At 35.0% G+C, this 65,642-nt stretch overlaps 4 protein-coding genes across 4 annotated transcripts; 2 read left to right on the top strand and 2 right to left on the bottom strand.

The window, feature by feature from the left end:
• Positions 1 to 28,232: 28,232 nt before the first annotated feature.
• LOC120332620 (C3 and PZP-like alpha-2-macroglobulin domain-containing protein 8) lies at positions 28,233 to 43,596 on the top strand. The gene is made up of 37 exons (XM_039399903.2): positions 28,233 to 28,815; positions 29,012 to 29,169; positions 29,967 to 29,989; positions 30,061 to 30,223; positions 30,301 to 30,353; positions 30,780 to 30,797; positions 30,877 to 30,931; positions 31,227 to 31,340; positions 31,428 to 31,627; positions 31,837 to 32,067; positions 32,430 to 32,600; positions 32,714 to 32,845; positions 32,914 to 33,106; positions 33,222 to 33,376; positions 33,453 to 33,602; positions 33,785 to 34,053; positions 34,281 to 34,343; positions 34,421 to 34,649; positions 34,761 to 34,920; positions 35,003 to 35,154; positions 35,256 to 35,394; positions 35,714 to 35,916; positions 36,400 to 36,532; positions 36,612 to 36,704; positions 37,034 to 37,210; positions 37,410 to 37,491; positions 37,947 to 38,178; positions 38,799 to 39,072; positions 39,148 to 39,284; positions 39,358 to 39,579; positions 39,696 to 39,837; positions 40,523 to 40,701; positions 40,775 to 40,955; positions 41,590 to 41,646; positions 41,981 to 42,157; positions 42,363 to 42,457; positions 42,888 to 43,596. The coding sequence occupies exons 1-37, from the start codon at positions 28,712 to 28,714 to the stop codon at positions 42,936 to 42,938; spliced, it is 5,367 nt and encodes a 1,788-aa protein (XP_039255837.2). The 5' UTR covers positions 28,233 to 28,711; the 3' UTR covers positions 42,939 to 43,596.
• Positions 43,543 to 47,711, bottom strand: LOC120332621 (uncharacterized). Its single transcript, XM_039399905.2, has 8 exons — positions 47,559 to 47,711; positions 47,211 to 47,333; positions 46,991 to 47,023; positions 46,551 to 46,610; positions 46,360 to 46,468; positions 45,877 to 46,081; positions 45,596 to 45,734; positions 43,543 to 45,386 (listed from the first exon to the last, which is right to left on the bottom strand). The coding sequence occupies exons 1-8, from the start codon at positions 47,671 to 47,673 to the stop codon at positions 43,891 to 43,893; spliced, it is 2,280 nt and encodes a 759-aa protein (XP_039255839.2). The 5' UTR covers positions 47,674 to 47,711; the 3' UTR covers positions 43,543 to 43,890.
• A 1,936-nt stretch (positions 47,712 to 49,647) lies between these two features.
• Positions 49,648 to 58,684, top strand: LOC120332930 (uncharacterized). The gene is made up of 16 exons (XM_039400278.2): positions 49,648 to 50,136; positions 50,501 to 50,582; positions 50,694 to 50,936; positions 51,158 to 51,730; positions 51,926 to 52,043; positions 52,431 to 52,552; positions 52,762 to 52,861; positions 52,942 to 53,035; positions 53,177 to 53,254; positions 53,929 to 54,038; positions 55,343 to 55,484; positions 56,000 to 56,070; positions 56,378 to 56,506; positions 56,795 to 56,947; positions 57,537 to 57,663; positions 58,044 to 58,684. The coding sequence occupies exons 1-16, from the start codon at positions 49,801 to 49,803 to the stop codon at positions 58,140 to 58,142; spliced, it is 2,577 nt and encodes an 858-aa protein (XP_039256212.2). The 5' UTR covers positions 49,648 to 49,800; the 3' UTR covers positions 58,143 to 58,684.
• A 2,685-nt stretch (positions 58,685 to 61,369) lies between these two features.
• On the bottom strand, positions 61,370 to 64,370 carry LOC120332608 (apolipoprotein D-like). Its single transcript, XM_039399886.2, has 5 exons — positions 64,137 to 64,370; positions 63,809 to 63,933; positions 63,081 to 63,172; positions 62,374 to 62,475; positions 61,370 to 62,103 (listed from the first exon to the last, which is right to left on the bottom strand). The coding sequence occupies exons 1-5, from the start codon at positions 64,263 to 64,265 to the stop codon at positions 61,931 to 61,933; spliced, it is 621 nt and encodes a 206-aa protein (XP_039255820.2). The 5' UTR covers positions 64,266 to 64,370; the 3' UTR covers positions 61,370 to 61,930.
• Positions 64,371 to 65,642: the final 1,272 nt, after the last annotated feature.

Below are 65,642 nucleotides of genomic sequence, written 5' to 3' on the forward strand. Positions count from 1 at the left end.
ATATCAGAAGTCTGGCGACATATCAGTGACAGTGTGATTCCAAGAAATATAATGTTTGCAATAGAAAAACAACCTATGGGGGCATGCAAAGACATTTGACCCTCCGGTAGAGTTGTTTATGGCCCCCACATCCTGCAGGGCTTGAGGAAAATAACTAAAAATTCCAAAGCGTAAGATTGCATAAGCGGTCTTATTTGTAAAAAGGCACAAAACACGCCAGACATACTTAAAACAGCTTTGGAAATGAGAATTACGGGTACCTCACTGCACCTGTGTTATATTTGGTTCATCAACTTTTGGTAGTACTATAGAAGAAATTCCGGAAGGGGTATAATCATCATTCATGATAAAATACTATCATATATTTTTTGAACAACTTCAATCTAGACCAGGGATCTCAAACTCGCGGCCCCAGAGAACTTCCAGTGCGGCCCTCGAACGCTTAACAATAATTGTAATAGTATTTTGGAAGTTTTTTTTTTATCTAAATGTAATAGATTTTTCAAACCTTCTAAAGTGAAATTGATTATTCACACAGAAAACAATTCACTGAAAGTAGTTTTGGAATATTAATTTTTTTTGTCCACATTTTGACCCAATTAAGAATACACATCAAGCTAGCAAAAGAATACTTGAATAAAACACTTGAGTGATTAAATTAAACGCAAAGTACATGAAGAAGGTGGCATTTTCGAAGAAAATGGGAGTTGTAACATTTCTGCTCTTCACAAAATTCTGAAGCACATTGTTTAATTTGTCATATTTCCATCAAAACAATCAAAAAACACAATAAGCTCAGCAGTCAATATGACAAATTCGAAGACCAACTTCGAACAGAAAATTTCCATGTGTTTGTATATTAATATAATTATACAACGACTTAGTTACTAAAAATCAATATCAATAATAATTCAAGCAATCCTATGCCACGCAATGTAGTGCGAAATGTCTTGTCGAAAAAATCTGTCATTTGTTTTTTTACTGATCTATACATGAAATGATAAAAGTAACTTTTTTACATTACTGGAATTGATTAAACATTCGTAAAGATCCAGATAAACCCATGATCATGTGGCCTCGTTAGTTAGAGTTGGTACTATAAAATCATTTCAGACTGGCCTTAGTATGCTGGTGACACAAAAAAGATGCCAAACGCCAGGACAAATGTAATTATTAAAACATTGAGTTTATACTGTAGTATTTTTGTTAATTTTAGGTTCATATATTTAGATTAAGTTATTTTTAGTGTATGTATTATTCTTTCCTTATTCAAAGCTTGTTCAAAAATGATTTTGATGGTTGTACATAGAATTTTACGATTTTTTATAATAAATACTGTAACTTGCAAATGTTGCAATAATAGTGGAATGCAAATATTAATATGTAATTGCATTTGAAATTGAAGAAAATAATAAAACTTAATCCAACTGTTTAGTTGCATCACAATATATGTCACAAACTAAAACTATCTTAAAAATATCTTTTAAGTATACATTATCAAAAACTGTTTGCGGCTCTTTTTACAATTTTCAAAATCCAATGCGGCTCTCGAAAACCCATGAGTTTGACACCACTGATCTATTCTAGACGATTCAAGCATTGCTTTGGGAAATTATATCACTTCAATTAAATTGAAATAATCTCGCTATATTAAATACAAAATCGTTGCTATCATAAAGGTAAACCAATTCAGCCACTCGAAATATATTGGCCTTCACAAAGCAATGGAGGCAAAATTGAGAGTTCATGAGCTATGAACATTTGTTCTTTTCTTTGTCTTGAACTTTTCATACTCCACAGCCCCTATTAATTTTTTTAATTTTAATTACCATGTGATGGTCATACATATCTTTAACTTGTATTTTCTGTCATGATGTATTATCTCAATGTGCCAAACTATTAATTAGTGTGCATATTTTGCTTCCAGATGACATAAATGTATTGTCATGTTTATTACCTCAGCTTGGAGTATTGACAAGAAAAAGGTGCCAGTAAATTAGGTAAAAAAATTTTCAACTCATTGTTATAATCAAAATTCACAATCAATAGAAATTATAAACAGCCAACAATCAGTGAGAATTATATGCGAAATCCCTCAGAATAAATTTGTCTAAAATCGGAGGAAGGCAAAAAATATAGGTAGTTTCCATCCACACAAGCATTTCAAGAAGACTTGCTCGAGCCAAACTAAATGAGCATCGTCAGGTGATCGGTAAGGCTACAAGTTGAATTCAGCCCTGCAACCTCCTGCATAGAAGATAATATTAATTAGTGGGCTATGAGCTAAATTCCTAAATTTAAACAAACCTATCTACGATGCATTATGTACCAGCAATGTTACCTACGATTAACTGAATATGTAATATGTCTAATAAATTCACCTACAAAAGCAAGTTCGGTAGGTGCAAACTTTGTGTTATGGAATTGTATCGCAGCACAGTTTTGTATGACACCCTCTTTAAATGAAATTTCAATGATTAAGCGCAAACATTAAAATTACTAACTTTGAACTTTGTCATTATCTGCACAATGTTCCACACAAATCTTTCCGCTATCGCGTTTGTAATCTTCTCTGATAAAAAAAACGTCTATGATGTCCAGAATTGCTCTTTACAGCTTGCCTGTTATTCCAGCTTTCCAAGTAAGCGAAACTTCTTAGATATAGAGATTATTTTGTTTCGTTACAGGCGCAAAAAGACAGGTACTACACGTAAAAAAGACGCCGAGTAGCAAAAGCGAGCGAAAAACGGACGCGAAAGGCGACGAGAAATACGTGCATTGGTGCGTATCATGAAATATAATGTTTCGCCTGTAGTCTTATGGAGTGACGTCAGAGTTGCCTATCATGTTGTTTAATGTCATTGGTCAGATGTAGGTAAAGTGGTGACGAAAATAGTGGGGAAACAGCGCAAAACAGAGGGAAACAGCGCAAAACAGAGGGGAACAGCGCGAAACAGAGGAAAACAGCGCAAAACAGAGGGAAACCGCACGAAACAGAAGAAAACAGAGGGGAACAGCCAAAAAAAAAACAGCGCGTAACAGAAATATATTACCGGTACTGGCTTTAATACGGTTTATAATACGGTCCACAATAGATGGTTCTTCTGCTATTATCAATTACGTATTGAATACTTGAAAAGGAGAGTTATTACTTATCGATCTTAAGATCGGTAGGTATATTGATAGGTATTTGTCTGTATGTCTGTTAGATGAACGCGATATCTCACGAAAGCGAGGTTCAATCTGCTCCAAACTTTGCATGTGCATGCATCATAACTTGGAGCAGAAGCCTATTGATTTTGGATAATTATCTATCGTATAATTAGCGAGTTATTAATTAATTAGTGGTGGGACACACGGTGTCGCTATGGAATAAGACCACTGTTTTGGGAGATCCCCTAACCTTCGATCGATAAGTCTCGATTTTCGATGGATCATGATTAGGGTTGGGACCCCGGGAAATCCCGATACCGAAATCCAGGGATTTAGACTGTTTTCGTCAATCCCGATCCCGCGATTATTTCTTAAAAATCCCGGGATTTTAAGTCTTTGTTATCCACATATACATATTCCCACAAACGGCAGATTATACTATTTTATTTAATACTTATTGTAAAAAAAGCCATCCACGCTTACAGTTTGAGTGGAAGTGGAATTGTTGTGCGAAGTTGTTATCAAATTATACCGTGGAATTATTATTTGACTAGTAGAATTGCCATTATTGCTGACTTATTTAATCATAATTTGAACTCAAAATAGCATTCAGGATTCACGCAATGACTTTGCAGGGGGATTTATTCACTATTCAATACAAAAATAAAACAGCCAAACTTTTGAAAAGCAAAATCAAGAAAGTCAACTATCGTCTTTATAAATATCCGCCTTCCGGTGTCAGAAATGATAATATTTTTAGCTTAAAATTAGTACAGTTGATTCACAAACGGCGACAAGAAAGATCGAAGCCGATGCAACAGTTAAAAATCGGAATAAAATCCCGAATTCAACCCGATATTCGATAATTATTCGATTCGATGAAAATATACTATTTTTCCTACAATTGCGATCTGTAATCACGCTAGTAATCCGCGAAACTTGTTTTTCCCGAACACTGATGCAATGAAACTTAGCAAAACCTTCATAAATTTAATAAATTGCACTACTTTACCAAAGCGCGGTGGAATTGACGATTATTCCATATTTCGAACACAAAAACGGTCATCTTTTTCGGGTAGTTTCTGCGGTCTGAAAGGTTTCGACATAGTAAATGCCATGATCTTTGCCGCCAAATTATGCTCGGGCCTTGTACGAAATTCCTACCGTGAAAAGATACGTCCAGCTGTGAAAATTGTTTATAACAACTTTAAACCTATTTAGTGTTTTTAGCCATAATAATTAATTGTTGCAATGAAATACAGTTTGTTTGCCACTTTCATTTCTCTCGCAGGTGCCGACAATAACACTATTGAATGATTCTGACAATGGGGAAAATATATTAAATTGTAACAAAAATGAATTGTGAGAATACATGTGATAATAATAAGGGCGTAACTTGGAACAGGGAAGGGCGAGCAAAACCGAAGCGCGTGATCGGCGGTGCGCGTGAAGACAACGTATTACCCGTGCGGCCGTGCAACTTTTACAATAATGTGACTTATGTGAGGTGCTCCGAATACGCTCTCGTTTACGTTGATGTAAGAAAACAGTTCTAATGTAGGTAACTATTAACCATTTGTTGCGATGGGTAGAGAATGTTCGAGTTTTGTGATAGGTGTGCCGCGAATATTTAAAGAGCTAAACAGTGTGCCGCGATATAAAAAAAAGGTTGGGAACCACTGCCCTAGGGCCTAGATGCTCTAATATTTCTACGTCGATATTACATGAAAGAAATGCGTAATTTTATTGTCATGCAAGATGTTTCAATCTTTCACTAATCCCGAAAAATCCCGGGATTATACGGCTCAATCCCACGATATCCCGATACCGGGATTTTGAAAACTGGTCCCGAAATCCCAACCCTAATCTTGATCTCGTCGGAGTAGTTCAGTAGCCTACAAGGTCCATGTATGTATTGCGAAGTAGCATGTGAAGTAAATTGTGCTCAGAGTACAATGTTAAAGCAAGAATAGCAATTGCTTCAGTTGAAATATGTATATATGTCTGATGAAGTTTGACTTTGGTCAGACAAAACGTTACATTGATATATTTGTGTTGGTGTGCAGTAAGGTGTTAGTCGTTGAGTAAGAATATTAAATTAATCAGGATAAGTAAGGTTTATAGGGTTTTTATATTGCAATTACCAAATTATGCACTGGTTGATTCAAGTTCGCATAATTTTTCAGAAGATGCTGTTACGGTACCGGTAAAGACCCATGGTATAACCTAACGTTAATAGTACATATTTCCACCCATTAAATTGAAAAAATATGATTGAGTATTTGGTGGAAACAGTGACAGAAGTTCACATGTAGAATCAGACAAATGATATATAGCTTCATTGTGGATAAACATTTTTGATGGTATTGGTAATTATCGGTGGCGTTTATCAGGAAGAACGTTTGAAACCGATAACGTATCAAAGGTAACTGCAACTCTTTTCCGTTTGTAACTGCACGCGAACTTTTTGCCATCCACATATCTAAAACAGCGTTGAATTTTATCCGTAGCGGGCGATAAAACAATTTTTTTTGATGCTTGAATCCGGAGTCACTAATAAAATATGGTTCACCTCACTGTTTTAATTATCCTTCACGTCCCCATGCGTTTTTGTCACAGTACACATTATTTCGCTGGGGGAAAAAATACCGATAGATAGCCCATGGCACAAGAGATACATATTTAGACAGATATTTATATGGTTCACCTCACTTGGCGCTTGTTTTTTAGAGATAAAATTATGGCAAACCTTCTGGTGTAGGCTAACTAACAATATATTTCAATTTGAACAGATTCCATTACCATAAATATCGGAAATGCCAAAATATAAAAACAAAGTTACGAAGTGGCCATGTGGTGTTTGCGGCTTGTCTTCTGAAAGTGATTTTTCAATTCTTTGTGAAATTTGCGTCCGCTGGTATCACACAAAATGTGAGAGTATATCAGAAAAATCTGCTGCCAAATTAGAACAATTGGAAAATGCTCCATATATTTGTAAACGATGTCGAAGCGAGAGTGGAGGAGAGATTTATGACTATGGAACAGCAGTAATGTGGCTTGCCCAAGTATGTTGATAATGCATTATATTATGTCTTATTATCATTGTAAGTTGTTTTTTTATCTTATAAGAAATATATTAAAAAAAACTAGATTAATTTAATTTCAGAGTGCAAAAAGATCTTATAAGCATTTTGTGGAATGTACTATTCGAGAGGAGCACTTTTTAAGGCAAAATTTTAACATTGAAAACAAACCATCCACTTACTGTCAAACCACCCATTGGTATTCGAAAAAAATTATGGATGAAAATGGTATAGAAAAAAACAAACGGCCATTGGTGACTACAGAAGATGGGAGCTGCTTATTTAACGCAGTATCAATTGTTTTGACGGGCACGGAAGCCCGAGCCATTGAACTGAGACTTAGAACATGTGTGGAGATGGTAAAAAACAAAAAGTTTTATACCACTCATCCACTCTCTGACGTATTTAATCTTGTGTCTCCTGACTATGACAAAGCATGCAAAGATTGTGCAACTGTGGGGTGTTATTCGTCGGCCTGGACTGTAATGGCTTTAGCGAATGTTGTTTGTAGAAGGATTGAGATGATATATCCTCCCGTAAATGGATCAAGAGATTTGTATTCAGTTCTTTTGACCAAATCTATAAAACCACTAGTTTCAAATTCCGATGATTACATATGGTTACTGTGGACTCGGGTATAGTGTGAGAGTCATTTTGTTCCCTTGGTCGAAGACCGTAATAGGTTGTTTCACTCAACTCCTCAAAAACTTGAAATTGCAAACCATTGTGAAATTCTCAGCACTAAAGAAGTGTCAATGATTAGACCCTCCAATGACACTGACAGTTTTATAGATGTGGTGTGCATGTCAACGCATGGAATTGAAACTACAGACGAAATTATCAAATCATTTAGACCTCCCGACAAATGTGAAAACCGAGCGACAAAAAAACTTTTTGAAGATAATTTACAGAGCCATTTTTGGGACCGAAATGAAAATACATTCCACTATCCAGAAGAGAACAGTTTAAATATGGGACGAAATACAACTGAGGTAGTCAAAAAAAAATCTTTAGATTTTCAAGGCGACATAGATTTTAACAATAAAGAGAGAAAACGAAAACACGATTTCATGCAGAATGAAATTGAAATGAGCGAATAAACTACTTCAGAATCCCAGGATGACACTGATCTTCATCCACGAAAAATAAAGCGAAAAAATGGAAAACCAAATGTTGTACATGTTAAATCTATCGAAGATAATTTGAAGATTGCTACGGGAGAACGGGTAATGGGCCGATTCTTTACTCCCGAGCAATTGTATTTTCGAGTTACAGACCAGAGCAAAGTGTTTTCCGGGAGAATACCTCTGGGTGGTAAGAGCAATTACGCTTTCTTTGTAAACAATTCGAGAGGAATATCCAACACGAGGAATTTTGTTGTTGATGACTGCGGAGTCTGGGATAGCAAAAAGTCAGGCTCAATCAGATCTATATATTACATAAAAAACGGAAAATTTTGTCATATCAGGCAAAAAATGGGGAAGTACTTTAAACAGCGTGTGAAAAATGGTGAAAAAAATGCAGGAGACCATACACCTGGCTGACGATGATTTAGTGGTTCTTTACAGATATTATTCATGCTTGAGAAGATGTCCAGAATTCAAAAGACGAGTATCTTGGTTTGACACCATTGAAGGTACGAAAGTTGGTGCGTCAAAAACAGTGGTAGAGTATATGGGATCACAACCATCAACACCGTCTCACTACGCGAATATTCCTGGTAGAGAGTATGTTCGCACGCCGAAACATGTCACAGAAACAATCGACGAAAGGTTACGTTGCAACGAACCAACCAGAAAAATTTACCGAGAAATGGTGTTAAATGATTCGACATCGTCGCCACGCGACTTCAAACAAGTTCGCAACAGAAAAATGAAACTCAACAAAGGAGAGAACTCTAAAAGTACAAAATATAATATTGCCGATGAAGTTCTAGATGTACTAAACATGATAAACACAAATCCTTATGTGAAAGAAATTATACTGACCCCTGAAAAACCGCCAAGTATAATTTTGTATACAGGATAACAGGATATCAATTGGCGGGTTTGCAATCTATATCCATTCAGTCATCTGACCAAACAATTATAGGAGTAGATCGAACATTCAACATAGCAGCATGCTATGCCACTACTATTGTATTTAAACACTACAAGGTAATAAAAAATGACACGGACGATAGCCCAATTTTTTTGGGACCTGTTTATCTACATTGGGATGCAAGCTTTGAAACTTACTGCCGATTCTTTTCGCATTTGAGTGCTAGATTGTCTAACTCGCAGTTTACTTCTGAAATTCGTATAAATATTGGAAGCGACAATGAAAAAGCTCTAACGAAAGCAATAGATCACTGCTTTCCCAATGCTAATAGATTTCTATGTACAAAACATCTAAAGGAAAACCTACGGCACCATCTTCGAGAAAAAACAATTCTGTCCTCAAAACAGAGATCCGAAGTGTACGACTTGTTTTTTTCCGAAAACGGCGTCGTCTTTGCTGATTCATTAAAAACATTCAACAATAAAGTGGAGATTATAAACAATAAGATTGCTGATCATGAAGACCTGCAGAAATATTTATCAGAGAATTTTTTGCCAGCACTTAAAGAGTTTGTAATCAAGCCGCTTAGAATGAAACATTTAGAAAAACTGTGGACTAACAATAATTGTGAAAGTATCAACAATATTATAAAGCTAGATTTGCAGTGGAAACCACATAAATTGCCAGATTTGATAAGACACTTTCAAAATGCTGTCAACCTTCAATACGCAGACTTGAAGTTGGCAATTCATGGGAAAGGTAATTATTCGTTAACAGGATCTTACCAAAAGCATCTCAGAACTCATGCAGTGTGGTGCTCGATGAACGTTGAGGAAAAAGACAAAGCGTTTGAGAAGTTTATGAAAGAAAGAATTCGCACGCAAGAAAATTTTACCCCTATAAAAACAACAAAATCCAGTATAACTACCGGTAAATTTAGAACAGCCACTGTCCGAGGAATTGCGAGGAAACCGGGCCAGAAGCGTAGACCTCGATCAGAAAAAGTTAGAAGTAAATTATCGAAATTTGGAAAAAAAAATTAACAAGTTATAAACTATTCGCGTTTTAAAGTTTCGTTTGCTGAATGATTTACTTATTCACAATTTCATTGTCAAATTTATTATGTATTGTGACGACATACTATTTAGTATATTTTGTTGAAGTTTCTCTTCACAAAAATATCTTCGATTTTGCTTAGTAGTGTGCACATATTTCGTTATTTTAGGTTGCTGAAAATTGCTGATGTAAACTCGTGATCGTTTCCTACTGTACTGTTAAAATTTCACTGACGTTAATAAATAATAAAAAAAAAAATGTTGTGTTTCCTGGATGCATATAGTCGAGACTTTCGAGAGTGATTAATAATTTCACTTAAAGGTTCTTATCAAATGCCCCGCGTTATAAAAATAAAATGCCTCATCATCCTAAGGCGCTGCAAATACAATATACAGTTTCATTTATAATCTTGATATCGGCGTGGATCGTAATATGATGTTTATCGTGTGGAACTATTAAAAATATTCCCGAATATAAACTTTAATCAGTATGTTCTAAAAACCGCGCAAAAATAGTGAAACCGGGCATAAATGAGGACATTCTCCAGCGTTTTGCATATTTTGCACAGTCATGCGATGAAGAATAACATTATATTATAACACATAAAACAAAATAATCGGAAATTGACTGTCGTAGAAATGTGATTTATATACTACTAATTTTTCTTGTAGCATTGTGCTTTACCTATTTGAGGGTGATCAAAAAAAGCGAAATTGGTTGTTTTGTATCGTGCATTCATAAAAAGAGCGAGCCATTGTATCCAGGCGTATATTGCAAAATATTTGGCATTCAATGCTTTTATTTACAGTCGTAAAAATAGCATTTTTTGACATTTAAATATTTATATGCCTTTCTGATAAACAGACACGAATTACTCGTACAATGTAGGTTCATATATTTGTAGACGGCGCGATATACATTACTTTTTTATTATAAGAACAAGAAGTAAGTCCTTGATTATTTACCGTTTTCAGATTCAGATATTTCATTTCGTCATTCATAAAACATTGTAAACAAATAACGAGAATATCGGTCGGAGACGGAAGACTTATCGATCGAAATGAAACTGCGGTTTCAATTTATGACTCCATAGTGACACCGCGTGTCCCATCACTAATTAATTAATAACTCGCTAATTATACGACATAATTCATCCAAAATCAATAGGCTTCTGGTCCGAGATATGATGAAAATGCACATGCAAAATTTGTAGCAGATTTAACCTCGCCTTCGTGAGGTATCGCGTTCATCTAACAGACAGACAGACAAATACCTATCAACATACCGATCTTGAGATCGATAAGTAATAAGACGGTGTGGCTCATCGTTCTAAGTGTCATGAATACACTCGCCTCCGCACCGCATTACTCTGTGTGGGAAATGGCATTAAACAACGTTGTTTAATGTCATTGGCGTGGGTTCACAGGTTCGAATCCCATGCGGGTATAGTGCGAAAGAATTGCTGGACTCCTCGCCGCCGTAGGGTGGTTCACCTAACCCTGATCGGTTGGTTACGGTTTCCTCCATCATCAAGTCCATGTTTCCGAAAATAAATACAGTAACTATCAAGTATCTTTTCCCCTCTGTTTTGCGCCGTTTTTCTTTGATTTGCGCCGTTTTCCTCTGTTTTGCGCTGTTTTCCTCTGTTTCGCGCTGTTTCCCTCTGTTTTGCGCTGTTTCCCCACTGTTTTGCGCTGTTTCCTTCTGTTTTGCGCTGTTTCGCGCTGTTTTGCGCTGTTTCGCGCTCTTTGCTGTGTTTCGCGCTGTATTCAGTAAGTAGTAAGACCGCCTTCAAATATATTAAAACCTTTATACATCACAGTAACACTTATATATTCATGAATGTGAGCTTAGTAGTCTAAACTCGCCTACCGAACAGCTTACTACTCGCCTACCGAGCATTATCATCAAAAAACAGTGAGACTTCAAATTTGGAAATTTAATATTTCTGAAATCAATGTTCAACCAAAATATTTCAGATATTTTTCCAGATAATTTCATAGGCATAATTAATTTTTTTTTTGAATCAGAATCTGAAAATATTTTTGATTCTTAAAAATATTCCATATTGGGCCATGGGCCAAAAGATACCCTAATATCACACAAAACCAACGACTAACATACTGACAAAACAAAACGCATCTCTAGGCCTCAAATCACTTAATGGATCAAACATTGTCAAATTGTGCCTAAGGGAGCATGTCCCACTGAACCCCGGTCCACTGTTCCCCATAGGAAACAAACATTTTCAGACTGTCCCACGTCGAGATTAAGAGGGCACATCTACTCGCCAACGTTATAAATATGTTACATAAGACTAAAGATGAAAAATATCAGGCAGCGGATTTACCGTAAATATATACTGTACGGTACACTACTACTAAATGTCCAACTCCGCTCGCCGTATAATAAACAAACAAAGGCGATGTTGCACCTCCAAGTGGCGGGCGTCACGGTTCGTTTTGTTCAGACAAGATGCTTATACAGCTCGAAAACTAGCCCTGTTCATTGATGACTGATCGAAACATTTGCTGAAGGACGAAGAAATTTGATAAAAATGAACAAATAATTGTGAAAATGAAGACACAGTCTGTCTTGCAAATGACCAGGATGATGTGACAACTTCCTTGTCGAAAGAAAGCAAGGCATCAAAAATGCGATGCATTGCAAAAAATGTCAGTCAGATGTAGGTAAAGTGGTGACGAAAATGAATACTTTGCACTTTATATAAAAAAAAAACGCTTGGTAGCACAGCATTTTGGTCTCACTCCATCCCAAGTATTGTAGCTTTCACAGAAGTTTTTTCTCTACTTGACCTATAATCAGGGCTGCCACAACGTCTTTATTTTTAGAATTTGTCCTTATTTTGAAGGTCTTTGTTTTAGGAAATATTTTTGTCCTTATTTCTAAGAAACATCTTTATTTTGACGTGTGTCCTTATTTTTAACCTTATAAATGAATATACCAGTAAATTAAACTTTGAATTTAGTTTAGATCTGGAACTTCACAAGAGATAAAATGAGTAAACATAAAAAATTTGCCGTGATGATTATGAGAAAGAATTCAACGGCGTCGAACGAAACGAAGGACCAGTGATTTGCGCACTGCAGCTTTTGTGAATGTGACAATAATCTGGAATGCATAAGTAGAGCAGCAATTTCTGTTAATAATACAACCCAGAAACACAAAGCTCTGCTCAAGAAATCAATCGAACCAATCTATAATTAACTTTTTCAAGAGTCAATGATTATACAAAGGCTATCTCAACACATGCAAGCAGCTGAAATTTATTTCCATCATCACATCATTGAACATCAGACACTTGATATAAAAGAAAAATATTTTCAAAGCATTCATGAGCGAATACCTATTAAACAATGTAACTGAATGTCAAGATGTAACAACACTACTTGAAAAAGTATTCAAAAAATTTGAGCAAATGTATACGCAAAGTACTGCAGCCAAAATAATAACAAGAAGATAGACAATAGGACTGACTCATGGAATACGAAAAACATTTGAAGAAACACAGCAGCTAGAACGAAGATTAAGATGTATGTGATTACAGTCAAGTTTCCGTACTCCTGAAGTATGCGTACCAAGAAATGAGGAAATCGGAACGTAGTATGTGTACCACGTTAGGGTCAGGCCAAAATGTTATTCCTTTTTCCTTATTTTAGTTCCATTACGAGTTCAGGGACTAATCAAGTGAGTTTTGTAGTATGGCCTAACCTGGTACACTTACTATGTTCCATTGTCCGTCATCTTGGTACACGTATTTCTGGAGTACCCAAGTTTTTTTCTCAATAATCCATAGAAATACAAATTATTATTTTAATTACTAATGTGAATAAACACTGAATATCGAGTTATATTAATAGTGGTATTGATGTTTTTTAAAGCTTTGGGACTGGGTCTTAGCTGGAGTAAAAAGGCAATTTAGGTTCTATCACGTGGACATTGCTACATATTTCTTTTTCTTTGCTGCTTTTCAATCAACTGGAGCACCGATGGATTTCCAGCCCCGCGACCTGCAAAATATGCATCTTTTGAACTGTAAATCTTTCGATTCATTCAATATTTAGGGTGAGGCCCTACGGGCATAGCTGGAGATTTTGAAGGGGGGTCTGAAATCTTTAATTGACAAGTTAGACCAAAACACCTAGCAGGTCTGATCGCAAATGTTAGTTTATAATAGTCCCGATGGTCTAACTCTAAAAAGTGTTTCAAGCCACGAAAAATTTATATGTATGATATAGTAAAACAATTTAGAAGACTTTTATCTTACACCTAAAGGGGGGTCTGACAGATGTTTGGTCTAATATGGTATATCACATGTTGAAGGTACCAGTATTTGGAGCCCTTCATACGCTGGAGAAGAAATGAAATGTTGTTGTTTTTCAAATATGACTACAGAATGTGTTGCATGTAGCTGTATAGCATTTATTTTGTTGAAAAATCCTTAACTAATCACCTGTTGTAGACTTCCAGTGTGTAAAATAATTTATGAAATTTTAGCTGATCTACTGCAGTCTTTTGTCTCCAGATGTTTCAGAGAGTAGACTGGATTTCCGTTTTGGGGGGAAGCCACGTCAGTAGTGCTGTTGCATATGTCAAAAAAAGTATTTTGCAGTTTGCAAAACTTGGCGTTGCTTCAAATTCAGACATCTCTGAAATCCTAGCAACAGATGCAGGAAGAACCTACAAAGAAAAATTTCCCCGGTTCATCTGTTATTAATGACCTGAATACTGTTGGTAATTTTAGAAATAATAATCATGATCCAAGTATTTAAATGCTCAATAGGAGATAGATCTAATAGGAAAATACAAATGAATTAATACCCAAAACAATTCTTTGTGCTATACCTGTGCTTAATATTTAACAGACATTTTTATCAAGCTATTGAGTTAAACATGTTGGTCTGTTAGTTTACATAGCTGTTTCAAATGTTTTTTTTAGACATATCTTCATAAATTCCCTCTAGATATGTTTCCATGCCAAAACTCTATCTGGTGACAGAAAATCATTCTTTAAAAGTGAGTTTTGAGACGTCTGCAAAAATTTATATTTTGAAATAAATTGCCCACAACGATTGAACCTTGTCTACCATCTAAGCATGCATGTGTTTATATCTAAGTATAACAGCCACTTTGACAAAGTATTATTTGAAAAAAAATGTGAATACCCCACAATACAAATTGGAATTGATAAAAAGTAACTGTTCCAGGAGAAATATTAATGCATTTGTGACGACCCTTGTTTTGCCTGTTAAATGACGTCATGTGATATCGTTTCCATATTTGGTAGTCTAGCAGTTTAGACGCTGCGACACGGTCGATCGGTTCTCGGGGGGGGGGGGGGGGGGGGGGCAGCGTGGTCTGTTGGTGTATGGTGTGCTACAGAGTGGAGTCGTCTGAGTGTTTCGGTTGAATTGGTGGGTTTTGAATGTCTGTGTGAATGCCTCTGGTCTTCAGGGATGTTTGTCTGTGTTGTGTGACTGTCGGATGTTTTGTGCTGGACAGTGGGCTGACGTCGGGACCATGTTATTGTTTTTACCAGTACAGTGCCATTACAGTTCATTTACCGTAGTGTTGTATTTTCAGTTTTATCGTGGAATTAGCTTTCATCAGTATTGTTCAAATGTTGTGCACCTATAGAATTGTTTATAGTCTTTTTAAATGCCTGTCATAAGTTACTTTCGGCCTGTTTTGCAAATTGCAGTAGCTAGTTCATTGTACCTGATTCTAGGGGTCATTTGGTTTTTATTCAGAGTTGTCTTGGATTTCAGGGTTTGTCAGTGTTTTTGTTGTGTATGTGGTCTTTCTTGCCTTTTTACTGCCTGGTATCTGTTATTTTTATTTTATGCTTTTCGTTCGTTTGGTTGTTTTGAATCGTTTACTGTTCGAGTTGTTAATAAATGACATAAAACAGCATAAAGACTTGGACTATTGAGAGAAAACTTGACGTCAGATCAAATTAGAAGATATTCTGAACCTGGATAATTATTTCATACATTGCCGGTACGCTACAATTTTTGGCGAGAGCACGCCAGGATGTTTTCTATGAACTATGATTTTTTTTCTCTTACTTGGACTAATGGATGATATGTCAAGGCTCTGGTCAATAACGTGCCTGTTTTGTTTTTGATTGATACCGGTGCGGGTGTCTGGCTCATTGACACCGCTGTTTACTCGACGTTGCAGGAAGATTCGAACATTTCGGGGCTGCATCCTGTTCCAGTGCCACTCCGTACTGCCGGTTGCGAGTCATTGGTGTCTCATGGTGTACTTGATGTCAACCTGACGATTGAAAGCTGGTCTGTGGAGCATACAGTTGTGGTCGCCGATCCAGGGTCACGTGCGGGTGTCTCGCTCATAGACACCGCTGTTTACTTGACGTTGCGGGAAATTCGGTTCGGGTGTCTCGCTCATAGACACCGCTGTTTACTCGACGTTGCAGGAAATTCGAACATTCAGAACTGTATTCTTTTCCAGTACCATTGCGTACTGCCGATGGCGAGTCGTTAGTGTCTCATGGTGCACTTGATGTCAACCTGACGATTGAAAGCTGGCCTGTGGAGCATACAGTTGTGGTAGCCGATCCAGGGTCACGTGCGGGTGTCTCGCTCATAGACACCGCTGTTTACTTGACGTTGCGGGAAATTCGGTTCGGGTGTCTCGCTCATAGACACCGCTGTTTACTCGACGTTGCAGGAAATTCGGACATTTCAGAACTGTATTCTTTTCCAGTACCATTGCGTACTGCCAGTGGCGAGTCGTTAGTGTCTCATGGTGCACTTGATGTCAACCTGACGATTGAAAGCTGGCCTGTGGAGCATACCGTTGCCGTCGCCGATCTAGGGTCACGGATGGACTATCTTGGCAAATCCGTCGCATCGTTTTGTTCTTGAGGGACAGGATGTTAAGGTACAGCACCAAACAGCTTCTCCCTGCTGTCATGGGACTATAGTTGAAGATGTGGTTATACCGGCCGCTCGGGACTGGTTGTTCTAGTTCAGCTACAACAGCCTTGGCCGTCCGGAGATCTAACATAGTAGCCATTGTTGAGCCAATGGAGATATGCAACATCAATTTGGTCGTTTCGATGACGTTGGTGGACTCAATCCCGAATGACAAACTTTACGGATGCTTAAGCGTGAGGGTAGACGGCCTGCATATTTTAAAGACATTTGTGGACATAATTTGGTTTTGACTACTGCTTTTCGTGTTTCAAATATTTTTTTTAGAGATGAAAACATTCTTTCATAATGTTCCATCTAGAAGAGGGGGGTAATGTGACGACCCTTGTTTTGCCTGTTAAATGACGTCATGTGATATCGTTTCCATATTTGGTAGTCTAGCAGTTTAGACGCTGCGACACGGTCGATCGGTTCTCGGGGGGGGGGGCAGCGTGGTCTGTTGGTGTATGGTGTGCTACAGAGTGGAGTCGTCTGAGTGTTTCGGTTGAATTGGTGGGTTTTGAATGTCTGTGTGAATGCCTCTGGTCTTCAGGGATGTTTGTCTGTGTTGTGTGACTGTCGGATGTTTTGTGCTGGACAGTGGGCTGACGTCGGGACCATGTTATTGTTTTTACCAGTACAGTGCCATTACAGTTCATTTACCGTAGTGTTGTATTTTCAGTTTTATCGTGGAATTAGCTTTCATCAGTATTGTTCAAATGTTGTGCACCTATAGAATTGTTTATAGTCTTTTTAAATGCCTGTCATAAGTTACTTTCGGCCTGTTTTGCAAATTGCAGTAGCTAGTTCATTGTACCAGATTCTAGGGGTCATTTGGTTTTTATTCAGAGTTGTCTTGGATTTCAGGGTTTGTCAGTGTTTTTGTTGTGTATGTGGTCTTTCTTGCCTTTTTACTGCCTGGTATCTGTTATTTTTATTTTATGCTTTTCGTTCGTTTGGTTGTTTTGAATCGTTTACTGTTCGAGTTGTTAATAAATGACATAAAACAGCATAAAGACTTGGACTATTGAGAGAAAACTTGACGTCAGATCACATTAGAAGATATTCTGAACCTGGATAATTATTTCATACATTGCCGGTACGCTACACATTCAATAAATGTGGTGTATTTTGCAGTAGCAAAAAAGTTATTGCTATTGATCACAAATCAATAATTTAAAAACACTCGACAAAATAATTCAAAACATTTTGGCACATCTAAAATTATAAATATATATATATGTTGAAGCCATGTTTAGATAATAGCAATAATAGGTATCCAATTTATGTGAAAAAAGTTATTAGTACAAGCCTGAAATCAAGCAAAATGGATTATCATGGCAAACGTAAAACACCTCTTATGTTGTAATATGCAGCTGGTGCCTTTGTATACAATGACAGAATGAGTGTGGGAAAAAATTATCAAGATCAGTAGAACTCCACCATAAAACACTAATTAATTGAAGTTAAAATATGTGTGTTTAATCTGTGTTTTTCATACAGACGTCACAATTTCAATCACCCATCAGTCAATTTATATTCTTGCTTACTGCTTTGATCACACAGCATAAATTCTCACACTGCAACTTTTTTATGATCGGAAAATACACATATCTCTTATCAAAATTTACATTCCTCGACAAATCATTACTGTATTGGGTACCTATAAGAACATATACAACTTACTCTTTTTATGCTGAACAATCGTAGCACAAAGCGGCCTTCTACTAGACTACATCTACTCATGGGAGCTTTAAAGTGAATTTAAAATCTTACTGTCAAAGTGCTTTCGAGTGCTGAACCGGTCCTAGGGCCTCCCACTCAATTGATTGTTCCTCTATTTTGTTTTGTAATCTGCATTCTATCAGTTCTATAGTCAAGTATATCGTGCAATATTCCATGTGCACAACTAACTTGAATATTTATAAGTCACTCACTTAATCTTGACGCGAGGCAGCGCCGTCAGAACACAGAAAAACGCAAGAAGTCGCACGATGCTTTTCGAAGCAATAATAATCTGTCAGGACCAAGTCAAGCGTGTCGGCGAATTCAACATCCGGAGAAATTTCCGGAGTTACACGGGCTTGGTTTTACATGTTGGAAAGGCTAAAGTAAAAAAAAAAAAAAATTGAATAGTGAAATTTTAGTTTCAACCCCCCAAAACCAACTTAACCATGCTTGCGTCTCTCTCTCTCTCTAGAGTCTACACGGTCGCTATCCATTTGTGGGGACGTTGTAACTCGCCGAAGTGCGGATTGAAACCGCGGACCGTATTCTGGATATAGTATGAGTGTGAGAACGGATTTTCCACTGTGCCCCATGTCCCAACGTGCCCCACCTTCCCCTACATAATAAAAGCCCATTTTGTGGTTTAAAATAGGATTTATATTAATATCGGTATCGGTTATCGGCCACTAGTTGGCTGATATATCGATATCGGCGGCAAAAAGTGATATCGGTCGAGCTCTACAACAAATTATTTGTGTCGAAATGCATAATCATAATTCGGTTGAGAGTTCAACTCTCAATAGAAAATTATTGGAGGTGGAGAAAACTGAAAGTTTGAATTCTAATGTTTATCCATACTTGACAATTTCAAGTAAAGCTCTGAAAATAAACTTGTGTGCCACTACTACTTCTTTAAACCCTTCAACGCAATGTCAACTGTTGAATAAAGTAAGAAGCATTCTTTTTTAGAGTGTAATCCAGGTTTTTTTTTTTTTTTTTATCTAGGATTACAAAATTAACTCACAGGCAGGTACATTTCTGCATGTGGTTATGAAATAAAAGTAATTTTCATACTTTTGATATTGTTCACTTTGGTAATAATAGTGGGGTGCTGATATTAAAACTGTAGGCAGCTGTACAGCAATCTGTTGTTACGAGTTTTATTTTGTAATGATTAATTGATCATATTGTAAAAAATAATTTGAGAATCGTAAATAATAATATATATGGATTATTCAAGGCTCATATTTGATTCTGTAAATATTCGATTTATTGCAATCCCACTGAAAGTGGAAAAATTGGACATTATTTTAATTTGCATTTGGTTTTTGTATCAATGTACTAAGTTTTAAAAATATGGGAATTGAATTTCATATTTCCACCCTTTCAAGACATTCAAATTAGGACACATACCGTATAAGATTGAATTGGTTATTACCTAAAATTTCAATACATTGTTTATTTCTGGCCCGAACCTGTTTGACTAGGATTGTGTTTTTTGTAATTTTTCTGTGTATGGTGCTGTGCTGGTGAGAGGCCACGTGATCTTTTTCTTGTTTTAAACTTTTTTAACGTTTTTTTTTTGCTCTTCAGAATTATCCGTGTTTAATTTGTCTGTATTATGAAATTTTGGAAATAAACTATCTATCTAATTGATCGAACATACTGCCTGTTAAATTGATTCATCACTGGTACGAAAGCCGAGAATGAGCAGATGAATAGGCCTACTTTTTGTTTCATTCTGATAAACTCAACTTGGATGCTTATATTGAATAAATACTGTTCTTTAAATTGAAACGTGTACACATAGTTTCATTCTAATTTGATATTTCTGTATTTTTTGGTATACTCACCCTCCCTGTCTACTCTTATTTATTTGGGTTTTGCATTTAAAGCCAAAAGATCTAATATAATAAACGCTTTAATTGATATGCATTCGAACACTTTTGTACTTATTTTGGATTAAATTCATCGATTATGCCTATAAACTTGTGTTGTTTTTCAATATTTCGATCTTAGTACGTCTAATCTTCACAGAAGTCATACCGCTTGTATGTCAAGCATTCCAGTTATATTATTGCTCGTGCTATTTTACTTTGTGCCACTAAGCAATTAGCCGTGTAAAAAGTTTTATTTTTGTGTTGCTGCCTGCAGTTGTTACAAGAAATAAAATAAATTTAGGTGCAGTGCCTAAGTGCAACTATGCCATTACCAGTGGAGGGACATGTGAGGCCGTGATGGTCCGGGTCCATGAATTTTTAACAAACACAGCTCAATATGGGACACCTAACCTTGAAACTTTGGTTAAACAAGTAGCTGAGATTTCTGTCCTGTTCACTAATCAATACACAAGATTGTTTCAATTTATTTACATGAATGAAGGATAAATCTTAGTGTAAAGAAGTTACTATAGTCAGGAATGCAGAAAATAAGACTTTAATTGATGCGGAAAACTGAAAATGCCGAATACTCAAAGAAAAACCTTTCAGGAATGACGTTTTTCATGCAACAGATAGGCACTGTTGTAATGCTAATAAATGAGACACCAAAAATCGGATCATTTTCAATTTAATATCCGAAATAGCTGTAAAATACTTAATACTTTTCTTAATGCATCTATCCCCATTTTTTTTTTTTATTGAAAATTATCTGTCTAAAATAGTAAGTACAATCTTCAGTTTAATTGGGTAGAGTTCACATATACTCCAATTTCCACAACCTAAAAAATTGCTTTTACCAAATGCTGATCTCTCATCGTTACCGAAGTAAATAGGGAAGTCTATGTTCTCAAAAACATATATTATACAGTTATATTGCCTACAAGTTATGCCAATAAGATAGCTACGCTTTGAGACTCAATTTGATAATATACGAGCTTTGTACTTCTTCGATGCAAGCCAAATTTTAGAAATCGGTCCTTTTTTAAAGTAAGACCAAGAGAAGACGCGAAATTGCTTGCCATTATCAGAAGAGCTCGAGTCGAAAAGACACCAGATTATTGCAGAAACAGAGTTTTAGACTGCTGGGTACAACCGCGCGCTAAATGAGGTTTTCCAACCTTGTCACGAATTTTATTACAAGATATACATATTCTTGCATAGTGCACGCGTCGACTACGCTTGAAGCAATACTCATTTTTGACTGGACAATTCCGACGAAGCGATGCACGCCTCTACAGTAACCACTCAAAGTCAAAGTTTGGAGTTCCGGATGCCACTGCTATGGATCTTAGATTGTCCTCACATCTATCTTCCGTGTATGATATAATTTCAGATGCTTCATTTTCTGACAATGTTGTCATTAATTGGTCATTCACACATTCTCTAGCTGAGGCTTCTGGCTGTTTTTGCAAAATTTAAAAAGCTCTTGAGAATTCGTTCCCAATGACGGAAAACATTTTGAGCATGCATTCGGCGGTATGTCCGAGACTGGTACACCGATAAACTTTTCCATTTGTTGAGCCATTATGTTTTGCAGGTGATTCAATGTTAGTTTAAGTTATACGCCTCGAACCGTAAATCCGGATTACGTAGATTTTGACAAAGACAAAAGAAACACGAATGAAGCGTGGATGTTTCTACTCATTGCATGTATTCTGATTGTACAGAGTAAGCGTCTTGCTCATGTAGTCTTTTGTATTACTGATAATAAATGTCTCCTTTGTTTTGGGAATTCAATTACGAAGATAGAACAACATTTTACAGCACCCAAGTACATTTGCACACTCATATATGTGCTTGCACACGCGGACATTTTCACTCACGTACATTTGTACCAGTATAAATTTACACCCATGGATTTTTCAATCACGGACATTTGCACCCATGGACATTTACTCCTGTAAAGACTAGTCTCCGAAGTAAACCAGATTTTATCGTCATTCGCCGTCGAGAGATGGACATTTCGTGATATAACTAGAAATGAATAAGAACTCATAGCAAACCACTACGCGATCATATTAGTTCAGGGGGGTGTTGGCGCATCGTGCTAAGCACTAGGAATATGCTCGCCATCGCGCCTCTCTTCATCCTACCTGGGTGCAAATGTACATGGGTATGTAAATATGCGTTGGTATAAATAAATATCAATGCAAGCATACACAGATACAATTTTTAAGCGTTTTAGCAGGGTTAAAGGCTATATGATGAAATCTGCGGTTGCAAAAGTGTGTAGGTGCAAATATCGTAGTTGCAGTTTATGTGCGGTCACTTATTCCTCCGTGTGGACTCGCAAGTAGGAATTTCATGAAATAATATTTTGTGAAACGGTATTCATGTATTGATTTTCTGCACCTTGAGTATAATTAATATAAATTAAATTAAATAATATCTGTGAAACTTACCTTACAAAACTGTCGTCCTTTTGATAAATATATTCTAATTAGTTAAATTTTTGGATAAAAGTGGATAAATTCTGCTGAGCAACATAAAAAAGGTGGCCAAACCTTATTGGTTTTGTATCACCACCATATGTGAATTTGTGTCGCTTATGTTTACGTAAGTAAAGTGGCAAGCCTGGTAGAAGCGAACAATGAAACCGAAAATGTCAAACTTCCTTTCCCAAACAAAAATTGGGATAGATTAATCCACCACTTTTTCATGAAATTTAGAGAAATATTTTATTCTAATGTGCATTCATTTATTTCGTTCAAATAAAAGCCGAAAATCTAATACTACCAAGGTACTGAAATAGATTCACTGAACTTTATATTGAAGTGATGGACAAATGAACTTGATGTGGTGCTTCGTTGAATTGTATTCATTTGTCGATTTGCTCGCTTATGACTGGCGTTTTCAATGTATAGTTATTGTGGTAGATTGTACCATTTATTTATATGCTCTGCTCTTCTTATGAAGGTAAAATTGGACACTATTGATACTACATCTTTAATTCAAGAAGATGTAGACAATATTCCAGCTTGGACACACGAAGAAGAAGTTTTTAATATTATGAAAAGCATGGAAAATGGGAAGTCACCAGGTCTTGACGGCTTCTCAAAAGAGTTCTATGTGGCGTTTTGGTTCTTATTTAAAAAATAATTCACCATTCTAATAAATATTATTATGTTATGTGATATATTGCCAGATTCCTTCAAAAAAGCCAGAATTCGATTAATTTATAAGAAAGCCGACACTTCAGTTGGCGTCCGATCTCAAATCTGAACGTTGACTACAAGGTCACAGCTGAACTCATCACTAAACGCCTCATAGAACCCACATCTAATATAATTAATAGTTGTCAAAAATGCTATATTCCTGGACGACGTATTCTTGATATTTATTATAATATTTAGAGAGCAATAAATTATACCAGTAATAGGAACATACCCTGTTACATAGTTTGTATTGATAATCTCTAGGCGTTCGATATGATTAATCACTAATACCTATTACTTATTCTCGAATAAATTAATATAGGCGAGAGCACCTTGAGATTATTAAAACCAACGTATTCCAATATTACCACTGTTGTTGAGGTAAGTGGGGTCTTCACAAAGGAGACTAACGCAACAGGCATTCGTCAATGATGTCCCCTGGGCCCTGAGTATGCTTCTTTTCACTATCAATGTGGTGCCCCTCAGCCGGAGAATAGCTAACAATAGTTTATTCAAAGGTATATAAAAATTGGTAAATTTGAACATGAACTGGACCAGTACGCGGACGATGCAACTTTTGTTGTATCGGACGTGTATAGCCTATTCGGTTGACGCTATTTTTGAAGGAATGGATCTTTTCCGCACTTCTACAGGCCAGGCAATAAACAGGAACAAAACGGAGGTTCCTTGCACCAAGCAACGGGTCAGAGATTTACTATCATCTCGGTCCATAATAATTTCGTAAAGAACTCTTTTAGAATTTTGAGTGAATACTTTGAAAAAGACCAGGTTGCCAAAACTTGGCTGGAAAAAATAACTACAATTAATAAAATAATCCATCTCAGTAAGACTCGATCTCTCACCTGGCAAGATTGTAATAATAAACTCACTAATCTTGTTTCAGGTCCTGTTTACCATACCAGGCAAGCTATTTTTTTTTTCTCTTGTCTTCTGAACCAATGGAGATTCTAAGTAGAAGGGTTTCTCAGGATGACATAAATAAAGGCGGAATGGGCGTGATCAGTCTTCGGGCTAAAATTGCTGCCTCCCAGGCTGAAAAACTCAAACATCTGGTCTCTCTTACTTTCCCCAGTCAATTCTGGCATAGAGAGGCCCAGTGCAGCCTTGGCAGCAAAATGAAACTTATCAATCCTATTTTATTTAGCAATTCTATGACACACGACTTACCTGAACCTTGGTTGATAAGGTTCAATCTCTTTAAAAGAAAAGGCTTTTTAACCAATGAGGGGGAATCCTTCAACTTACGTAACATCTATCTTAGATCTCTTGGGGAATAGACAGAGCACCTACTGATATCAACTGGGAATATATCCATCTTTTTATTCCACACATTCGAGGACATTTTTATTAATTTAATTTTAATTTAATTTATTAATCGTCTGCTGAAGCTTGCAAGTTCTGTAACTCTGGGAAGGACCAGCCAACATATATTCCTTGAATTTAAATTTTATATTGGCATGTTATCGAGAATACTTAATTTATTAAATTCGATCACCTTAAGTTTTATAAGTGTTCCTATGGATGAAATATTATACAACACTTATAGCACCAACTGCACATTGTCCGTCCTTAAAATTTACAGATAATTAAGACACATAGGTTCTTGATAAAGAAGATCGATATGTCAAAACAAACGATGACCAAATAAGTTATAGGCGGGTCCTACTAGCATCTTCTGCAACACGAGATGAGGTATGGTGATATTATTGGACACATTAGTGGACATAACGATCGTTTCAATATTATGTTGTTGTCCTTGTTCATCATTGAAATAAAATTGCTTTTCACTTCGAATACTGGACCAATTGCTTTGAAATTGTCAGTGGGTGAAGATTGATTTTTTTTCCAGAAGGCTATTACTTTTATTTATTTCTAAATTCTCTATGAATCCTATGAGATCTAATATTTCTTCCAAAATTTCTCTGTATTACTTTTTAAATATGGGAACACGGTTTTAAATCCGCCAAGCGTGACGACTCATTCTACAAATTGTTGCTACTCGGAAGTCGAAAGTTTTTTTAGGTTACCGATAATGCTAAAGGTGTGGTAGACTACTGCAATGAGTACTTCTTCGCTTGGTGTCATTATAATTGTATAATTGTAAACAAGTGTTGAAAATTGCGTCTTTTTGTAGAAACTCTCGAATGCTACGGTAGTAAATATTCATTCGGTAGATCGGATTATTTTTTTTCAAAGGAATATATTGGTGACGTTTTTAGATTGCGTTTTTTTCTAGTTTTTTGTCCGACTTTGCTGGTGTCTTACACACTTTTGTAATTGTGGTCGGGTAAATTTTTCAAAATATCACCATAAATGTAATACAATCAGACACCCGGTTGTTTCAGATATATATAGAGCAATGGAATTAGTATACCTCGCGAAGTTAATCTGTGCCATGCTCTTCTTCCAGTGGAAGCGCTAGTGAGTTTTATATCGAAATGGTGTTCTTCAAGAAAGATTTGTAAGGTTATTGCTTTTTACGGTCATAATAAATTATTTTCCAAACAAAGTATTCTTTGACACCACGAACCTTTGCTGAAGATTGTGGCACGTTGTTAATTGATTTAAAAATCAACGAACTAGTGTAGAATATGCAAATGACATTGAATCAACTCAGTTCGTCGTGTCATGCATCCCAAAGACAAAATCGAGTGGGTTTTACGCTCAAGATCACCTAAGCCTATGCACCCTATCATAAATGGTCATTAATTGAGAGTTAAATCCGCATGTAAATACCTTGGCGTTGAGTTCGGCAATAAAATGACGTACGAAGCTCCTGTGGAACATGTAACACACCAAAGTGATAAAGACTTTGTCCAGCGAGGGAAGCTTTCAAAGAAACCTTAGAGCTCAATTTTTGCGGATTCCTAGTACGTTCAATAATTGAATACGGTATTGAAGCTTTTTATTTTGCACTAAAATATGTAAAATGAGAAAAATAATACTGATCTAAATATGAATGCAACTTTTCATTAAATTATGTATCATCCGAAAACAAATATAGGATAAAACAAACAAGGCACGAAATTTATCTGAAACAACTCTTGTATCAAATCTTCAGATAGTTCGGCTGGTTTTTGAGCAAATTCCGTTCATTGTGTTCCAGCTTTTCAGCTACTCCCATAGGGAACGGAACCTCCAAATATTGATTCATCGCTTCCAAGTATTATATCAAAACCTGATCCCTTGTCAATAAGTAAATAAGAATGTGACGAATATATTTCCGAGAATTACGGTCAGTACTTATTGATTTATACGGATGGATCAAAGACGGATACTTCATTTTGTATTTTACACCATAACGTTGCTGAAATGTTTACACTTGACAAAATGTTAAGTTCACAACGAGTTCATGCTTGGATTGAATTATTTTGCATCGGTCGTCAACGATAGTCTGATCTTTTTCGAAGATTAAGAAGGATTTTCTCTGTAGGTTACATACCGTGTTTCAAAATTAAAACTGTTCTATATTCATTCGGGAGGCGAAATACTTTCGTAGATTTTTCATCAATACCAGGACATGTCGAAATTGCTGGCAATGGCTACAGAAAAATTAGCAAAAGATGAACCAGAGTAGGAAATTAGATCCAAGACAGACATAAAACTTTGTGCAGACACGAAGCAGAATTAATTATCAAGTCAAATTGCGACATGCAATGAAATGGTTATTATGGTAAAATCTAAAACAAAAAAAAATCTCTTTGCAATTCTGTAAATGATATTGTTCCGGATTTTTAAATTGATAAACAGTGATAAATCTTATTGAATCATGAATAAAATTTATTTATCCATGATTATCGCAAAACCGATGTTGGAATGATATAAAAAGTCCTTATCGAGTTCAACTTATTGTCTGATTGGCTTCACCATACCTTAAAATAATAATTTACGTTGTTGCGTTTCTCGTTGGAAAAGAATATATAGTGTGCGTTTTATGCACTTTACCCTGCGTACTATCTATATGTACATGGTACTGATTTCACTCTTGTTACAACAATATGATTAGGTCATTGCGGGGTTCGTACAGCTATGTCTTTTTCGTTTTCCCCATCGATCGATGAGATTGAAAATGTCTACTGTAATATATGTTTGAAAACAACCGGCAAGAAAACAAATTTCAGTGATTTAAGCCACAGGCCACTTTCGAATCAATCAATCATGCTTCACCATTACAGTTAGGAAAAAAGCTTTGGCAATGCAATGACTATAACTCAATTGTAACAGCGATGCATATTTGTAAATAAATATATATATGCTACGGGCGGTGAAGAGGCCCGACGTTTGCTAAAGATTGTTTAGCCACAAACAAATTTCATATATTCTATGTTTTTTTTAGATGTTCTCATAAATAGTTTACTATGAAGAATCTAAATCAAAGCGCAAAGAAAATGATATTCAATATCCTGCATTACTGCTCGGATCGAAGTTTTTTTTTATATATTTTCATTCTTGGAAGCGTCTTTCGATATTTGTCACTCAATTAGCTTTAGTCGCCAGTATAGGATCCTTCGATTATAATCTCAACTCGAAACGTAATAAAACAAACGAAAACGCTTATAATATAATACACGTAGTCTGCTTTATATACGTTTTCGAAATCTGTTTTGTTTTTCTTATATTCCAACTCGTCGAGTGTTTAGGTGATGCGCATTACAATTCAGAATGACTTCTCATATCCATGCTACTAATTGTTTTATGCCAACGTGTGTTCTAGTTTCCCACGATAGAAATCCTCAAAACCACGAATATTCCACTTAAAGTATGTTTACAAGACAACAGTTTGGATGTACTTAAGACTATTTACCGTGCCCAAGGCAAACCATGCGTCACGTCACAGGAGAAACAAGTGGTATTGTATTGTACTTTTGCGAACAAATAATACAAGTTTTATATACAAATTGTAACCGAATATTACACTTTTATTTGCATAGGCTTGTCGATCATGCTCTGTTTTTACGTGTTCGAAGATATTGCGGTTTACGATGAAATTGAATATTGTTTTCTATTACCAATCGAAACAGAAATAGGTTCTTGCTAGGGTTGAACGTGCAGTCCACAAACTTCTGACTTCATCGCGTAAAAATAGGGCTGACTGAACCATAAGAGACAGATCGCTTTTCGTCTGCGAGTAAAAAGTGACCGGATAGACGCTGATAAATAGGGTTTGAGGTGGTGAGGCGTCATCGTTTTGCGTCTGTTGTTGTACCTGGAACTCGAAGGAGTAGTTTTCTTTGGTGAAGTTGGAGAATTAGGTTATAAAGAATAATTTTAAAACGCAGATACATTTACCTGTAGTAACTCTTCAGCGAGAATATATACATTCATAGTGAACTGCGTTAGCTGGCATTCAAATCCGATTAGATCTTGTTTTAGATATGTTCTATATTAAATATTTGACGAAACATTTTTTTAATTTCAGCTGACTAAAATTTATTTTATATTAAATATCAATCGTTTTAACGCGAAATGAATAGATAAAGAAGTTTGAAGAAAAAGAGAATATAAAATTTATTTTTTCTGGCACAAACGCCAAACTTTTGTTACAACTAAAGGACTAAATATTTATTATTGAAAATATGAATATCGTCGGTGGTCGAAGAGTTCGATTAGAACTATTGTTGTCATTAATTTTATTGTTATTTATATCAAATATTTCTTCACAGAAACCAAGTTCGCAAAGGTAAGTCAAATTTTTAAATTCTATTGCAGTTTTTCAGTAATTAATGCACAATTTTGCTATCATAGATGATTATGTACTGCATAAACATAACAAAGTGGAAGATACTATTATTTGCTCTAATAATTATATTCATATAAAAATGATAACTTAGATATTCCCGTTTATATTTTAGAGGTTACTTATTTTTTAATTGCAGGGGATATCTCATTCTGGCTCCTGCGATTTTTCGATCTGGCGTTAATCAAACTATAAGTATACGGATATTTGGCGAACACGAGCCCGTACCTGTAAAAGCAACAATAGTTGATTGGCGAGGTCAGTCAATCATAACATCGGAAATTTCAAGTATTAAAGGTGAGGAAATATGACAAAGGATTATTAAATCGAAATCACTTTCTAATAGTATTTATTTAATGACGTTTATGATATTTTACACATAAACATGGAGCTTGGTTATAGTGATGATTCAATGGGTGTTGACGAACAGAGTTTCATGCAACGTTTAACCTTTGTGAACAGTGTGATTAGCTCATTTTGACATTGCCCTTACTACGTAATCGTGGAAGAACCACTTCTCGCACCCTTTGATCTCTATGACTCCAACAAACAACCTCTAAACCCGAGGTCATCACGCCTATTGGATTTGTTATATACATTTCTAGTTTTTCAACGCGATAAAGAAGTAGAAAATAACCATTTGCCTGTTGCGTCTCAACTGGTGCTTCTTGAAAGTAATTGGACCATGAAGCTTGTTTGAGTACCGATTTATTTGATAAATTTGGCAGTTATGGACAGTTAAACTGCTTTTCGACATATATCCTCAATTCATCTAAGGCCCACAGGAAACTATGAACGAGATTACATCATACAATAGAAATTATTTTATACAATTTAAATGTATTGATTTCTTTGAAAATTTGAACTTATTACGTTTGATTGTAGAGTTATTACCGACAACGATTTCCTCAAATGCAAACTTTGTACTTTGAGTAGGCAAAATGGACTTCTTCATTGAAAGTAATGAATAGGCAATAGATGCCATAAATGATGAATCATTTTTTTTACATATATTTTATATACAGTCCTATACTACAGTCAGGGCTTATATTATTTTCTTGTATTATTTTAACCATTTTCTATATTTTGTTTAGATAACGGAGTAATAACTTTCCAGGTGAGAGATCATAGTGAGTCTGTTTTCCCCTATTTTTTAGTAATTTTTTAGCCATGAATGTCTTTTTCTAGATACCAAAAGGTATAGAAGGGAAGGCAATGTTGGAAGTTTGTGGAAATTGCCATCAGCATGCAACATTTCGTTTTCAAAATTCAACAACAATAACAATTATTAACAAAGGAACTTCTGCTTTCATTCAAACTGATAAACCGCTGTATAAACCTTCTCAGCGAGGTGAGCTAGTCAATACTTTAAATATATGCTTTTGAAATTCCTGTTTCAAGCCGTTAACTTTGGCTGTTTTATTGCAGTGAACATCAATGTGTACACTATTGATCGTGATCTACGACCGGTGTCTGACAATGTAAGATTATATCTTTATTGTACGTTATGTAAATCTCTCTTGGTTTCCTACGATAATTTTATAATAAGTCAGCTATCTTCACAAAAAGTGCTTTTAATTCAGTTTCAAATACCACAATGTCAAAAATGTAGATAAGTTAAATTCCTTACCATACTACTGAGTCTAAAACGTTCTGATAATTTTTGTGTAAGTCAATTCTTATGTTATCTACGAGAAAACCTAAATTATGCTACTTCGCAATATATCAAAGGCATGTTTATAATGCAAATATCTTAAACAGCAAAAATCATATATATATATATATATATATATATATATACCAGAGCTGATTGACCGCGAAATGCTCGAAATTGGTAAATTGTGTGATTTTTTGATTATTGTAAACTTATATTTCTAGTAAATAAAATGTCTTTCTTTTAATTTCAGGTCACGATTTATTTGAAGGTAACATTGCAATATTTCCGTTATCTTGTGTTTAGTAAACAAACCGAGCATTTCCTAACAACGACCTTTTCATATTTAGGGACCAAGTGACGTGAAAATAATCGAATGGAGGGATTTAACTCCGGCATGCTGTGGTGAGAATTGGTTTGCAAACAAATAATTTACGATAGATTTATTTTTCTGATCACAGTGAGTTGTAAAGTAATATATTATGTAATAAACTATTGAAGTTCAAATAAAATATGCATTCCAAGCGGATAGCAAAAAACTCTTCTGATATATCATCCTTTCCTTAGTAGTTCTTTGTGGTATATGAGAACTTTTAGCACTACAGCTAATTGAGTTGCAAGATTTATACATTGTTAAATGTTGTGCTAATATTTGAAAAGTTTTCCAAATATTAGCGCCCAATGAATCAATTTTACACAGGAACTGTTAATGTTTCATTTCCACTGTCGGATCAACCACTACTGGGAGAATGGACTGTGTTTGCAGAACTACAAGGAAATCTATATAACACCACATTTGAAGTGGGAAAATATGGTAAGAACAAAACATATTCTAGTGCAGTGCACTAATATTAGCATATGTTTATCAATGTCTCAATCAATAAGGTTGTATTCTTTTTAGTTCTTCCAAAATTTGACGTCACCATCACTCCTCCCACAACATTTAGAGACTTTTCCATTTGCGAAGAAGCAATTGTAACTGCAAAATATACATTTGGTAAACCGGTCAGAGGGACTCTTCACGTGAATATGACAGTAACTGGTCTAGGATACTTCGTGCGAGATTTGGATAGAGGAAACACCATTGTGCAGTCAATGCCGGTGAGTTTAGTAAACGACTGTGATGATATATTTTGAAATTGATGATATATGGCGGTTTGTGTTTTTATATATGATTAAAAGCATATGGTATTACTTTATTTTTAAAAAAATGCTGAATTTAAATTAAATTTTTATGTTCAAAACACGAAAAACGATAAAAGATTTACATCAAAAATTTAAATTTGGAATCATTCATTATATATTTTCAGTTTCATGGAGAGTCGCGATTTGCAATATGTCTCCAGGATAATTTGCGCCGCAGAGTTTTGAATAGGCACTTTCGTGGAAATCTTGCAATATGGGCCACCGTTATTAGCGATGATGGATCGAGTTTTTCAGCATATGATGATACAACAATAGTGTCAAGAAATTTCGTTGAGCTAGAATTTACTGCAAATACCAGAAAACATTTTAAACATGGAATTCCTTTCAAAGGACAGGTGAGTAAACTATACATTTTCGAATTTCGTCGTCAATATTTTAAACAAATATTTTTTTCATTAAATTCTTTTACATCCCTTTAAAATATGAAAAGATTAAATAACCTTTTTATACAATGATATGATTTGCGAATAAATATTAACATGTAGCCACAAATAAACATTTCGAAGTTTTTATTGAATATTCGAGACAGAATTATGTCAATATGCAATTGCTTGCTCGTGTCTGAGACAAACAGTGTAGTCTTTGTAGTCATATTCTGAAATTTGTCCAAGAATCGAAAAACTGCAATTCAAATCGATTTTACCAATTATATGCTGTCCTCCATTATCAAATCGCCAACTGGTGCTTCCTTTTTCAGATTTTTGCGAGCTATCTGAATGGTACAGGCGCAAAAGATATTTTAATTGAACTCAAAGTGAAAGACAATCAAGAAACCTTTATGACCCAGGAACTGATATCTCCGACCGACGGCATCATAACATTTACCATTCCTGCTCTGCCGCAAACGACGAAATTTTTGTGGCTTGAAGTGGGTATAATAATAAAATTACAAAAATTACAAAACAACCATGTTCAATTGACGCAATTCTTTTTATCTTTTCCGCGATTAACAACAAGATAACATATTTCTATTTACCGCAGGCTCGCGCGATTGCCATAGATGGCGCATACACAGACCGACACCAGTATTTAGCGGTGTACCATGATCTTTATAGTTGGCACTCTCCTAGTGAATGCCATTTGTTGATTGAGAGTCCAGACGAATACTTGCAGGTACGGTTATTCGTTTGTTTATTTGATATGTTGTCTTGGAAACCACAGAAAATTTGTTTTTCTTCCAGGTTAACCAACATACATCAATTATGGTAAAATCGACGTGCACCTGTGATTTCACGCTCTATTACGAGTTCTTGTCGCGAGGTGAAATCGTGTTATCTGATTCCTTTCAAGTGAATGACAGTAATAGCCATCGAATTGAGGAACGCAGACGTAGGTCGGCAAATTTTAAAAGACCAATCGAACACAAGAAACGACGTAAGTCTCGAGTCAAATAAATATTTACGTTCAATCTTCCAAGCTGACGTCTGCAACGCAAAGCGTTTTCACTGCGATTTTCAGCGCTTCAAAATATTTTTAACTTTCTATTTAGATGCAGAAATGGGTTTATGCCACACATCTATTCAATTTATACCGACGGCAAACATGGGGCCTTTATCAAAATTGGTCGCATATTATGTACTGCCAACTGGGGAGGGTATCGCTGATAGCATTCACCTACCAATAGAGTCTATTTTGGAAAACGAGGTAACCGATCTACTATTAGGAAACATATAAAATTATGTTGAAAACCACCGAATCAGAACAAAAACTTATATTCCAGGTCACGATAAGCACGTCAAAAACACAACTTGCCCCAGGACAATCGGTCGACGTAACTATAAAAACTACCAAAGACACTTGCGTATGTTTTGGTGCAACTGATAAAAGTCTCCACCTTATTTCGCCTGGCTATTTGTTAACCAAAGATGAGGTATCGATCTTTAATACGTTAGAATACATCAGATAGATTTATGCATATATATGCTATTGCCTTTGCAAAAATTTCATTTTTTTACATCCTGAAACGATATATTCCTATTGTTTAAAAGTAACGAAATGTGGTAAGTTGTCTGTGAATTCACTATGGTAATTGTATGATATTTAATTTTTGAGATATTCGAAGAAATATATTCATACGACATGGACAATTTACCATTTGAAGATGAAGGTTTTCGACCATCAAAACTTGGCAGAAGACGGAAAAGATCAGCACATGGACGTCAACAATTGACCAGCAGAGATTCGCTCTACGCTTTTCTGGAAACGGGTCTTGTTGTTATGACGGACGTCGTAACTTTGAAACACAAACAGGACGTTCAAGTGTTTTCACAGCTGAGTCGGCAAGCCCTAATGCAATCTCCGCCAGCAAAAATTAAATCCAGGTGAACTGTTCATTTTCTGTCTGTGCAAGATCCCTCGTTTTTAAATTTGTAATTTCAAACATAATGGTTTCTAGATGTATTGGTATGTCTTGGTATTCTGCATTACATCGCTATAATTTATATATGACCAGTATATAAATAACGGTTTCAAAACACAAATTAAAGAAAAGTTACCGATGATAAGTGTTACTATAAATGATATTAATGACGATAACTTTTTAACACAGAAAACGTCGAAAACTGCGATCGTTCTTCCCCGAGACCTGGTATTGGAAGTGCTTCACAGTAAGGTACATAGTAAAATATTTAATATTTCTAACCAAAAATTTACAAAATTCATATTTATTGTAAATTTACATATTGATAGTTCCAGTGGAGAAAACACCATCACACTCAAAGTTCCAGATACTGTTACTTCGTGGGTTCTTAACGCAGTCGGCACAAATCCTAACAATGGGATGGGAGTAGCTGAAAATATCGAAATACAAGCCGTTAAACCATTCTTTGTGGATTTCAATTTGCCTTACTCGGCTATACGTGGCGAAAACATGGAAGTTCCAGTTACTTTACACAACTATCTCGATGTGTGTACCGAGGTAAGACTATCTCAGCATTTGTACATGCACAAAGGAATGTGATATTATTATTTTGTTTATAATGAGCTTTATGGGTAACTTTGGCGTTCAAACATATGCCTACTCGTTAAGGTTCGTTTAACTTTTGCTGTTCCTGCTGGGGCAACATTGGAGGGTGAAACTTCTGATCGGGCGAGCAAGAAAACAAAGTATTTATGCATAGATCGACAATCATCTTTGGTTACCAAGTTTAAAGTAGGCTTCAGCAATCTCGGGAGTTCAAAGATCCTCGGTAAATTTTGTTAATTTTAAATCACTTGATTCTTTCAATAAAATAGTAACAAACAGTGACCAATTCTCATCAAATTTTATAGCTGTTGCGGACGCAATGGGAGGTCCGAATCGTTGTTGTAACGCAGATAATCGCATGATCGCAAAATGGAAAGAAACAGATACTATCAACATAGATCTCACGGAAGAGAATGTTGTGGGTAACGATGCGTTAATAAAAAGCATACTGGTGGAGGTGAAATTTTTACTATGAGATAAATAAAAATATTAAACTTCGAATATTTACTGTTCTCCATTTACAAATTTGGTACTAACATTGTTTATAATGTATTGCAGCCGGAGGGAGATCTTCGAGAATATACGCACAGCGTGTTTTTCTGTCCGAATGAAAGGTTGAATATCACAACACAGCCCGGAACTACGCATTTTGTGAAATTTCCCAACAAGAAAAGCGGCTTCAACTTCATGACTAAAGGTTTTGAATTATTATCCTTCATTGGCAACTCGGATGACAATAAATTGACGCAATAAAGTCATATTAGCCAACGCGCATAGATCGGATAGATTACCGAGAAACGTTAGGAATATCATATCATATATTTTGAAGTTATCTTTCTTTGTTTGTCGCCTAAGTTTTGACAACATTTTATAAAACTTTTTTTAACGTGTTAACTTGATCGTTTAAATATCATGTATTTCTTTTGTTATACTCAGTCGTGGATATCTTATCTATTGATCAACATAATAACTTATATCCGAATAATATTTTCTTACCGAAATTGATACTTCCGCAGCACAAAGCAGCGTGCATATCGCGCTCACTACCGATGAGGAAATATCGGTTTCTTCGTACGAAATAATCTTGGGAGGTCAAGGAAATATGATATCTTGGATTCAGAAAAACGGTGAAATTTTGGCATCGACGTCGACGAAAAACATATTACGTGACAAAGAATTTAGATCGTTTTGGGTTCAGTGGTCTCCTACAAACATAACGGTAGGACATAGTTCTTCAAATTTTTTTATAATACTCATCGTGAAACTTGAATTTCATAATTTTGTTGCTTACCATTATGTTATTTCTTCGCCATGTCTTGAAAGTTGTACCCATTGTATAACTCAATGTAATTTTTTGCAAAATATAACATATAGTATAATATTAAAAAGCCGGTCAACTATGTTCTAAATGTTTTGGATTTGCATTCTATTTGTCGTTCTTGGAAAGCGTCTAATAAATTAAATGCAAATTCACGCATAAACAAAATTTGAAAAATAATGTTTTCCAAATGCTGATACAAAAACCAATTCATCATATATAAACAATTTCTGCTATGCTGATTGTGCTCTGAGTCTTATTAAAGTGTGTAATTCAATTGTATATGATTCGAAACAGTTCAAGTCAAACGTTCTTCAGGCCTTAATTAAATCAAAATTATGTTAATTTTGTAACTTTATAAAACATTTATTTTGAATTGATTAGGTTGGTTACGGTATGGAAGAATCAGAAGTCTCTCAATTTCTCTTTTTGAAAATAGAAAATATAAACGTTAAATATGTTGGATTGGCAACAAATGGTCAATCAGCAGCAGAATTCAGGTTGTGGTCAACTGGAGGTAAATATTCATCATCATAGTGTATGTATATTTTTTGCTTGCAAATAATTTTTAAACTTTGGAGTTATACGTGTTTAAGATCATCCCGAAGGAAGCTTTAGAGAAGTATTTCAACTTGACGTTCCAAGTTATGCAGTTTCGGGATCAATACGAGGACATGCAACAGTAATTGGTAAAATTTTGCTATCGTTAAAAACAGCTTTTACACTTTCAATATGTGATAATATTTACTGAGATCGCTCAGTCGACTTTAAAATTTTACAGATTAGTTTTTGAACTGGTCGAAATAGTTTAGCAAGTATTATAAAGTTCATGTTCACATGTCAACAGTATAAAAACAGTGTCAATATAATTTTCCTGATTGCTTTGAAAATAAAAGATGTACGATAGTTTTGTTGAGCGATATTATCAAATTCAATGCCTTATAACAATATTAGGATGAGGTGTATTCCAGTCAGATATTCCTAATTTAAACTTACCATTTATTGTCGATTGATTCAGGAGATGTGATGGGACCGACGCTTAGAAATTTGAATAATTTGTTGAAACTTCCATATGGATGTGGAGAACAAAACATGATTAATTTTGCTCCGAATATCTACGTTATGAAATACTTGAAGTTGACAAATCAATTGACTGGTGATATAAAGAACCAGGCTCTGGAATACCTCGTACAAGGTGAGATTGGTGATCCAATTACATCTGGTCGATATAATATATATTTTTTGTTGTTTTGGTCAGGATGCGCTGTATAGATCCATTCAAATGGTGATTGGGACCATGTCTACATTTCGATTCTTAATTAAAAACAACGTGACTAGAAGAGAGGTGTTACATTGCTATGAGCGGCTAATATAAATCATATGTGCATTTACAGGGTATCAGAGGCAACTGACGTATAGAAGAAGAAGTGGCTCATACAGCGCATTCGGTGAACGCGATCACTACGGGAGTATGTGGTAAGATTTTCATAGACATATTTACAACGGCCTAGTTCACGATTATAGTTCATTATGTATTAAAAATGTGATATACAAGGAAGCATGTAAGGTATATATAGACAAAAAGGTCAAAGACTAATATGGCCACCGCAGCATCAGTAAAATTCCGGCTTTGAGAATTGTATTAAATGTCACATGGAGGTGAGCTTGTGAATTATAAAATCAGCAAAATTTGGGTGAAATATCGGACAATGTGGGTCCCAGATGAAATAAAAGTAATCAACTACTATCGATTGTCCTATAGTTAGTTGTCCGACTTGATTGGTGAACTACTTTAGTATCAGTGTAATAAATCTGAATGAAATTAGGCCAGTTCATGGCGTTACTAAACTACCATTGCAAAATTTGAAATCAAAACAAGTTCATAGAGAAATATAGTTTGCGTAACAACATAATAAAAAACCATATTGTAGGCTCACTGCGTTTGTGCTGAAGTCGTATGCAGCGGCAAGGGAGTTCATATTTATCGACGAAAAAGAAATACTAAAACCGATGAACTGGATTCTTAATCATCAACTCGATGATGGATCGTTCCCGGCATACGGAAAAATATTAAACAAGGATGCACAAGGTGGAAACAACCGCAAAGTTGCTTTGACAGCCTATGTCGTCATCGCATTGTTGGAAACAGAAGCTGATAACCAGGTGATGAATAAGTCCATGATTGAATGCAAATAACAGCATGATTGATAATCATCCCACTCACAACTCGATTTTTGGTAAATAATTACACCTTGTTGCTATTTTCTATTTGTTGTCCGTTGCTAAGAAAACACACAAAGGGAAGACACGAAAATTCATCATATTTACTGCTATTTACTTCTATATCATGAAATTGTTAAAAATGCGTGATTTATTTTTAAAATCGTAACCAATATTAGAGATGATGCGATACTTATAATGGCAAATATTGTATATCTTTTCAAGAATGTTTAATTCCCAAAATTTTGTTCTCGATGATGAATTGGATAATTGACCTACAATAATGTCGAAAATCGTATACCCGAAAATACTAATAGCACTTATTTTTAGCAATTGTGCCCTGCTTTAGGCGGATCAGTCATATTACGTCTATTTATGACCCAAAAGAGTGCAATAGAATACTGAATGATGGCTCTAGGTATTGAATATCTTAACTTTCAAGATAATTCCTGGCTGTATAGTTTATTTGGGCATTTTTATAGCTGCATAAGCTGCATACTTGTTCAAATAACGCAGTTAAAAGACCACCCGGGAAAGTTTATTTATTTATTTTTTGTTATCAGAAACGGGAAGAATCTATTGCAAAAGCGCTCAACTACCTGGAGGGTATGTTTTATAGTTATGAAGATCCATACACTGCGGCACTAACTGCATATGCACTGACCTTGGGGAAAAGCCCTTTCGCAGATGAAGCAAGAATGATACTGATGGACATGTCCATTCAAACAATGACCGGTAGTTATCGGCATTGGTCCCTAAAAGGACACGTAGATGTCGCTGATATTCATCCAGATGATGCTTTATTTAAAATGCTAGGAGATTCAGTTAAACAAACAGGTATTTTTAATTTGATCTTATAATTGACGCAAATTTAGCCTTTGCACATTATAAATATTTTAACATCTTTTTTAGTCGCATCGGCGGAAATTGAGTTGGCATCCTACGCTCTACTTGCCTTCACTTTGACACAAGATGTTCCTTCAGCATTACCTATCGTCAAGTGGATTTCAAAGCAAAGAAATGCTCAAGGTGGCTTCATATCAACTCAAGTAAGTTATGATCGATTTCCATTTCAACATTGGCAGCTAACTGATAACATCTAACTGAAAATATCATTTTCAGGATACCTGCACTGCATTGCAAGCTCTTTCATCCTATGCAACTTATTCATACATTGGAGGAATACATCTTAACGTTACTTTGGAAGGCCCTGACTACGCTTGGAACGTAATATTAAACGACACAAACAGTGAAATATTACAAAGAGGGGAAATTCCGCCTCTTGGACCAACTCCAATTCCTGTATTCCTGAACGCGAGTGGAGATGGATGTGCGCTTTTGCAGGTGAAGTTCTGATATATACGAGATTATAATCAAATTTTTCAACCAGTTGAAAACAAAAGTGAAAAATGTGTAATTTTTTAAGATGAATGTTTTGTATTTGTAAATGTCATTTTCAGATACACGTTCTCTACAACATACCTAAACCAGACGACAAAAAAGAATTTGCACTGAGCGTTGTTATGGCGAATAATCTGGAAAACATAAATCCATCCAGCATATTAAAGAAAAAGAGGGATTCAGGAGAGCCTGTAAGACCAGGTCGGTAAAATTGGACAAATAGTGAAGGGCCTCATCTAAAATACCCTATACATAGGCTTACCATACGTCCCGGTTTAGCCGGGACAGTCGCGGTTTTAGCATGTTTTTTCTGCCGTCCCGGCGATGGACTCAAATATCCCGGTTTTGCAGTATGACGGTCATAAATAATTTTTCTATTTGATACTATGACAAAATTGATTTTATTTTTGACGGAGGCAGCCGATTTACCACTGATTTGCGTTTCACTTCACTAGTTCAGATAGAGAGAAAAATTGTTATGTTATAGTTATGATATGAAGTATGAACCATGCTTTAATTTAACACAACCTGTACTGTGAATCACCAAAATGCTTGAAACAAAGTGCAAGTTCTGAAGTTTTCTAATGAGTTGAACGATTTCCATTATTTGAAGCAAAAACCAATAGAGGATATTTTAATGGGATTTAGAGCTAGTTTTGATGCCCGTAATCACCCATAAGAGTATGGAAAACGTTTAAACTACTACTAAGCCCCTGGAATCGAACCAAGGTTGGCTTGTCCAATCAGCGCCGTCCCGGTTTTTTGCTTCAGAAATATGGTAAGCCTACCTATACATCAAATTATATTATTCAGAAAAAGGATTTATATTTCAGTCATAAGTTGCAATGTACAGTTATAAATTAATCGAATCCAAATTTAATCACAGCACTGGTCGAAATTCGCTCAAACACTGAAAGTGCGGTGTTGGAAGAAGATACGGATCTCGAAAAAATAGCTCATATGAAAATATGTGGAAGATGGCTAAATGATGGATCTTCGAATATGGCAGTTTTGGAAGTCCCGCTTTTAACGGGTTACGTTCCCGACACTGAAAGTCTAAACGAGGTAGAATTCTTCCACTAGTAGAATTGATCGATGTAAAATCAAAATCAAATTTATATCTTGTCATTTTTTCTAGGCTTTGTCAAACAGAAGTAGAAGTTTGAAACGCTATGAAGTGGAAAATTCGAAAATTGTTTTCTATTTCGACGAGATTTCAAGTGTTTGTAAAACATGTGTAACCTTTCGAATTCAAAGAGAAGTCGATGTTGAAAATCTGTCTTCCAAGATTGTCAAGATTTATGATTATTATGAACCCGGTTTGTTGAATTGTTCAAGTCTTTCAAGTTTTTTTGTATTTGGTCATTAGAAGACATTCGTCTTGATGAAGATTCGTGGATAAACCCGAATAGATTATAATCTATACTTACAACTTTGCTATGCAAACAAATAAGAAGCTGTTCTTAGTTTACGGTTGTTAAAAATGTTCGGGCACTATTTCTCGTCAGTCTGTTTATCTAAAAAAATTGAATATGAAATACTTTGCACGCTATATCTTAATATCATAAACTGATTTTCTCATGATGTGTCCAAGCGAATACTTGCCTCCTTTTTTGACTTTCAATCATTTTATATTACGTCTTAAATCGCGTGCTTAATTTTGAAAATATTTCTATAAATGTAGGACACTGAAATTCGATTTTTGTGGACACTTAATTTTTTCCAAGCAAACCACATTTCGATATCTGATTACAAGTATATTTATTAGTCCACTATGATGAATGAGTTGCCTATTTCCCTACCTATCGGGTTTAAATACTTTAGATCACTGCATTCGTATCAGGGCCATTTGAATTATGATGATGTCATGTGACTTCAACTTGTTTGTTAGTTTCAATCAATATATATATATGATTTGTGCATTACGATGACATTACCGTCAATTTTTGCTAGGATATGAATCATCTCTAGAATACAACCAACATGAAGAGGGAGAGGTTTATACTATTGGTGAGTCTATAAAGCTGTAAATAAAGCACCTTGAGATGTGGTTCAAACAACAGTCTACAAATACAGCAACGTTATCAAATCACTAAAAACAATTCGCTTTGTAGTGCAGACATTTTAATGTAGTCCGAGAAACAATATTGAGTACAACATTCTTTCATATATTACATGCCAAGTCATGAAGTTATTATTATTATTTAAAACTGTGCATATTTTTGCAAATCATTCTTCACTTATCTCGTGCTTCGGAATTCAGTAAAATAACAAACAAAAATTTGGGTTTATTTTCAAAGCCAGGACAAAAAATACCCAATATAAAAATATCTCTTTTGTTCAGAACACGACGATAGATTTCCGGAATGTAAATGTTATCAAGAATGTGGGTACCAGGGACCTCGTGTCTGCGGCAACGACGGAGTTATGTACGAAAATTTGTGTAGAATGCAAGTTACATCATGTGAAACCCACAAGAGTATAAATCAGGAGATTGATTCGTTTTGCGAGGAACGCGGAAGTAAGTAATTTATATTATCTATTTATTTGATACTTTTTTTCTACTAGATATGAAAGTAAAAACATTTGTTACAAAAGGGCTGTATTTTGAATCACATCTACCCGGTGTAATGTAAACTAGATTTAAAGGGGTTTCGTATTATCTTTGTGTTAAATTTCTCACTTACAGGATTTTTATGAAATACATTTCATGTTTTATTTTTCAGTGTCTGTGACGTTGGAGCCCCCACTGGAAGTACCAGATGAACCTTATATTCATGAATATGAGCCCGGGGTCAACTACAGTGATTTTCTTTATGTGGTGAGTGCTATTAACGAGTAGTAACTGCGTACTTACTCATACCAGGTAATATTTAAAACTCAATAGGGCGGTATACTTCGCGGCAGTGTATTTTATATTAGACTATAGTGTTGTCGTCCCACAAACACCATTCATATTATTTATTTGAGTTAGGTCGCGCGAGACTAACTTCTTATCTTTTTTCTATGCCTATATGCTAGTGGAGCCGTATGCGTATACTGCAAGGATGTTGTAGCTGGAATAAATATGACTGACTATACTATCCAATTAATGAGTCCAGCTGCACACAGAAATACATTTGTGTTAGCGTGCAGCTGGACTCGTTAATTGGATATATTATTTATACTTACTTTTTGCTCATGGTCATTTTGAAGAAATAACTTTAAGAGTTTCGTGGATAATCTGATCAATCTTTGCAACATTTTTACAGAATCCTGAAGATTACTTCGTGGATAAAACATTCTCATATGATAACTATTGAGACAAGGGGCAAAGATGAAGATAAACCTTAAATTGATTGATATTCACTTTGATAGTTCTATAACTCAATATTGTCAACTTTATTTTGAATACGTGTATATATTTATTACCATTTTAACTTTGTCATTTTTGGAGGTATGAAGTCAACAACAACTTTTCCCTTTACATTAATTTATGTTTTTAAAGAATATAACAAAGCGAACATGTCACAATATACGCCAAGAGTCTATAACAATATTCTACGTCAAATATGTTAATCTTTATATTCCAAAGCTATCATTTTCGTTACATTTCTGATTCTGTAACTACAGCCTATTGTAGCTAGTAAATTGTACTTATCAGAGATAAAACAGCTTACATTTGTGTCTGAAGATTTGTACATAGTATATGGCTTACTGAATTGTGCTCCAGCCGTAGCGTCAGGCACTCGCCAAATAAATGAATTTTGTTCAGTCAGTTTTTTGCTTTTATACATTTTTATTATTGTCAGTTCCTTGAAATTGCTTTTGAGGATAAAAGCTCACTGATTGAACGCTACTACTACTGAAAATTTCTAACAATGTTGTTGTTTTGTGTTGACATGTAAATGTACTTTTTTTATTTGAACTAATTGCACTATTCTAAGACGAGTTAAACAACTACTCCTCATTGGTCCTTTATGCTATAAATAAATGATATAAATACAAAAAATAGCTTTATTTCTGAGGCGAAACTAATCAAATTGCGTACACATGAAAACTAGTACAATATAGAAAATGTTGTGAGGACGTAGCATAATAAATGTGAATAAAAGCTTTCCAATCGCATGTGGTCGTTGAACAAAAAACACAAGGCAAAACATCAAATGGCCTTCATTTCAAGCAGCGTAAAATAGTCCATTTAATTCCAGCTTCTGCGTTCACAGCTCCTCAAACCTGACTGACTAATACATTGTAAGCGATCATGAAACTAACTCAACCATAAAAGGTTCCGAATCGTGGTTGTGCAACGGGCTGTGGAATGAATCCTCTAGCTTGCGCAACATTTGGGTACTGAATAATTGGTCTCTGCACAATAGGACGAGGAGGTGGTCTGTACGCTATCGGTCTGTGACATCGGCTTGGAAATTTTTTGCAATAACAAGGTTTTTTGGTACACGCTGTTGTCTTTGGACGAGGGGTACCGCCGCGGCAATATCCGGTTGAATTCCCATGCACGCAGGAAGCAGTGCTTTGCATTGAGCAAATTGTTTCGTTACACGTTGACCACGGGGTCCAAACTATTTTTCCGCAGTAGGACAAACAGTCCCGCTCTTCAGAAGATTTGAAGCTGTCAGGACACAATTCCAAACAGTCACGCGTCCGTGTTTGTTGTCCTTTTCCACACGTGGTGGAGCACGTGGACCACGAGCCCCAAGGCGTCGCCTTCTCGCATATTGTTTCACTGCACCGTAACGACTCAGACGATTTCCCATAGCATACTTTCCCCACGCAATGCCGTCTTCTGATTTTTACTCCGCCACCACATGTAACTGAACACGCTCCAAACGCACCCCAATCTGTCCAGTGTGGACATGGCGCAACATTACATGGCTTTACTTCTTCCTGCCCTTCACAGTCTGCGCCTGAAATGACTTCGTTGTGCGATACACATCGTCTTACTCGACGATATTTTCCTCCCCCACAAGAAGCAGTGCACCTGCTCCAGGCACTCCAGGCAGAAAAATAATAAGTCAACTCCGAATAGACCTGGCCTAACTGCACCTGTTGAGCTGAAAAGTAACACAGTGGCTTTTCGCAGCATCCACTGAAGCTGCCTTTCAAGGGTGCGAAATTTGGTACTTTCGGCCTTTCATACGGACATCTATCGTTGTTTGCCTGCTGGGCAAAGTGTCGGAAAAGATGAAGTGGGGGAGCTTGGTATTGCAAATGGGTTGGTGATGGGAATGGAGAGTGAGAATTGTGATTGATATTGAGAGGGAAAATTGGAGAATCGTAATCGGGCTCGTCATATGCTTCTTTATATTTTTGTAACTCATCTAAGAAATTATCTGCTCTGATTTCATATGACATCACCGATTTCCAGTATGGATCACGCCCGCGAGGACTCAGAGTCTGACTGACATTCCATAAATGATGTAGATATAAATTGTGTGCCGATACATCCAACGAGCATCCCGAGGACAAGCATTGGTGGTACGTGGACAGAAATGAATGAGGATCTTTCAAATTTCTAAAAGTTTGACACTGGTAACGCTGGTACGGGATGTTAGATGTCGGAGGTGGCAAAGGATTACTGTATGGATTAGTTGATAATGGTCTACCATACCCATAACCATTTGAAGCAGTCGGAGTTGCGTATGGATCATTGCCCTTGAGAGTTATTCCAACCGAAGGGTCGAATGGGTAAACACATCCTTTACCAGGTCGAAAACATCCATCGATAAGATGACAATCCAAAGGACTGATGTCTGGAGAAAGAGAAAGCATAATAAGAAGAGCTGTTCTCGATTCTAACAAAATACATAAAATATATAAATATATATGTTCGTTAAACAAAGAGTTCCATTACAAAGCAACGTGTGAAACGATTTAAATTGACCTTAAAGGTAAGGCAGTAAAACTTTATTCTATTATAACATTACATTAATGTTGAAAAGTTTCAATATTAAATCCTTACTTTTCCATCCAGCTTGTCTTGCCCGAAGTCCAAAGTATTCAATTACTGTCACCATATAACATCCCGGTGAATCACCAAAGATATTCTCTTTCTCGGATTCAATCAAGCACGGCGTCAACATCGGGTTCCAGCCACCAAACTGTCAAAAGTATCCAGTGTGTTGAAATTAAAAATAACCACAGAATAACAAAAACTGGAGTACAGACTTATGGCCAGAGTGAATACCACAATTTTTAATTTATTCCTGTCCTAGATACAGCAATATTTGTCGAAGTACTTACAGTATCTGAATATCTTTTAGCGTGCTTTTGAAAGACATGGTTTCTTATAGCGTAATGACACACAGGAACACCAGGCAATATTCGCTGTCCAAAATGGCGTCGATGAATACTCAATTCCTCGTCAAAACAACATCCAGGATGTGACAAACAAGCTATTTGACTATTTTCAACTTCATGTTGTGCAATTGCATCGAAGCACGGGACCCTTAGAACACAAATGACAGTATATTGACTTCATCTTATTAGATTAGTTTTGAATGAAAAAAAAATATTTCATTAGAAATGGAACAAAAACGCATACATAACTTCTCTCTCGTATTATATTTAACAGAGAAATTAAAAAAAAATAAGGAACTCGCAATGTAAAATGTCATCATATTTTGTGTGAACCTCAAAATTTATTATTGAGAATTATTGCAATATCTATAAAATTTAAAATGTAATTGCTTTAGTGTTATTTATTCCACAGTACACAATACATACCTCATGCAATACGGTATATTTACGGCACATTTCAAATTATTCGAAGTGTACGATTCTGTCCTGCAGTTGTATGGAAATCTGTGGGTGTTACAAGTAGTAGGAGTATCATCTACAAATTCAACAAAAATATATATTGTTACTACATGTTTGTTTCCATTATCATTATAACTTGTTCAACTCGGTTTTTTCACCTCTGAAATGTCTCTGGTATTCATTTTCAAATTTGTCTTCCTCTTCTTCATGATCTGGATCTGATAGTATGTGTAAAAATGTGAATATTTATTTATAAATCTAATACAGTCTTACTAATATATACTGTTCATTTTTAAAATATATGCTCTTGTTTTTTGAAGTAAGACTACTAATTCTAACTGTGACATTTAGATGCGCGAGATCAATTCAAATGACAATGACTGTATGCAATCGACTTTTCCAAACTATGAATACATTTTTATAGTTATTTTATAGTTCACTACAGGTAACATTTTTGGCACAGATTATTTTTTTTTTCTAATTATTTGCAAGACGTTTCATTTAGTTTTACACCTTCGTAAAAGACATTCTGCGTTATTAATAAAGTGTGATAATAAATATATAACATTTGAAACAGAATATAGTCAATATTTCATACCTTCTTCATATCGATCATTGTCATCTTCAGAAGCTGAAAACATGATACGAATGGAATTATATAATATGTTACTCGTGAAAAAATAAATAAAAATATAAAGATTTAGTCAGTCGCTTTTCAACAAGGATCGGTTTAATAAATTCTCAATCGCCATAGTCGGGTGATGATAAATCAGAAATTAGTTTTATGTTATTAATGCAATTATACCAAAAAGACTCACTTGATAATTGTATACATTCTCCATCCCTGTAACAGCAATCTGAATAATCATTACATTCCTCTCTGGTTGTTATATCCAGTAATTTATCTCCTCCACATGTATCTCTACATGGCGAACCACGTTCTACAGAAAGAAGATAAATAATAAAACGACGTAATCGACCTTCCCTCATGGCTGATGAGAATATATCGCGACAGGAACAATCGAGATGGCAATACTGATGCTATAGTTTGTTATAACACTATTCCCTATGAACCTCATTCATATCTTAACTACACTATACTACATGGTAACAGATATATAATTGACATTTTTGATTATTGCAACATTGGTGCAAAAATAATTTACCTGGGCAAGATCCCAAATGTTGAAGTAGAGCACGTTTCACACATGTCTTTTTTTGAGATTTTACAAATGACGTGCATAATATCAAGCACAATACTAACTTAGAGAAAAAATACATATTGACAAATAATATGCCTGTAAAACAAAAATCAATACATTGAATTAATAAATAGAATGGTAAAATTACTAGAAAAAGTCCTTTAGAATATAAAACACTGTAATATTAAGTATAAATTTTGCTAAGAAATAATATATAATCGGCATTAAATAAATATTATACATGTGGAGTGGAACTAAGGTCAAATATGAAACTAATCCTGGCGCATTCAACCAACTGTAGAAAAGTTTATTACAAACAAATAAAACCTGGAAGAAACAGTTCTCTCATTAAAGTTGAATTTGGTAACAAAACCACAAACTGAGAAAATATATTGAAAACATGCTTTTATACATCCTAATTAACGGACGCTAATTTGCCTTCGGGTGACATTCATAGTATTACGTTGTTCTACGTCAATTTTTTTCTTCAAATTACGGACCTTGTAGGTAATTACAGTTTGAATTTCCCTCAATCCTATATTTCAATTTGAAATCAGTATTCGTTGGAATTTTCGGAGCTAGGTATTTTTATTCCAAACATGTGTGGCTGCGTCTCAGCGATGCATTCTTTCAATTACAAAACATTAGAAAATGCAGAAAGATCTGGACTTTATTAACATTCCCACAGATGCTGTTTATTTGATTGAAAATTTTTATGTGGGCAATTTCAGATAATTGGCGTATTTGCCATTTATTATACAATATCGATACGACAACAATTTGTGGTTTTTCACAAACTTAATCAGTTTCTGTTTCTTTCAGTTCGGGAGCAAGTTAAGGTTATATCGAATACGTAAACATATATTTATTTATCTTAAGTATTTGATATATTTCATAATGTATTATTATTTCGGTCCACACTCGTAGTATTTTCCAATGTTACCATCACAAGTATTTTAAACGGGGTTCACAAAAGTTGTTGTCTTCAACAGTATCGTCGAAACAATACAGACTGCAGACGATATAAGTGCTAAAATATTCAACAGCTGGTTTATGTCTCAGCAACCAAAACGTCTGATTTCATTTGACTTGAACACTTGAGCACGGGAAGTCCATACCGAACATAGCGTTCTATGCATGTACCATGTATGAATAATATTAAATGATGGCTTACGTATTAAAACTACAGCTTCCAGGAGATGAATTAATTAAATAAGTAAGACGATATTAATTAATCTTGAGAATATGACCTAGATGGTATGAACTGACAATGACGCAAATCTCGTTCTCGCGAAGTCCAGTAGTGAGAAAATTGTCAGGGATTTTGACGGCGTGGCGATTCAGTAATATCAAATGACAATCAAACATAGACAGTTGCACGAATGGTATTGAGAGAAGTTATATTCGTAGTGTAGGGTTCATTAGAACTAAATAAGATTAATAAAGAAGAATTATTATTATTCATTTGAAGCTGTTTTGATGAGTATGCTATTAATAAATATAGAATGTTAGTCGAAGTATTTTCGTTTGTAGATAGAAATTGAAATGAGAAAGGTTCGTGAGTTATAATAATATTCATTATACCTAACATGATAATGCCAAGGTATTAATCGTTATCGGATATATCCATTTAGATTCAGCGAAAATTCGTTATTTAGATATTTTGCGATGAATAAAGATATCTTTTCCAAGGCAGTAGTCGCAAGTTAATCAAAGATACATAAGCACATTTTTATATTGTTGACCTTTCGAAGTTAATTATCATTTTTCAGTAAATGCCAAATTATAAAATCATTTAGAATAAAATCGCTCATTTTTCAGATTTATCACCGCAATTGCTTAGATAATGAACGGTTGATAGGCCTATTATATTATTTAATTGGTTTATTAAGTAAATGAGTTCACAATATATATTTCATGGAATGTGAATAAAAACATTATATTACAAGATAATAATACTAAATTCTGTCTATTACTATTTTACCACGAAAGATACATTTTCTTGTTATTCTAGTTTATTTAAACAAAAACCTATGTATTGCTTAGTTAGAGTATAATATAGTACAAAAACCTAAAATCAAACTATATCATCCAAATAATTCTTATTTGGACAATTTTATCTGCAGCTGTTTTAAATGTAACTGGGCGTACAATCAACTACCTTATAACAGTTAACCCATATTTAATTAACATCATTGAGTGAATCATGAATGAAAGTTCGGACATTGTATCAAAGTTAACCTCACTCAATGGAGAAGTTCACCAACTCCGAGAGACAATATCCAAAGTTGAGACAATAATTACGCAACAATCGAACCAAGTCAATGAGATTTATAAACTCTTGTTGGCATTCGGTGATGGACTTCAGCCGATTCTTCATCAAGCTCACCATGCGTCCTCATCAGAGCAGGTAAAAGAACAAAGCAAACCTATTGTGGAGAACGATTGTACAAGACCGAGGCAACGAAAACTAAGTCAAGCTGACTTGCTGGCAGAAACGTCATCCCAGCATGTTCTCCAAAGCTGCGAAATTACTGAGAAAGTAAGTTTGATATTAGTCACGTTTATTCTTGGTTTGTATTGTGATTTTTAATTAACAATGAATTTCATTCGGAAACAGGTTTGATATATACTGAAGTTTAAAATTGAAGAATGTACAGACAACCAGGGGGGATTCAAATTTTTTGTCAGCCGGTTCTTTCACAAAAGTCATATTTTCAGCCGGTTCTGTTACAAACAGAATATTGACAGAAACCAGTAATGCTAATCGGTTCGCTGATTTCATAAAATTCCGTGAGACGATTCTATAGAGCCGGTGCGAACCGGTTGAATCCCACCACTGCATACAGCCACTAATATTTTGAGTTCAAATATGACTCGTCTAAAATATCTATGATCATTTTCAGAACTTTTCACAAGTACGACTTACTGCTTCCCGAAGTTCTCCAGCTTTCAACACGAATTTGTATTCTTCAAACTTTCTGAATGGTTTGTATTTTATATGAGTATACTATTACAAATGAACTGAAGGGCAAAGGATTTTGCCAAAGAATTTAAGCAAAATAATTCAGAATCTTTTTGATTGTTTCTTTTTTACAGTAAATACGGATGAATCCCAAAACTCAGGCTTGAAGCGTCGGAATCGAACGGCAAGTTTTAGTCAGCCACGTGAGAAAAACGAAGAAGTTAGCAGAATTAGATCTACTAGCTTTTCTGTGACGTCAGCTAAAAAATCTGGATCGAAATCAGAATCTTTAAGCAAAATCAGCAGGAGTTCGTCGCTTAAAAAATTGTCTTGTGAAAGCGGAATCGGTATACATGATGAACTGTTCATCGATGCAGGTGAATAGTTTCAATGTGCTAAAGAAATTAAATGTGTACGTTCGTTTGAAGAAATGATCATGATAAATCTTTATTTTAGTGTTTTACTTGACTGAATGATCTTTTTGATTTTATCACAGTAAATGAACAATCAATTGAATTGAATTGATTTTTCATGTCCATTATTTATATAAAATAACTCAAACCGAATATGTTGACTGTTTCATAATTACTTTTGACAGATGATGAGATTGAATGCTGCGATATTGTCGTTCCTGTTCCTAACAGCAATATCCAGGAATGCATCTCTGATAAGGATGGCGCTATTTGCAATATTCACGCAGACACCATGGCTGAAACCGTTAATGTTTCGCCTACCACTTACGAGAAAGGTCTGGAGAATGAATGCGTACAAAGCCAACAAAACAATAATAACGTAGCGCTGTCATTAACTAAAGAACAAACAGCACATAATTCTGTACAACAGCACGATGCAAATGAGTCATTACTGGCTGCACGCATTAGAAAGATATCCAAAGATAAACATAGACCAATGGAATGTATCCCAGGCACCGATGACGTCACCAGAGCAATTGACTCCTGTGATAAGAATCACGGCCCATCAACAACATTCCTAAATGAACAACAAGACAAAACTATGTCTGATACAAAATGTTCATCTGCAGAGTTAACAGTACAGATTAAAGATTTCGATTTAACTGAGAAGTCGACAGTTTTAGAAAATACTCAACAAGAAAGCATTTCGGATACTTCTAATATCGAAGCTTCTAAACATTCGAGTGCGAGTGTTACAAGTGAGTAGTTTGTAAATATGTTACCTATAATTCATGGTGTCAAACATACAATTTTCAAAGTAACTCAGAAAAATATGTTGTTTGGGTGTCTTTGTGCTGAGGAAGCGAGAAGAGTTTATTCTCAAGTATACAAAAGACTTATTACTGTTTTTCAAGCGTACATTGTTCAATTACAAAACCGATATTTCTACCTAGATCAGTACAAAGACGCAAAAGACGACAGCCCTAGTTTCGCTCTTTTGAAGGAGCGAGTATACAGCTGTTCAGATTTAAACCAAGCTTCTAGTACCAGATCATCTTTGTTGGACAACAAGTAAGTAATTATCCTTCAAATTTATTTTACCCAATTATTAAATTGCCCAACTCAACTTTCGGTGTCGGTATTTCTAGGACGGCGTTAGTCATGAATATTACTCTCTTATGATTTTATTATACCTATATATAAATCCACGGAACAATGGATTCTTATTTTTTTTGTCTGTAACCTATCGAACCTATCGAATTTTTCCATGAAATACTTTAATGTTTAAAAATATTCAATTTGCGCAAATTAGTTTGGTACAGTACTTCATCATATAATAGACATGTTTCCATGATTTCACCGCAAATCGAATTTCATTCCTAGTGCAAATAATGTTTCTGAAAAATAGTAAATTCATTGGTTGGTCATAAAATACTTCTAACATTTGCCATATTTCAGAATGAAGTTGACTCGTCAGCATTCCGTATCGAGCAACGCAAGTTCGGACAGCGCACCAGCGGGTCTTTATATAAAACTCGGCCACTCCGAGTCAGAAGGAGAGGAAATCGAACATGAAATAAGTGAGTTTTTAAAATATGTTTATATAACTACTAATAGCACCAAATTTCTACCTGTTCTTCAGTCGTACCAAAATTTATATCACTATATCAGAAATCATTATGTCGTAAAGTAGGCCAAACTGTGAAATTTGTTCATCAGTTACGTACGACTTCGGATGCGTTAAAATTTCACTCTAAAGTCCGTTGACAACTATTTTTGTGTTGTGTAGAAATCAACCCAATGCCACGACCAGCATTTATACACCGAGTTGTTCAAGTAAAATGTACCAACTCAAAATATTTCTATGATTTGAAGGAGCAAGTTGGTGGGTAAGTCATTGATATTGATTAGTTTTCAACAAATTAATAAATAAAACATATGATAACTAAAACATAATTTTATTTATCAGTGGAAGATTTGGTCGTGTGTACAAATGCGTCGAAAAGAAAACAGGACTTTCACTTGCAGCAAAATGTTTCAAATGCAAGAAACCACACGAAACTGTGAGTATTTTTTAAGGTTTTAAAGACAAACAAGGCGATAAGACATTGATGCTGATGCGATAGCCTAATTATTCACACATGGGAAATAACATGACAATATAATCGGATTTTTTGTATCAATCATTAATTTATGTTTTACAGACTGGCTTCAAATCGAGATCTATGAAAAGACCAATTAACATTGCGACTAAACGAACAGATCAAGAGCCCGTTGATAAGGTAAGTACTTTTTTTAAAACTATTTTTGTCCACCCAGAAACAGTTCGTCAACAAGAGCGCGCGTAACACGAATATTTCTTATTTGAATAACGTAACGCATTCCCATATCTTCGCGTAATATCACAAGCTTAAAGCCCACTTTTAGAATGTCGTGTTTATTTTATGTTTTATTTGATCTATGTACCATGTTTTGAACTTCATTTGATTTTTTTGAAATTCCTGTATACTGAATTTCTATCCTTGTATGTTTGCTTTGAGTAATGTAATTATGCTACACGGTGCGGAGCTTAAAATAAATTATCGTTTTACCTCGGAAGGTATCAGCCATCTTGATCTATTCAGAAAAAGCGCACTCGTTTGATAATAAGCACATTTTAGCATTTTGACTTTACATTTGAGTACAGTCAAATACTCTTTCATTAATTCGGCATGAATCAAATTATCCCACTGTCTTTTCGTATTTGTAAAAGCTTTAGTTCAGCAGCAGCGGTAATCTAAGAGAGGCGCCGATAAAGATATGATACATTGGACTAAAATCAGTTTGTCTGATTAGGGTTTGTCCAAACACTATAGTAATGGAGGATCAAAAAACTTTTCTGCCATACACATGCCGATGAATGACTAAGACGTCTTATCTTTAATGTATCTTTCATAAATATTATTGTTCGTTACAGGAGGATGTTCGACATGAAATATCAATAATGAACAGTATCGATCATGAAAACATTATAAAGATCTATGACGCATTCGAATATGAAAATACAATGACGCTTATAATGGAATAGTAAGTTTTTACTTAAGTTTGGTAAAGTATTGAGAAATCCATTTTACTGTGACACATTCATTTTATCCATGCGGCGCCAAATAGTTTAATTGAGACATTTATTTGGTATTTACCATTCTGTGCTTGTTATAGCAATTGAAACAGGCGAAATATGTCAACTTTTTAGCCAAGAAATACTGACTAAATTTTTATCCGCGGTTAGGAGGCATCTGAAGTTATGAAATTGTTCAATTTAACGACAATATGATGTAAAATTGCTTAAGTTTTCATATTTGTGTTTCTCAGCAAGCATTCTATTGCATTGGTGTTTGCATAATTCCCATTTATGCCCAATCAACATTTGAAAGGACACCAATATTCTTGTGTAGCATTATTATTATTTTTTGGATACTAGACTAGTACATTTATTTATTGAAAACGTAGTTTTCCCTTGAACTCCACTTCACCTGAATTTGGTGAGATTCCCAAATTTTTGTGTTCCCGGATTATAAAAAGGGCGTACTACGGAAAACTTGGTAATGCGACTTATAGAAAAAATACTGTTATGGGTTCAAACGTAGGCTATACCATTTTTCCTATGTACCCTGTAAGGGAATTACTCCTGTCTTTCCAAGGGCAAGTGTATTTCTCTCCTTATCGGGGTTTTAAATTCGGGAATTGTTGTCCAAGTCTTGAATTTTATGATCCGATGTTCAAGATGCTTGCTCAGATCTCTCCTCCGGTATCAAGCACAGTTTTAAATATGGGAAATATAATAGGCATTTTCGCAAATTATCAACAACACAGACATGTGTGTTACATATATGTGTCTAAAAACGTTGATAAATAAGGCTGGCGAAAATAACTTGCCACACGCTAATCTGTATTGATTGGTATTTGAAACAGCCAAGCACTGAGTTTGTAAAGTGAAACAAAAGACAAACGTGACGAATAACCAGTGTTCCCACGAATTAGAATAAAAAAAGCGAAATTTTGGTGAAATATTCGAGTTCATGGAACTCAGAAGCAATTGTGTCTGACTTCCATCTTGAAATACTGTTAATTTGAAATTGACTGGTCCATCAGTCAGGGAGAAAATTGGGTACTCCCGTAGTATATGTACCAGGTTAGGGTTAGGCCATAATTTTATTCTGATTTTCCTCATTTTGGTTATATTACGAGTTCGGGGACTCTCCCCTCCCCATGGGTTTTAATCCCTTTATACAACTTGATGTAGAGTAGGCGAACGAAATTAGTTACCTCCATATTGGTACATACTCGTACCATTAAATCCAACATTCTTGACACCGGTATTTTTGTCACAGCATGGATGGAGGTGAAATGTTCGAACGGGTTTTGGTAGATCGTTCTCATCTGACGGAACTCGATGCAATTTTATACATGAGACAAATATGCAAAGCGATGCAATATCTACATAAAAACCTCATACTCCACTTGGACTTGAAGGTATAGAATATAGATAGTATAACGGGACTGCGTGGTTGATTTTCTGCCAGGCCATAGGCTGGAGAAAAAGCTTATTAAAAAAAAATATGTTTAGAAGTGTATTTTTTATTTAAAAGTATGCAAATATAACCGGTTGCTGACAATAATTTTTAAAGATAAATTAATGGCTTATATATTTTTAATTCTCAGCAAACAGTCAAAAATTATTATATATAAAATCAGTCGAACCTTATATAGGCGTGCATTGCCAACCATGACGAAGTATTTATAATTTCAATTCAATTCTTACTGCGTCATTTTCCACTGTCTGTATGTCATTTGTTTTAATATTGGTAATATCAAGAGATATATATTATTATCTCCTATAATTATCATTATTCAACATTGTATCTATAATTTATGTCTCAGGGAATCGTCTGTATGGCGCTCATTTACGCAACAATTACGTGTTGGGACATCCTCGTTAAATTATAATAAAATAATTATTTTCTAATCCGACATTTTTCGAATTATAGCCCGAAAACATATTGTGTCTGGACAGAGATTCACATCACATCAAAATCATCGATTTTGGCCTTTCCAGAAAGTGAGTTTATTCTTTTTACATGTCTGCACTTTTGCCAAAGCAAAAACATATTATGCATGATTCCATTTCTGAATTTCATTTTCTACTTGTGTTAGATAACCCTTCTTTTATCTATTAAGTTATATTCTTTCACACCCCATAAGCTAACATTGTACAAAACCTTTTCTTTTAAACTGTTGATTTTTGACCGCGCAGATATAGCCACTGTAGATGCTTATTGCTGAAACCATACAATTAAGACCTATATATTTGAATACGGTATCATCTAAGATATTGTCACTATATCTTATTCATTATATTTTGATAGATATAATCCCAGACAGAAGCTGATGGTACACTGGGGCACGCCGGAATTCATGGCACCCGAAGTGTTGAATTACGAACTCGTTAGCGCTGCGTCAGATATGTGGAGCGTTGGCGTCATATGCTACATCCTGTAAGTCAATAAATTTGTCTGTTTGTTAAAGAACACAGGTCAACACACTATAGCTAGCCGCAAATTACCTGATTAGCAAAACCTATTTAATTCTCCAATGCCGGTAATACAAAAACTGCTAAACATCCGATAGCAAAAGTTGACAAACTGACTGTGGATCGAAACTTGCCAAACCAAGCAATAATCGCATCCAAAAATCTGACGCAACAATAAATTATTCAATAATACTACATTTTACGATTAGTGACCAGTCGGACAAACTTTTTTGATAATGTTTTTTTTTTTCAGTGTGAGTGGCGTTTCACCTTTTCTGGGAAATGACGATAAAGAAACAATACAAAATATAATTGATTCCGAATGGGAATTTGACGAGGAAGATTTCGAAGTAGTATCTGCTGACGCCCGGGATTTTATCTCGCGATTATTAGTTGATGAGAAAAGGTGGCTTCAGTTCAATTTGTTGTCGTTATAATTTTAAGGAAATGTTTGGCTTTATTTGACAAATTTATTGAAATTTATATGCAATGAATTAAACGTATCATAGGACATATTCTCTGGGTGCGTTTTAAAAGGGAGTTGGAAGGCGTCGCCCCCTATTGTTCCAATAAAACGAACTATTTCAAGACGTAATCATGACGAATTTAAAATTAATTTATTCGTCTAGCTACATCATTTTTGCCTACGTGTTGCTAGGGAGCTTTTGGTAATATACCCAACCTGAATTTTTTCCAGTTTTAAAAATAAATAGCTCTTTCACGTTTGTGTCGAGAAATCGAAACTGAGAATTTACATATAAATCAATGTGGATTATACTAAGCTAATACAAACTCAGCTAAATACTTTCTGTACAAACGACGTGAAAACTAAAAATAGCCCTACTACACCAATTACTGAAATTGAATACGAACTTTAGAAAGTTAAATAATCCTGTTTGATATTTTATGGTTTGTTATCGTTCACAAAATTGACACGTTCAGATCATGTTTCTCGTTATATTTAGCTTTTCAACAATTCTTTTTTTTGTTAACAGAGGACGAATGAGTGCAGCGCAATGTCTGCGTCACGACTGGCTTTCGAAACCTCTAACAACAAATAATCATAGCTGCTTACAGAGTAAAAAACAGCTGAAGAAATTCATGGCGAGGATGCACTGGAAGGTCCGTTAGTTAACGGTATAAGTTTGTAGCTGTGTCTGTGTGTCTGTCTAAATATAAAAATAACCTCCAAATATTCTTGTCAATATTATACTATTTTCCTGCACTAAAACCAACATTCGTCCTAAATTTATCCTGAAGAATTGGGCCTTCATTGTAACATTGCTTTAGCGTTTATAAAAATTGACAACCAGAAAAATTGTTTGTACAATTTGTTTGTTTTTATGGTGAAGGGTGGTCGTCCACACACATTTTGACATACATATACTTTTATTTGATATGTTGTGCAAACGTTACTTCAAAAATTCATGTTTGCAATAAACTTACTAAGCAGATAAATTTTTTCCGTTCAGAATGATAATAACTTCATACTTAATATTTAGGCCGGCGTCGCAGCGGTTTCTGCTGCTAACTGGCTGTTCAGCAAAAACAGTCCGGATCATTCACCTGATTCAACACCATCTAGTGGCACATCAGTATGACATAACCGCTCACCCATGGATTCCTCACCGTGAGAGTGGATTAGGATCACGGATTCAAGATGAAACATTTATCTCATACATGCACGTGCTGATGTTACCGTAACAATGAAATACTGGATAAATGAATGACGATTATGATGTTGCACATTTCCTATTATATTCATCAATGTTATTTTGTGAAGTGTTACATTTATACCTAAACGGATTCGTGAAATTACATCACGACCTTTTTAATACTCCTGATCTCCTAGCTTAGTTTTGCTGTGATGTTTTCAGTTGTATAATATAAAATTTCAAAATTCTTCTACAAATATCTTTTGATACTCTTCTTTGTTTGATGGTAATATTGTAAATATTGTTTAAAAAGTATATTAAACTCTTATGCCATATTGGCACGTTATACATGTGTGAAACGTCAACACTTATTGAATGATGAATACATTATCTGTTCTTCATGCATTTTAATCTACTTGTCGAATTATATGCTATGTTCTGAATATTAAAAAGATCGCCATTGGAAATGAACAAGGATGGTTCATATGGTTACCAGGTCCTTCAGAGTCTAATGTTTAGACGGCACAGTCTTTAGAGGAGTCCTGGCTTTCGGAGAAGTAGTCGATGCACTGCTACTACCTTCATAATAAGCAGCAACATCTGCCAACGTCGCAATAAATTCAAAGCGTCACTAAACTTTGTAGTCTGCTGAATCGACGACTTTGGGATGTGCCTCGAAGCTGACTGGGCAGTATAGTCAGTGACAGTGGAATTTGTTCCAACAAGCGTCATTGTTGTATTAGTGTAGAGCAATTTCTTTTGGTAATTATCAGAAAGTTTGTCTTGCTTCTGCTATGGTATAAACGTCGTATTAGCCGGGGCGTAAATAAAGCATTGCAGTTACTAGACCCCAAACGACGTTAGCTGCATGGGTAGGTAGACCAGATGAAATTTTGGTTCCATTACATTTGAACCCACGAGTATTGCAGCTGCATACTATTGCACCTATGAAATTTTTTTTTTTACGGATATTTGAACCCATACAAACCCTAACTCATGGGTTTTGTCACTCCCATATAGATCGAACCCGCGGATATACACATGGGTTTAAATGTACGGTCACCAAAATTTTCTCCCAAAAATCATTTCTGTGGTATAAGCAAATATTGATGTTTAAAATTAATTGTCGCTTCATAAAATATGGCCTCCAAATATATGAATATTCATCACGACCTGTTTGTATTCCGCCTACACCAAATTGGTGGGTAGCAAATGTTTTAGTAGTTAGGAAAACGGCTTTTGGTGAATAATTGTACAGACAGGGTGGTAGGTCCGAGGCAAGTAAATTGTTCCTAAAAGCATCGGTGGTATTTGAAGAAATTATATTTAGGAAGTTGGTCTTGCTTCTGCTATGGTAGCAAACAGATTCACACGTTTCTATTCCACACACCTCAACCTCAAGTATGTAGTGGGATGCAACAATTGGTTTGGGCGCGTGATCCCACACGCTAGGTAATGCAACGTGGCAACAAATGCAGGTTAGACAAAGTTGATCATTGTATCGTTTTCCTAAATTGTCGCGGCTTTGAACAAATTGCTTTTGCCTGAATGTACCGATTGATTCCAAAGTTTCAGTATCGGAAAAATGAACCTGCTCTTAAAATGAAACAAGTGTTTGTGAAGACATTACTTTTATTTTTTTTTTAACTTTGGCTATAAATTGGATAGCATTGCGATGTTCATTTAGTTACATATATTTGACCATTGTTATTAGCGTTTAAATAATATATCAAGTTACTCGGCAACTAATGAGCCAATCAATATCTATTTTTCGGTATTTTAAGATGAAATGAATCAGTAGAAGGCTGTTATCCTTAAATTTCCCGGATCAAAATTCCATTGAATTATTGATCACTGATATGGTGCACAACATCACGAAACAAGACAGTCGCAAAAGATAAATCTGAACATAGTGCTAATGTTACTAGTTTCATGGCAAAAATTTTAACTTTTCCACCCAAATCAATGCATTTATACACTGTATAAGATCCCTAATTCATCGTGGATATTTCAATTTTTCGAATAAGTATGCTCGCCAAATCTGTCAAACCATCCGAAGATTTCGTAGGCCACACTACATGAGCGATTGTTTGTTGCGCAAAGAATATCTCAATGGACATTCAGTCAAGTTGGATTGAAGTGTCTAAAATGGAATCGCTCAAATATTCTACTTCGTATACTAATTACACCTCTAGTTTCTTCTTTAAACGACTGTCCAATATCATTTTTCCCAATTTTAAGTTTATTAAACTCATTTAACATTGCGAACAATGTAATACTTTTCATAAACTAATTTGAATATTAGTCAAACTCGTCAAGATATCATATTTATCGAGAGTATTTCTTATTTCTAAATCTTATCGATAAAAGGAAAATTATGGTGTCGTCAGTTCAAATTTACTTTTGAGGCCAGTTATCTCACATGACGTTCTTCACGGTTTCCTCGTGTTTGTGGTTGGCGGCTTGACTGAAAGAGTATTATTTATTATTTTTAATTCGCCAACATATAACACACTGATGCAAGTTACACTGGTTATATAAGCAATATAACAGCCAATTTATCTGTTTGTTTACAATACGGAAATTATATTTCTTACCCCTTATCATGAACTTTTATCATGAATGATTAATAATGTACATTGGCTTTTCGCAAGTTTGGTTCGCTTTTACACAACCACCCCCTTTTTTAAAAAAAAATTGAAATAAGTGATATTCATTGATCGTATATATTGACGTATTTACGTACAATATAAAGTAAATGAAGCCATAGCAATAGCAAATGAATTCTATGAAAGTATCATCTCATATTGTAAGATGTGATTTTATCCACAAAAATGTCAAAACAAGATTCAAATTGTGATGAAACAACCATATCGTTGTTCGAAACCAGATACAGAATTTGACGAGACAGCCGTAGTCGATATCACGCTGTAACGTGGTGATTTACGGTATGACTAATAAAAATTGTTCACATAAACATTGACAATCTTAAGCAAAGCTTGATGTAATATTCTTCTCAAAGTAGTTCGTGTTATTGTAAAACTATATTAATGTCTTATAATATAAACAATGTAAGAATTAACTTGAAGATTTCTACGTGATAATTGATATTAATCGAGATTGATATTTTGGTGTTGACGTTACGAAAGAATTATCACTGAAAGCATGTAACATGTCATGTCTGTAGGATAAATCACATTTCATAAACAAAGACTTTTTGTTATGACTAACAATACTAATTATACATGTGAACCTAATGTAAAAGCAACTTGGCGCAGAAAAGTTTATATGCAAAGTTTAGTGACAGAATCTGATAAGAATCAACAATATAAAGGATTATAATAATTGCAGTGGTGCTCTGGAAAGCGGCTCATAATGCTTTTACTATATGCAATACAATATACTCTTTTAAGCAAAAAAATCATTTTGAGTTTGCAAACTTTATTTCGACCAGCAACAATGTCCTTTTATTACAGACCCAGGATTGAGTAATTTCCATAAATGTTCTAAAATAGCTAGACAACTTAATAGTGGTGTATAATATATATTGGTGTATAAGCATTATAAATGCAATCATACTTTAACAATTAAATGCTAGATATGGTATAACTCATTATGAAAATGTAACGGGGATCAGATAATTTGATATATAATTCAATAAGTTTCATTGCAATTGAGCTGTTCCAATCCGTTTTATTTCGATCAAATGATTTTCTCACAATCTATTCCAATCATCAGAAAAAGTGAGCGCTGGGATTTTCGTATTCCTCGCAGCCGGTTTGATCATTGTCGATAAACATATGGGTGTAAATGTTATGATGTGTTATTGAAGATTTCAGTCGTCGTTTCTTAGTTACGCTCATTTTTCTTTTCCGGGACATCACCCAAGCAAATTCCGTGTTGAACACTTGATAAAAATTAGGACAGGTTAAGTTCGGGCCTTCTGCCATTACATCAAAGACATGAAAGCCAGCTTAACATTACTATATAGACATACTCCGTAAAATTTTAAATAGATTATTCTTTATAAAACACCTAAAATTGAGCGAACGTAGAAACTAGCATTTTATATAAGTTAGTGCGCCACAATATTAATAGATTTTGTGTAGCGCAATTAACTCTATTATCATTTACAATTGCAAACTTCAAATTCTATATAGTCATCAACAAAACTTACTTCTTCGCAATCCTGGATGAAAATACGGATAACAAGAATAAATGATTGCGTAAGAATTATAATCGGTATCCAAAATCCAGAAGGGCGTTTCCCATGGATTGTCTGTAAAATACGAGCAAATGTAACTTGCCATTCAGCTTTCATTCAATATATAAATGGTGCAACAAGTTTGCTCATTCGACAACCTTATTTTTGTGTTTTATATACAGAGATTCCGATGTTTGTAGCTAAATTATGCTACAAATGATGATTGGAATGATGCGATGATTGGTATTCATGATGGATATAAAAAATGTTTTTTTAAATTATGAGTATCATATTGCATAAACGCTTCAGAGTTATACCTCTTTCGCTAACAAAACGTGATCTTGTCGACAGGGATTTGTCACATAATAACATACTTTATAATGTTCTGTCATAGGTCTTGGCGGATTTAAACCCGTATTCCCACAAAAAGAAAATAAATATCAGATCTCATAGGACTCACAGCAACTTTAAAAATAACTGAAAGTAAAGGACTTTTAGCTACAACAAAAATCTTTAATAACTGAAAAATTTCAAAGTTATCGGTCCAGTAGTAAAACAGAAAAGCGAAATAATCATAACAACAAGGAAAATAAAAAGAATTCTAACAACAACAACAATATAATATTACGGTCTATAGGTCCATTTCGTCTCCCATAATTACAAAATTGGATATTACTTACAAGGTTTCGTAAATTTCAAAGTAAGTTTTGCTGGCGGGTCTTTTTCCTTCACGTGGCCGACGCTGTGGGCGTAGTTGATAGATCCATTATTGCTGTTAAAAAATGCGGTTGTTGAAAATGTTTATTTGAGATGTGTAGATGATTTTTAAATTACAATTTGATTTAAAGATATTTCTTGACAACTCGAAATCTTAGTTAATTCAATGCAATTCAAGATAAGAAACAGTTTTAATTGTTACTGAAGATATCTTAATCTTTAACATTTACTGAAAATCCACTTGACATGACTGCCTATATTGAAGTTCAAGTTCAAGCGCCATTAAGATGAAATGAACTCTATTTCAATATCAGGAATTTATAATTTTATATTATTAATTGGTCACATATTACAAAATACTTTACGAAATTCAGTAGTAAACAGACATCAAAGTATCGGTAATCATCAAAACGCTTCTAGAACTAAATAGAAAATATAATATAATCCTCATAAAAATTGAAATAGGCGAAATTTAGTCATCGTACATTACGACGTATTTATGTTCAAGTCGATATAATTATTAAACATCCAGAAACCAGTTCTATGATAAAACCATCTTTGATTAGTAAAATATTATACAGTAAATCCAAAACGGATAAAGTAGCCATCATATTAAACAAACATATTTAATGTCAAACATCTACTATATTTAATCACATGTATTCCGAATATCAAAATATAATTTACTCACTATATTTGTTCCCATCGCATCTTAACCGTCCCATCTTCATTGGAGACATTATACGAAACTTGAATACATTTTCCGATTTCCCACTGACTAGGAAATCTGCTGATTTCATACCATTGGCCATCCATCTATTCAATGTAATAACATAGTGGACAATTTACGGTATTGTATAAGAAGCAAATTTAATAAGGTCCCATTTCATATGCGCAGCATGGTTCTATATAACTCAATTACAAGATATTTTATTTTAATGTTTTAATATTTCAGAATAAACGCGAACAGACATTCAATTTATAATTTATTTCCTAATCGAATGAAAAAATTGTCTTACCTGTTTTAGCTTGAACCTTTTCATGACTGAAGGAGTTGGACAATCACTAGTTCGTAGAAATAGAGTAGGCTGACAAATACAACTTGATACGACAATAATTAAAACAAAGAAACAGTAAAGCACTGTCATATTATCTTCCTAACTAGGAAATTCGGTGTTTCTGCAAACATTAAAGCCCAATGTAATGTCACTTTTATTTTTGCACTATACAAGGCGGGATTGCTAAGTTTACATTAGTCTCGTGTGACTTTTTTCTGGCTGTTTAATAAAAACGTGTAACTTTTTCTTGACATTCGTCCTTGTTATTGAATTCTTATTCAATTTATCTAGGTCGAAATCTGATCCACTGTCTAGTCGGATTATGATGGTATTATTTGATAACGTCGACGTATGCTTGTTGATAACTTCGTTGTTTTATTACATTAAACGCCGTTATTCTCGTTTGATCATTTTCGGATAAAAAATAACTGAACATTCTGCGTGAATCTATTTGAATATTACTTTGTATACATTATCGAATAATAGATTTGCGTAGGCTGATACACCCATCGGTGAAACACGTTCACATGCAACAAAGTGTCAAGATGTTTATCTGTTTTCAAGCTGTAATGGTACACAGGAATGTTTATTTATATTTGATTCTTTGGCCTTTTATCAAGTTCAAACAAAAATGCAATTTAGGCAACTTTTCTAGTTTTATAAGAGATATGATATAAACATTTTTTATGTCAGCTATCAACAAAATGAAAAACTAAAAATTATCAAGGCTTAACCAAAACCTGAAATCGCCAAAGGTTTTAAATGTAGATCGGTAAGTCATTCTGGATACACTGAATGGAACCAAGTAGTGACGTAGCTATCAAGTGTGGTGTTTGTAGGGTTGGCGCTAGGTAAATCACTCTTAAATGTTCCGCCCCTATTCGAAACGATGGACACCATTAATATCTTATTGTAGCACAAATCAATGGTAGATATTAGATAACAAGCCATTGTCGTCGTATCACGCTCAAACAGCTAATATCGCCAATACAAGTGATAGACCACGCGATTACCTGGTTGCGACTCGAGCTGTGGCACGACAATATACGAACATTTGGTAACGTAATATTGACTCATATATGTACATTACCTCTGACGAAATTACAGTGAGAGTTGCTCCTACAAAGACGTAAAATAGTTCAGAAAAAATAGAACATATGCCTGGAGATGTTTTTTTTTTGGTGATTAGTAATGATCCCCTCAATACATGTAATGGCAATTAATGTGAGAATAGCTGTTTTTAGAACCCTGAAGTGAGTCGTGCGACGGCTAAAATTGCCAGATTCTCTTTACAGATAAAATTTCAATTTTCCTCAAGCTGAGTTGTGTGTAATTTGAAACGTCAAAACGTGCGTTAAATTTTTTTTACACTGTTCCAGTTTACCGCCATTTCTTATAAAATCTTGTCTAAACCAACGGAAATATTGGACTATGATCAGAAATCTAATAGAAAACTTTGTCCTCTCT

The sequence above is a fragment of the Styela clava genome, chromosome 13 (genome assembly GCF_964204865.1).
Source record: "Styela clava chromosome 13, kaStyClav1.hap1.2, whole genome shotgun sequence".
Lineage (NCBI taxonomy): Eukaryota > Metazoa > Chordata > Ascidiacea > Stolidobranchia > Styelidae > Styela > Styela clava.

What these genes read in the sequence shown, in the direction of transcription:
- LOC120332930 (XM_039400278.2), top strand. Translation starts at nt 49,801, where the DNA reads ATGAATGAAAGTTCGGACATTGTATCAAAGTTAACCTCACTCAATGGA. An exon ending in TGAACTGTTCATCGATGCAG is followed by an intron (nt 50,937 to 51,157) that starts GTGAATAGTTTC and finishes TACTTTTGACAG; the next exon opens with ATGATGAGATTGAATGCTGC. An exon ending in TCATCTTTGTTGGACAACAA is followed by an intron (nt 52,044 to 52,430) that starts GTAAGTAATTAT and finishes GCCATATTTCAG; the next exon opens with AATGAAGTTGACTCGTCAGC.
- LOC120332608 (XM_039399886.2), bottom strand. Translation starts at nt 64,265, where the DNA reads ATGACAGTGCTTTACTGTTTCTTTGTTTTAATTATTGTCGTATCAAGT. An exon ending in AAAGGTTCAAGCTAAAACAG is followed by an intron (nt 63,934 to 64,136) that starts GTAAGACAATTT and finishes TACATTGAATAG; the next exon opens with ATGGATGGCCAATGGTATGA. An exon ending in TTTGAAATTTACGAAACCTT is followed by an intron (nt 62,476 to 63,080) that starts GTAAGTAATATC and finishes CGTATTTTACAG; the next exon opens with ACAATCCATGGGAAACGCCC.
- LOC120332620 (XM_039399903.2), top strand. Translation starts at nt 28,712, where the DNA reads ATGAATATCGTCGGTGGTCGAAGAGTTCGATTAGAACTATTGTTGTCA. An exon ending in ATTTGTTAACCAAAGATGAG is followed by an intron (nt 33,603 to 33,784) that starts GTATCGATCTTT and finishes TTAATTTTTGAG; the next exon opens with ATATTCGAAGAAATATATTC. An exon ending in AGATTCAGTTAAACAAACAG is followed by an intron (nt 39,073 to 39,147) that starts GTATTTTTAATT and finishes CATCTTTTTTAG; the next exon opens with TCGCATCGGCGGAAATTGAG.
- LOC120332621 (XM_039399905.2), bottom strand. Translation starts at nt 47,673, where the DNA reads ATGTATTTTTTCTCTAAGTTAGTATTGTGCTTGATATTATGCACGTCA. An exon ending in ACATTTGGGATCTTGCCCAG is followed by an intron (nt 47,334 to 47,558) that starts GTAAATTATTTT and finishes TTCTTTCTGTAG; the next exon opens with AACGTGGTTCGCCATGTAGA. An exon ending in CAATGATCGATATGAAGAAG is followed by an intron (nt 46,611 to 46,990) that starts GTATGAAATATT and finishes ACATACTATCAG; the next exon opens with ATCCAGATCATGAAGAAGAG.